The 71,489-nt window shown below is 42.2% G+C and overlaps 4 protein-coding genes across 7 annotated transcripts; 1 reads left to right on the plus strand and 3 right to left on the minus strand.

Annotated features, from left to right (window-relative positions):
• The first annotated feature begins 9,068 nt into the window (after window positions 1-9,068).
• Window positions 9,069-40,829, plus strand: LOC144702920 (uncharacterized). 2 transcript variants are annotated; one of them, XM_078574945.1, is made up of 22 exons: window positions 9,069-9,475; window positions 10,537-10,599; window positions 11,331-11,481; window positions 11,591-11,702; window positions 11,787-11,883; window positions 12,769-12,846; window positions 12,925-12,984; window positions 13,069-13,173; window positions 13,380-13,490; window positions 13,853-13,894; window positions 19,862-19,969; window positions 20,044-20,240; window positions 21,529-21,668; window positions 36,323-36,441; window positions 36,515-36,557; window positions 36,633-36,724; window positions 37,319-37,367; window positions 39,399-39,469; window positions 39,803-39,922; window positions 40,209-40,294; window positions 40,401-40,446; window positions 40,653-40,829. In XM_078574945.1, the coding sequence occupies exons 1-22, from the start codon at window positions 9,293-9,295 to the stop codon at window positions 40,695-40,697; spliced, it is 2,118 nt and encodes a 705-aa protein (XP_078431071.1). In that variant the 5' UTR covers window positions 9,069-9,292; the 3' UTR covers window positions 40,698-40,829. The 2 variants fall into 2 exon arrangements, with proteins under 2 accessions (XP_078431071.1, XP_078431070.1); XM_078574944.1 differs by having other exon boundaries at window positions 9,070-9,475; window positions 36,320-36,441.
• A 1,926-nt stretch (window positions 40,830-42,755) lies between these two features.
• On the minus strand, window positions 42,756-44,202 carry LOC144702921 (uncharacterized). Its single transcript, XM_078574946.1, has one exon. The coding sequence runs from the start codon at window positions 44,166-44,168 to the stop codon at window positions 42,876-42,878; it is 1,293 nt and encodes a 430-aa protein (XP_078431072.1). The 5' UTR covers window positions 44,169-44,202; the 3' UTR covers window positions 42,756-42,875.
• Window positions 44,203-59,713: 15,511 nt separating this feature from the next.
• Window positions 59,714-64,531, minus strand: LOC144702922 (Transducin/WD40 repeat-like superfamily protein). Of its 3 annotated transcripts, none has more exons than XM_078574947.1 (11): window positions 64,382-64,531; window positions 64,218-64,297; window positions 64,009-64,109; window positions 63,287-63,393; window positions 62,640-62,706; window positions 62,459-62,558; window positions 62,265-62,381; window positions 62,047-62,184; window positions 60,272-60,353; window positions 60,157-60,206; window positions 59,714-59,948 (listed from the first exon to the last, which is right to left on the minus strand). In XM_078574947.1, the coding sequence occupies exons 2-11, from the start codon at window positions 64,284-64,286 to the stop codon at window positions 59,829-59,831; spliced, it is 951 nt and encodes a 316-aa protein (XP_078431073.1). In that variant the 5' UTR covers window positions 64,287-64,297; window positions 64,382-64,531; the 3' UTR covers window positions 59,714-59,828. The 3 variants fall into 3 exon arrangements, with proteins under 3 accessions (XP_078431073.1, XP_078431074.1, XP_078431075.1); XM_078574948.1 differs by having other exon boundaries at window positions 64,385-64,524; XM_078574949.1 differs by lacking the exons at window positions 64,218-64,297; window positions 64,382-64,531 and having other exon boundaries at window positions 63,287-63,355.
• A 2,048-nt stretch (window positions 64,532-66,579) lies between these two features.
• Window positions 66,580-68,755, minus strand: LOC144702923 (Pentatricopeptide repeat (PPR) superfamily protein). Its single transcript, XM_078574950.1, is given in 2 exon segments — window positions 66,580-68,304; window positions 68,307-68,755. Coding segments are annotated over 2 exon segments (1,350 nt in total). The 5' UTR covers window positions 68,448-68,755; the 3' UTR covers window positions 66,580-67,095.
• Window positions 68,756-71,489: the final 2,734 nt, after the last annotated feature.

Below are 71,489 nucleotides of genomic sequence, written 5' to 3' on the forward strand. Positions count from 1 at the left end.
AAATAAATCATTTTTAAACTATAATACCATGGAGTTATGATAATTTCAAGGAGAATAAATTGCATGAAATTAATATAAAAGTAACATGTTATGTGTGATTATCAGATAACATGCACTTTATTTTGATTGATGTATGCGTTTATAGCTTAATTTATGCATTTAAATGACTATATTTTCATGGTATAATGGGGAAACTTATTTAAATTCACCACCGGGAAGATAATGTGATTTTTCTGGAATTTTGATTATTTTTTCAGATTTTTACAACATTGGATTCATGTTAAAATGAGTTTTAGGTCTATATATATATGTATATGATTTTTTCTTTTGGTTTTGGGAATTTATAGCACTTATTATTAGATTTAATATTCCTCTTATTTTTTTCATGATTAAATGCAAAATTTTCTAGCCACATTACAAAGTCAAAACGACCAATTCAAGACTTATCATGGTATTTTAAGTGTGCAGGTACACATGTAAATGGGTGAAAGTCATCTTATTTAAAGCACATTATATAGGACTACCAACATTTCAGCATGGACTAGTGGAAATATGTGTGGTTTTCTTATCATTAAATGCATGTGATGTGTTGATGTGGCAGTTCAATGAATAATGGTGCTTTTATTTTGCAATAGGTGCATGTAATGTTAGAATGATGTGCATCTGAAAAATGGAAGATTTAAATCATATTTGATGTCAAACCATGTGATGTTTTTTAACACATGGAGCACTGCAATAGGATTTAAAGGTAACAAAGTTATCCAACAGCCATTTAATGCTGATTTAGTTGCAAAGACAAATATACCCGGGGGAATTCACACTGGCTAGATGAAAGAATTAGCAGGAATTTTTGTGCCAAAAATGGTGCATCTTTTTGGGAAAATCAAAAGCATAAAAACCTTAACCAGAATCTAACTGTCTCGATTTTTGGAACTTCAAGGAAAATCTATTGTGAAATTGAGTAAAAGTTATAAGGGTCACTTTGTATTTTCTCTGGCTTTCAATTAATCTGGACAATATTATTATGGTAAATGATAGCATGTAAATTTTGGGGTTAATTCTGGTGAAGTTACACTTTTATGCTTTAAAATGATTATAAATGCATGTTATCAACACTTAAATGATTAAAACTATTTTTAGATATATTCTGAATTTTGTGTATTTTATGTTTATTTTTAAGGATTTTTCCAACATGGTATCCTTTGAAAGAACTTAATTTTCTCATCTGGAATATATTTTTATGAATTTTTTGAACTTATATGTAGAGAAATATGGATTTTCTAAGTCAAAATGTATATTAACTATACTTTTATGACTTACTCTTTATTTTATATTGATTTATTAATCTATTTTTTGGCTTGTATATGTACCCACCACATGTCGCCATTCAGTTCATCGAATGGTGTCCAATTATGTGCTAATCATTACAAAAATGAACAATTATGGCATCCCCAATCGTGATGCCATAATATACCAATCATTAGATGACACTACATTTTACCTTTCCATAAGAGGTGACGTGGGCTAACAGAAAAGATAATTTAAATCGCAATAAATGTGATTCGTAAATTGAGAAAAACAAATAATAAAAAAGGAAGAGAGAAGTATGAATTTGCAGTGGTGCATGTGGTGCACGGTGAATGGCCACAAATGACTAAAAAAGAAGTAAATGCTGACGTCGCACACAAAAACGCATGCCACATCAAGCAATAATGAGGAAATCTTCTCCTTTTTCTGATGCGAATGACACGTGTCAGCATATCATTCAAGGAAATAGGGATTATCATGATGTGGCACACGAGGATGCATCGCCAGGTCACAAATATTATCAATAAATTTTAAAGTTAATTTTTATATTTTTTTCTGTTGTAGGTACATGTAATGTTCTTTGAGCACGCCATCATATAAGAAAAGGTGATCACACCAATCATTAACCATCTGAAAATTAAACTAGTTAAGTGTAAATGGAAAAAGAGGAAGCGTCAGAGCCAATGATATAGAGAGAGAAAAAAATGGATGAATATGATTGCTCCGACTTTAACACATGATATTTGACGATCTAAGGGTCAAATTGAGCGGAAATTTTCAGGGATGCTTCATCTTCAACCCCTCTTTCCATTCACACCCTCTGATCTGTATAGATGCGCGTATCATCATCAAAATCATCATTTATTTTTATTCCTACTCATGTGGGTTGATTGAAAGATAGTGAGTTTTTGAGATCCATCCAATGCATTTCTTGGTGTCATGGGTGTGTGGGAAGAAGCAATAAAGAAGAATAAGAGCTGACATGCACTCACAAATTGTCGTGATCCTGGCATAACATAAAGATACACGGTAAGCATCTTCGCCGTACATTGTTTTTTCTCAACATCGTTGGTAGCGTAATCATCCTCGCATTATCTTCTTATCATTAACTTACTCTTCAATCATCATATTTGACTCATTCTCTATCCCCTTCTCATCACTCTTATCATCATTGTTATTTCATTCTCACATTCATTCCATATTCTCAAACCGGAATTATCACTATCTACTATCTCCCTCCTCGACTTAATATTACTATCTCTCTTTGTATTTTCACATCATGTGATTTCATATTTTAATAAGTATACCTTCTCATTTCAATAATAACTTTTTAAAGAATATTAAATCTTTAATCATCGTTCTTTGTGGAATCAATCCATACTCATCACTATCTAAGACTACTAAGTGAGTGCAGGTTTGTATTTTTATTGAGTTATGTCAAAAATACCAACGACAAGTTTAAACCTTAATTTTGAGACTATTAGTAGAGCCAAAAAAGGGAATAAAAACTGTTTTTGAACTTGTGGCAGTATTGGTTGGCCTGGATGGAAATAGCAAGCTTCTGGGAACAAAATTTTGTATACTTCTTGGATTAAATATGTTGTCAATTTTTTCTTCCCTTATTAACATCCTTATATTTTTGTAGCAGTTGTGGGAAATATTTAAAATTTTGTAGGAGGGGTGATTTAGCGAGATCATCATAGTTTTATAAGGGCAATAAAAATTCCTCAAAATAAGGTGGATAGATATAAACCAGTGGAATCAACGATAAATCTTAAAATACCTAAAGTTTAATATATGGTATTGTATTTAAATTTTTCTTATTTATTAACAAGATATTGCTCTTGAAGTGAGAAACAATATCCATACGATACAGTTGTCCCATTCTTCTCTTCTATATTCCTATATATGGTTATTTCAATGAATATCAAGATCTTGAGATCCCTTTCATCATATTTCAAGTAGTGCAACGCATGTGGTTTCAAGTCATTTTTTACACATTTCTTTGTTCCTGTTCTAAGGCTACATCAGATTTATTCTAATAGAAGTCAAATTCTGATTATAGAGACCTTGAGATCAGCATTTTATTTTGATTGTAATTTCCAATAAGAAAAAATTGGGATTAAAAACAAGTCCCTGAAAAAATTACTTGAGCTATATTGAAATATGGTAAGCATATAAATTTAACAAAATGTCCTTATCAGACTATTTCTCTAAAAATATAAATTTGACTAGCGTTAAATCCTTATTGAAGTCAAATATTGGTGCTATATTTGATATGATAAGCATTCTACTATGTTCAAAACCATTGATAAAGTTTGGAATCAGACCAATATCTAATATTAAATTTCAGTATTGAGTATGATCAGAATGTGACTCTGTTAAGAATCACACTGTAATCAGATTTAAATTTCATATACATGTTTACTTTTGATCACATATGGTATATGATCATCTCAAGAATTTTCTCAAAATCCTTGGGAAGGATCATATTTTTTATAAGAATCAAATCTCTGATCAATATCAGAATCGGATAAATACCTGATCCTAATAAAATGTTATCCAATCCAAATGGGTATTGATTGCAATTACTTCTGATTGTGATTATCTTCTGAGAAGAGTTACCTTGCTATCTTTAATAGAGTTCAATTCTAATATGAGTCAATTTTTTTCATCACAATTTTCTTTGAACATAACCCAGATGTTATCTGCATTGAAATTTGATCAAAACTATAAATCTTGATAATATTTTGATCGGAATGAAATTTGATCAAACTCTTTGATTAATATTTGAGTATGATTAACACCTTATCCTATCCTACTATCTTAATCAAAACTTAATTCTTACCAGAGTTGAATTCTTATCACTTCAAACACTCATGATATATCCAATTTGATCATCAAAATCAAATTCTTAGTTGAGAATAGATTCTTATTATAATCAAAACTTTTCAGAATATTGATCATGATTTAAATGTAATCAACATATTATCATGTTGTATGATTATCATCAGAATTTTGACTCTGACCAGATGGTGAATATAATTAGATATGAACTATAATCACAGTCAAATATCTGGTCACAGTTAGAATCTAATATCATATTCGTCAGTTATTTGTGTGATTGATGGTGATCAATGTTTTTATGACTTCATTATTTCAGTATCTTGTACATATTTTGCCATTAGAAACAACCATTTTCTAGAGGATCTACTCACACGAATAAAAGCGCTCTTGTAACTACGGCTAAAAGTAGTAATGATATTGTTCCCACAATAGATCATGAAGACACTACGATACCTGATTCTTCATCGGTGAAGACCTTTTTAGTAAATCCATCAGACTCATGGCTCAATGACATGGTTTTAATGTTAATATGAAGTGATTTCTTCATGGTATTGTGCAATCAAGCCTTTAACTCATTCTATACTAGTAATTTGTCCCCGGTACAATAGTGAGCAAGATTAGTCTAGCATACGCTACTTCTGCCACTATTGTTTTATTGTTTTGGATTAGCCCTTTAAGAGAGGGGTCCATCAATGTGATAGCCTCATTAATGAATATTATGTGGCCGTCAAGCCAATCACACTACCATGTTTATTTAAGTTCATTGAATAAAATATTTGCGTTCATCATTATTCCGTATGATGTTTATAATGAAGTCCATGAATACGTGCAATGACTTAGTGAATTATGATGAGATCATAATACAGTGATCACTAGTCTTTAAACATGTATTCTAAATATTCCTATTCGATGGATTGTCGATATGGACATCGAATTATCCGAATGGAATAGCACTAGCTGATCCTACTTATACAGTAACTATAGCAGACCATATGGCTATTAGTGTGGCGACACTGTGGAAAGATAGTGGGTGCTCTTTGGAGAAAGAGTTCACTGAGTTGATATGTACGAATCCCTGAATGGTATTATACTTAAACGTCAATAAGGTTGATTCAAGTCACAAGATGTCCTTGGTGTCTCAGGTCAGTGGATTATACATATACGGTATTCAAATAAGTTATAGATCAGATGTAGTTAGGAGCTTACAGAGATAATTGAGTGATCAAGAAGGGATCATTCGCCCTTGGTATAGGAGGAGGCTGACTTGAGGAAGACAATGCACAAAAATTTCTGGCCACGATTGTGAGGATATTGGAGGATGCGTTCTCTAATGATCCCCGTTACGCATCAGTACTGATCTAATGACGGATTAGGGTTTGACGATAAACCATACCCTAAGTCGTTCGAGAGTCTTGCGTGGATGATGGATTATACATATACGGTAACCGATGATGGTAAAGGTTCCATGAGAGAGTTTGAGACTACTCGGTATCTTCTAGAGCACGAGGTGTGGCATGGCACCCCACGTGCTAAAAACTTAACCTATCGATTGGGTTTAATCGATCTTGATTTAATTAATCTATATGTTATTATAGTTAATTAATAAGGTTGGTCAATAAATGTTGTTGGGCCACTAAAGTTATTAACTAGAATGATGCATGGGCCTAAAGGGTCACACGCACAAGGGCATAAGGGCATTGGTGGATATATTTTACTTTGTAGGGTTTTTGAGAAAAAGCCTTAAGTGAAATATAAAGAGGAAAGGGGTCTCATTTTAAGCACCCATGCAAGCCTGATTTGATAGCCCCTCCGTTTCTCTACTCATCCAAGGAAGATTGTCTTCATGGTGAGGAGATCTTCTAGATTTTGAAGAAGAGTTGAAGAATAAGACGTGGAGATCCAAGCGCCGAGTGATCGCGTGGATACTTGTAGAGGCCGGACGCGTGAACGGCTTCAGAATGATCTCAGAGCGGCAAAATCAAGGGTGGAACGAGTTCCCTAAAAGGTACATTCAATATGTTGATTTTAAAGATCGATTGTGAATCGATCTACACGCTTTCGCATACATGGAACGTGTTTTCCTTGGACTAACCAAGGCACCAAACCCAACATATCCCATATCTTGTATTGGCATCTTGCACTGTCCAAAGGGTACCTATATGTATCTTCATGTTTGATATTGCTATTCTGCCTATATGCCTTGTGATACTATATACTAACATTTGGATCTGGCCTATTCTCCTATGTATCAGATGTTGAATATTCAATATCAGGCCGTATGTCAAAGGGGGAGAAAAAATGTAAACAATGTAGTTTGAGAAAGAGAGAGAAATGGTATTATAGGAAAAACATATTGAGAATTAGGTCCTAGCGATGGAATCAATAGTAGTTCTGAACAAGAAGAAATTGAAAGGGTGTGATGTAACTTGCAGAGATAGAAAGAGAAGAGAAAGGGCTTCATGAAATTGGTGTAATTCATAGAGCGACTTATTTGCAAATAGCCATGGGAACTGGATTATTTATTGATGTATGTATATTATTTGTCGATGAAGAACATACAAATTTTGGTAGTCAATGTTTTTTCTTGTTCTCCATGTTTGTGTGGCTTTTTTGGCTGGTAGTGACTTGGTAAATCAAAGAAATTTATGAATATTCTGAGGGCTTTAAAAATAGAATTTATAAATTGTCTTGGTGGATCAACCAATGTTCTTAAAATTTTCTTAGATTCATAAAGTTATGGGTTTTTGGTAAAAATCTATCCCAAGGAGGTTAGTCAGAAAAAATATCTTGATTTAGTCCTTGAAGAGCTAGCAGAGACAAAACAAATTCCGCATGATTATTAGAAATGATATCGACTTCCCAACATAATGAATTTTATAATATTTTCCAATATCATTTCTTAATTATATATTTCTAGGTAAAGGGAAGGAATTGTAAATCTGGAGGTTGAGTGCAAAATCCAAGGCAAAGAAGTTGTTTGTGAATGATTTGACGGGCTTGATCAAGGCAAGATTGAGCTTGAGTACATCCACACATGAGGAGGGATAGGAATAAATGGTTTTTCTTCTCAAGGGATTGGCAGCGTTGATGTTTCTGAACATCGCCTCGTCAATACTGATTGTGCCTCTTTAACAAGAATAATATGATATCATCTCATCTTTACAGAAACCTGTGTTCATTGGAAAGCAGATCAAACAAGAAAAATAATAAAAAAATGACAAGGAAGAAGAGGAGGAAGAACAAGAACAACTCTCTCCGTTCTCATGAACATGAACATAAACATAATTTTTAGATGCTGTCACATTTGTGAACCAACAAACACATTTGAAAACTGTTCACAAACATGTTAGTGTAAAAAATTGTGTTTGTGTTTGTGTTCATGCCCATGTTCATTTGTTCATCTGTTCGCGACTGAACGAATCCCAAACTTCCCATCCCTATTTTCATGCACAGAGTAAAGGGTTGTTGCTAGTATCATAGTCATATAGAAGGTTTTCCAAATGGGTAGGTTAGGGTTGATAACAATGAATGTAGTTCCATAGAGAGATAATGCTATTTTGATTGGGCCATCCCAGTTGGGAACAGAGAGAGAAAGGGAGAGAGATATAGAGAGAGGGAGATAGAGAGGGAGAGAGGGTGGGAGAGAAAGGGAGAGAGGGTGGGAGAGAGGGTGGGAGAGAAAGGGAGAGAGAGGGAGAGAGAGGGAGAGAGAGGAAGAGAGGAGAGAGGGAGGGGGAGGGAGAGAGAGATAGAAAGATAGAGAGAGGGAGAGTGAGATAGAGAGATAGAGAGAGAGGGGAGAGAGGGAGATAGAGAGAGGGAGAGTGAGATAGAGAGAGAGAGAGAGAGGGGAGAGAGGAAGAGAGGGAGGGAGGGAGGAGATAGAGAGATAGAGAGGGAGATAGATAGAGAAAGGAAGATAGAGATAGACAGAGAGAGGGAGAGAGAGGAGAGAGAGATAGAGAGGGGAGAGAGGGAGATAGAGATAGAGAGGGGAGAGAGGGAGATAGATAGAGAGAGGGAGATAGCTATAGAGATAGAGAGAGATAGATAGAGAGAGATAGAGAGAGGGAGATAGAGATAGAGAGAGATAGAGAGGGAGTGAGAGGGGAGAGAGGGAGATAGAGATATAGAGAGAGGGAGAGAGAGGAGAGAGATAGAGAGAGGGGAGAGAGGGGAGAGAGGGAGATAGAGATAGAGAGAGGGAGATAGAGGTAGAGAAAGAGAGGGAGATAGAGATAGAGAGAGGGAGATAGAGGTAGAGAAAGAGAGGGAGATAGAGAGAGAGGGAGATAGAGATAGAGAAAGAGGGAGATAGAGATAGAGAGAGAGAGGGAGATAGAGATGGAGAGCGAGGGAGATAAAGATAGAGAAAGAGGGAGATAGAGATAGAGAGAGAGGGAGATAAAGATAGAGAAAGAGGGAGATAGAGATAGAGAGAGATAAAGATAGAGAGAGAGGGAGATAGAGATAGAGAGAGAGGGAGATAAAGATAGAGAAAGAGGGAGATAGAGATAGAGAGAGATAAAGATAGAGAGAGAGGGAGATAGAGATAGAGAGAGATAAAAATAGAGAGAGAGGGAGATAGAGATAGAGAGAGAGGGAGATAGAGAGAGGGTGATAGAGATAGAGAAGAGGGAGAGAGAGGAGAGAGAGATACAGAGATGGAGAGATAGAGATAGATGGGAGAGAGAGGGAGAGAGAGGGATAGAGAGAGAGAGACAGAGAGAGAGAGAGAGAGGAAAGAGAGCGACAGAGCGAGAGAGAGATACTTGGAGGGTTTCCAAATGGGCTTGGCCCATTTAGAGAAAGGGTTGAGGGGCAGTATTTTAATTGCGGGGCCCACAATTAAGAAGAGTTCAAACCAATCAAAAAACTACGAAAAACAGGTGAAATCTTCGACTTTTCTTCTTCGTTCTTCTTTCTTCTGCTTGATTTCGACGTGAAGAGAGTATATTCAAAGGGAGGGAGGACGAAGGGCAGAATCGATCACCTCCTCCTTCTCCGCGCCGCTCGTAATCGGTGGATTTTCTAGTTCTCGATTGATTTCGAGGACCGCAGGAATGGGCACGACGTTGATGTGCTTCGCGCGATCCGAATACCGAGGTTTTTAGCGGAGATTTTTGGATTACGGGGAATGTTCTGTTTTTCGACCATGGGAGGTTATGATTCGAGCGGGAGTAGAGAAGTTCCTTTCGATCGCGAGGATGGGAATCTGACGGAGAGGATTGGGGCATTGGGTATCAGTGATTCCCCCATGGACAGTTTGGTTCAGGTTATTCGGGCAGTGGAGGACGCCGAGATCCATATTAAGCAGCAGGTGATCTTTTCTCATCTCTGTTTCTTCCTCTTTCTCCTTATTTTTTCATTTAGGCTTGTCTGTATTTTATTTTTTTCAGTTTAATTGTTGGCCGCTGTTCTCAGTTTGATTATGTTTCATGAGAATGTGAAAAAAAAGGGGAAAAAACTCAGAAGACTCTCTATTTTCGTATTAGATATCTGAATTATGGGGGAGATGATGGTGGGTTTTGGTGATCAGTTGAAATATTGAAGTTCAGGTCGATGTATTTGAGTACTAATGAAGCGAGGATTGAAATTGTGATGATCTCTCCAAGAGAAAAGTTGAGTCTAGTGATCTAGTGAGAATGATGCACAGCTGTAATTCAAACATGAAAATCTTCTTGTGTTGATTAATTGATTATAGTTGCCTGATATTACACACGCAATGACATGCTTGCCGACAAAAACAACAATGATCTCATTTTCAACCTTTCAATGGTTGATACTTTGGAACTCAAAATTGCTAATTTGTCTGACTGTTGGAGAAGAGCCAAAAGTTTCACTATTTTTTGGATGTGACGCCTAAGATCAGGCCCAAAAATGTAGTTGCCGTACGACAGGTGAATGGTACTGAATAAACGACTGTACATGATTACAGTTTTGGCGTCAGAATCATTTGAGAATGTAGTTGATTAACTCTTTTTGTTCCAGAAGTCAAATATGTTTCGATAGTTTAAGAATTGATGTCCCGCTGAAAACTTGAATTCAAACTGTTGGATCTGCAATTTGTTTTGGATGATAATTGCAGATATTTTCTATCGTCTTCTTTAAATGGTTTAACTTTTCTAGATTAGCGCCAAATTCTAGGGTAAATGGTGGTATTATAAATTTGCATCCAGAGTTTTCCACAAAGCAATCTCTTGACGCTGGTCGAGTGTTTGTTATCTGTCTCTGTGGGCATTTGCTTTGTTCCCGGTAACAAAGACTTATCTTGAACAGGGTCCTAAATTTTGTCGTAAAATTTGCCAGTATTTTTTAATTTCCCTTCATTAATGTATGGTTGTTTCTGGTTAATTAAGGTTTCATGTTCTATTGTCTCAGTTGGAGGAGAACAACAGGCTACGGGATGAACTCATGCAAAAAACGCGGGAACTTGAGAAATATGTGCGTACCAGTAATCTGCTTGATTATGCAATTTTTATCAAATTTTATTCAATTTTCACAATTTCTGTATTGCCTCTCCTTTTGAAAGACTTCTCCGAAATAATTTCCAGAGGCCTATTATTCATTATTTTCCCTTTCTACTTGAAAACATGCTATTATCAATCTGCACTCAATTACCTCATGTAAGAAACTCCAGCTCGGACCTCCCTTTTTTCTCTCATTCATTCATTCAGATGAGCGTCTTGTCTTTAAAAGTCAGTAATTTTTTGTCGGTAATCACATTGTGATGGTTTCTAAGGTAAAAAAAAGTCGTTGAAAGGATTACATCTTTGGAAGCGGGTATAAATTATTATAGAGCTTACAGTGATTTTTTTATGCTCGTCATAATTTCCCAACAAGATATTTCCCAGTTTAATGAACACTATGGGACTGCGATTTCCGTCTGAGTTATGTATTGCCCGCAGTATGTGAAATTTCTAGTCTGTTAAAATCTTACATGGGTCCAAGTTGACCGCATTCCGTATTGACCTTCTGGCTAATCCATTTTATGTTCGAAGAAAACATTGGTTAAGTCAAAAAGCCGCAAACAACAGTGGCTAGATTTTAAATGCCCTCCAGGCAGAAGGTTGAGAAGATTGACCAACAACATTGTCTGATTGAATGATAGAAATTCATCAACCAAGCTTTCAGCTTTTAATCCGTTGATTTTGTTTGGAATTTTCTTTTCGTAGAAATCGGATGCTGTGATAACACTTAGGTCTTCTGGAGCCACAAGAAGTAATCTCATTCAAGAATCAAGGACAAACTCTTCAAGCATCCTGTTTGGAAATGGGGACTATCGGTCAAGATGGATGCATAATAGCTCCTCTACAGAACATCAAGGTACTCCACTTTTTGGTGGTTTTAGGGCTCGTACCCATGATTTCTTTTTTCTTAACGTCTATTGAATTTAATATTTTTTTTTCGTCTTCTGATGGGACTCCATTTTCAGATGGCAAGATGGATGGAAGTGCAAAATTTTTTCCTCCTCACCAATCTGGAGTTGATAATTCAATACCATCTCGATTTTCTTCTCCATCTTCAAGATCTCTCTCCCCCAACAGGTTCATCTCTTGACCCTGTTTATCTTACTCCATCATTTTCTAGTCTTGAGATATTTTTTCCAGTTTTTTTTAATGCTTATGAAGGCAACAAAAGGATGCGGAATGCTCAAAACTTAGTTCTTGCGGCCATGGCCTCATGCAAGTATCTGAAAGAAATGGCCCCAACAGTCTGCTGAAGCAGGTAAAGTCTTGTTGACTTGGCCTTTATTTAAAATCTGCTGTGTTATACAGTTGGCCTTTTGGTTTGTGTATATCATCAAATAAGGGTTCGGCACTCACCAACATCAATGTCATCCCATTGAACCTCGTTGAAGTTGATGATGACATTGACGGATTTTTGGGTGCTGGTGATGAAGATGACAATAACGTTGATGATGTCGCTGTTGATGCTAAGCATTGATGATGATGGGGTATCATAGATGGTTGACCCTCGTTTGTCTCCTTACCCTGTCTAGTTAAAAAAGCCTCAATCCCGTCAACACCAACAACATTGTCAATACCAACTGGCCTAATTAACTGGAGATGTTGATGGCCTAGCATGGATGGCTGGCAATCACAAATTCACTATGGCGTTGATGTACATTGACATTTGTGATGTCATTGGTAATACATTGATACGAACCTTGATCTAGGTTCGTATCGGAAGGAGTAGGGGACGAGGCGAGGTAGGCATTCCTGGGGTGGAGAGGTTAGGGGAGGAGGTCGAGCAGGGGAGGTAGGGATCGGCCGGGGGACGAGCCGCCTGTAGACGCGGTGAAGCAGAGACAATCACGAGGACAGGGATCGTAGAGGGAGATGGATCATGGATGTAAGAAGAGACGAGAGGGGAGAGAGGACCAGCATTCACTTAAGCGAATAACCTTCTCGCTGCCCTACTCCAAGGAGGGCTGTGCTATTTAAAGGGAACATAGAGGGAAAGGAAACATAGCAAAATGACGATAATGCCCTTCACGCAGCCGGGGGACCTTATCAAACATCAACCTATGTCAATGTCATATGTCAATGTTATGGACCATAATTTAGTTTGACTTGTATATCAGAGGTGAATCTGTACCATGATTCGCAGGATCTTCTTGCTAAAATAAAAGAGCTCAATGAAGAAATTTCACAGCTCAGGAGACACCTGTCTGACTTCTCTGTCAAGGTGTGTACATATGAATTCTACTTCATTTATGTAAATATCAAATCATAACTTCAAATTCTCATCTGAATCCTGGAACAGGAAACACAAATACTTAATGAGAAGTATGTGCTTGAAAAGCGAATTGCTCATATGCGTTTGGTAAGTGCTTTCCGTTTATATGCTCAAGACTACTTCACGTCTGTGGTCCATGAAAGATCTGACTAATAATTGGGCTCTCTTCAGGCATTTGACCAGCAGCAACAGGACTTGGTCGATGCTGCGTCAAAAGCTCTTTCGTATCGACAGGAGATAATTGAAGAAAATATTCGACTTTCATATGCTTTGCAAGTATAACACATCCCACAACATTTACTCATTTGATTGTTTATTTATCCTTTTTCCACTATCCATCTTTCATTGTTGATAAGTATTTTGCCTGCTCATATGATGGATAAAACTGTGACCTTCACTTGTAAGTGGTATTGAGTAACTTTTCCGACTTGAACTATTTTTTAGAAATGTCATGGGGTCTGAACGTTTCTTACTTTTTTTAGGAAGCTCAACAGGAGAAGTCGACATTCGTGTCTTCTTTGATGCCTCTTCTGGTGGACTATAATTTTCAGCCTTCTGTGCCAGATGCCATGTCCATTGCCAGCAACTTGAAGGTTTAAAAAAATTCCTTCATCCATGGAAATGGACATTTATCTTCAGTGCGAAGAATATCTCGCATATCCTGCTTATACACGAACTTTTATAATCAGTTTGTGGCTAAATATTTATTCTCTTTGTTGGGTTTTGTTCCTTCATGAGCTGGAGACATTGTTGCATTTATTATACCGTGCAAAAGACTGGTCATTAAAGAATTATTTTTATCCTTTTGTAACTATCGAACTTTGCTGGTTTTCAATCTTCCTGAGCAATTGGCAACTTTATAATGGATTTCCCCGTTGGCTTCTTTTATCTGGATTCATAATTAGCTCCTTTTCTGTTAATTGTTCCCTAACTTTGCATTTCTTCAAAATTTTAGGTTCTTTTCAAACATCTACAGGAGAAGCTTCTGATTGCTGAGGTACATGGGCTTTTGAACCGATCTTGTAATCTTTTTATCATCTTACATTTGCATGTGCTGTTGGCGTCAGCCTTTGGAGGGGTCAATAACATCGAGGTAGAAAAACATCAGAGTTGATGGGAGAAGTGGCCCGGACTTTTTAACCAGGAAGAACTCTCAGTTCTGCTCTTCTCCGGTGCCATCCAGCTCTTTATCTATTGCGATTAGGGTTCTACAAAAGAAATATCTACTTTACTCATAAGAAAAACTGGTCTAAATATCAGCTACTAATTGTAGAATGCTTGTTGTTTAGAAAGAAGAGGAAGGAGTAGGTAGACAGAGATAGGAGGAAGCAAATTTTTTTTTTTGACTTAAAAACAAATACAAGACTCATATATATATGTACATCGGCTCTAACGGCTAGTTAACCTTCTAACGGCTATTTGTAACGACTAGTTTGACTAGCCGTTACTTACCCGATTTGACTTTTAAGTAAATCGGGTAAAACCATTGGGGGCCCATGTGCATCCTTTATGGGCCTGGGCCATATTCGTCAACACTCCCCCTCAAGTGCAGGAATGTATACTGGTCATTCCAAGCTTGGACACTAGATACTGGAGGGTCTTAATTGGTAGCCCCTTGTGAAGATGTCTGCGTACTGCTCTTCTGAGTTAACGTGCTCCGTCTTCAAAATCCCCTGTTCAAGATGATCTTGTATGTAGAATCTGTCGATGTTTACGTGCTTCATTCTGTCATGGTAGACTGGGTCATGTGCAATACTGATTGCAGACTTGTTGTCACACCGGATTACAATCGGTTTTGAGTATGTAATCCAGAAAATTCACATCCATAAAATTCTTAATCCACATCACTTCATCTATGCCTTTGGACATAGCTCGAAATTTGGCTTCAGTACTTGACTTTGAGACCACACTTTGTTTTTACTCCTCCACGATACTAGATTCCCTCCGAGCATTGTACAATATCCAGTTGTTGACCTAAAATCAAGGCGAGAACCAGCAAAATCAGAGTCAGTATATAAAACAATTCCTAACCCTGGTGTCCCCTTAAGGTACCTGAGTACTCTGTTAGCTGCCTGAAAATGAGAATTTCTTGGCGAATGCATAAACTGACTTAGCACATTTACTGTAAAACATATGTCAGGTCGCGTATGAGAAAGATATAACAATTTTCCTACAATACTCTGATATGAGCTCATTTCTACCCTAGGTTCATCCTCATTTATAGTTAATTTATGATTAACTTCGATTGGAGATTCACTCACATGACAATTCATATGTTTGGTTTCATTCAGTAAATCAAGTATGTATTTTTGTTGAGTCATTAGTATTCCTTCACTGGATCTTGCAAACTCTATCCCTAAAAAATACTTTAGAGGTCCTAATTGTTTTACTTTAAAGTTTTTATCTAGGTGATCCTCAAGAACTTTGATTTCCCTGAGGTTATTTCCTGTTATTATGATATCATCTACATATACTAATAAGATTGTTATAAGATCCTGACCCTGATGTTTAAAAAACATTGTATGTTCTCGATTACTTTGACTATATCCAAGAATTTTCATGGCTTGGGTAAATCTCCCATACCATGCTCTAGGTGACTGTTTCAGACCATACAGTGCTTTCTTTAGTTTACATACCTTTCCTTGAGTCGTTTCATCTGCATATCCTGGTGGGATCTCCATGTAGATTTCTTCCTTTAGATCTCCATGTAAAAAGGCATTTTTAATGTCATATTGGTTCAATGGCCAGTCTAAGTTTACTGCAAGAGAGATTAGAATTCTGATAGTATTGATCTTGGCTACTGGAGCAAATGTTTCTAGGTAGTCAATTCCATATGTTTGAGTATGATATGATCCGGCGACGGGTTTACGCGAGGCGTAGGGACCGGGCCGGGCCCGTCACACCGGAACAGACCCTCCCGACCCCGACGCCTACTTAAGCCGTCCCCAAGGATGGGGAAGGCAGGCATTCAGAAAGTAAGCACTCCCCTCCTCTCCTGACCCCCCTCTCCGGGTTCCTCACTCCTCTCCTCTCGTGATTGTAGATCGACGCGTCCTCCTTGCCGCGGAGCCGACAATCCACCTCCGGCCGTTCCCGCCTCTCGCCCTTCCTCTCTCCACCCCGGGAACTCTCTCCTCCCTCTTCCCTCCTCTCCTCTCCCGTGGAACATTGCTATAGACGCCAAATTTCATTGTTGAAATGAGATCTGTTTGAGTACAAGAACTATACGATACGACCAAGGATCGTATCAGAGTATATCCCCTAGCTACAAGTCGTGCTTTGTATCTGTCTAAAGTACCATAGGATTTATACTTAAGACCATATACCCATCTACATCCAACGGATTTCTTCCCTTTAGGTCGATCGACTATTTCCCAAGTGTTATTTTGGTGTAGTGCCTTCATTTCTTCATCCATTGCTTCTTTCCACATTCTGTTTGTCATAGCTTCCTGAGGATTTCTTGGTATCGGAATATCTTGGATAGTTGTGAGAAACATTTTGTACGCAGGTGATACCTTCTGATAGTTTAAGTAGTTAGTTATTGAGTGAGGTAGGATTCCTTTAACACATGTTCTAGTTCCTTTCCTTAGGGAAATTGGCCAACTTGCATCTTCCTTTTCTTGGCTAGATATCTCCCCCTCTACGTAATTCTCTTTAACTGTATCTCCCCCTTCAATTCTATCGATGGACTCTGTTACTTTTTCCCATTTTTTCCTCTGGTTGTATTTGGGGTAGGGGACAATCATACTTGATTCTTTCTGCTCTTTATTTTCGACTTTTCCATCTCCTTTTTCATCTGGCTGTTCAAATTCTATTTCCATTAAGTGTTGGTTCCTGCCTGCCACAGGCTCCTCATCTGTTATAGGATTGTTCTTCTCCCCATCAGTTAAGGTAAGTAAATGGGAGACATCCCTATATTTTTCTGCCCCATTTGGCTTGTAATATAAGACCTTTTCGTCAAACACTACATCCTTTGATACAATGTATTTCCTAGTGATAGGGTGATATAGTTTGTAACCCTTTTGAGTGATTGAATACCCTACAAAAATACACTTTAATCCTTTTGCAGACCATTTGTTTTGCCTCGAAGTATGGTTGTATACATAACCAACACAGCCAAATACTCTAACTGGCAATCCAGTTTTTAGTCGAACGTTTGGATAATAGGTCTCTAGTAATTCCAAAGGACTCTGGAAATCCAGAACTCTTGACGGCAGCCTATTTATTAAGTGTACGGTTGTCATTACTGCAAATCCCCATAAATTTACTGGTACATTCCCATGAATGAGTAAGGTTCTTCCCTTATCTACAACATCACCTATCTTTCTCTCAGCTACTCCATTCTGATGTGGAGTGTACGGACATGAAGTTTTGTGTTTTATCCCCTCAGATCTAAAGAATTCCGTCAACTCATTGTTTAGAAAATCCTTGGCATTGTCTGTCCTCAAGCCTTGAACCTGATCTCCAAACTGTCTCTTAATCAGGTTACATAATCCTTTGATATTCTTAGTGACTTCACTCTTAGTTCTTTGTAAGAAAATCCAACTATATCTACTATAGTTGTCAGTACACACCAAGAAATATCTATGTCCTAGTATGTCTGTTTGAGGAGAAGGTCCCCATACATCACAATGTATCATTTGGAAAGGTTTAGTCATCCGGGTGTCACTGGGTGGATAGGTAGCTCGCCTAAATTTCCCTAATTGACAGGATTCACAAGTCAAGTTTTCCCACTAAAACATCTTTGAACAACTTGGGTACATATGCTTTAGGAGAAAGTAGGAGGGATGTCCCATTCTTTGGTGCATCTCAACAATCGATTCTTGGGATGATTTCATCACTACAATCGCCTTGGATTCTCCCTCCCTTAGTGATTCCTGACTTTGCACAGGTAGGTAGTACAGCCCTTGATAAACCTTGGCTAGTCCAATCCTCCACCCGAGTTCCTTGTGACATAGGTAAGCATCAAGATTATCGAAGAGGACATTATATTCTTTAAGTTTTGCCAATTTTTGTACTGAGAACTTAGGAACATGTAGTACAGTTCCTAGTTCTCCTATTGGTTTGATGTTCATTTTACCGATACCAACTACTGGAAGTAGTGATCCATCGGCAGTTTGAACATATTTACCTGGAGGGACAACCTCATATGCCATAAAAGAAGATCTTTTAGAGGACATGTGATCTGTTGCCCCGGAATCTAGGATCCACGCATTTGCAGGTTCCTTAGCAAGTAAAGCAATACTATTAAGGAGCTCGTGTTTACCTGTGTTTGCCACTGACGTTGACCCAATGATAGTTCCAGAATTTATCAAGGACTTCAAGTTTTGGAGCTCTTGAAACATCTTCTGGAAATCTTGAGCTGAGGGAAGTTCATTACCTGTTTGGGGTGCTCCTTGTTGTGTGAAGTGGGCCTTGGCTAGATGTGGAGGCTTGCCAAGTAATTTCCAGCATTTGTCTTTTGTGTGGCCTCTCTTTTTGCAGTAGTTGCAGAAAATTTCTTCCTTGTTAGATTTTTCCTGATCTCCCTTCTGTTGACCTTTTGTTACATAGGCTGTACTTTCAACGGCTTCTTTGACTTAGTTTAGGCGGCTTTCCTCTTGCATTGCCTTTGATACAGCCTCATCAAATGTGGATTCGTCTTCCCGGTTGTAGAGTTGACTTCTTAGTAGTTCAAACTCGGGTCGCAGCCCCTGGAGGAATTGACAGAGGCGATTAGTTGCCTCGTGTGCTCGAGCCACTGGATCGGTAGAAGGTGGACGGCAGTGATCGAGCTCATTGTGGATTTCTCTTAGCTTGTTCGAGTAAGTAAGAACGTCCATGTCGCCTTGCTTGAGGGTATAGGACTGGATGATCAGTGTAATGATCTTCATTTTGTCATTCTTTTTAGAATGATTTCTATGAACAGCCATCCATAGAGCTTTAGAAGTTTCATAAGAGGAATATTGAGTAAGCTGTTCTGACGAAATATAATCCAACATCCATCCAAACACAAATTCCTCCTCCATGACCCACTTTGGGTAATCTGGATGAGTTTCACTTGGACGGTCCTCGGTTAGGTGATGGAGGAGCTGACGAGGCTTTAAAGCGGCTTGGATAGTCCTCTCCCAGAGAAGGAGATTGTTTCCATTAAAAATGTTGCATTTTGCGAACACTGGAAGATGGGTCAACCATCGATCAGGGATGATCAACGAGTTCCCTGAAGATGGCGCAGCGGAAGCAGAAGATATAACTGGAGCTGGGAGCTTCATTGAGTCATCAGCCATAGTACCCTGTAGGACAATCGGCAGCTCAAATGATGTACAGAATCCTCCCAAAAAACAGAATCCTCCCGTAGGATGATCCTTAGCTTCAATCAATCCTTCAGATACTCTCGTAGATCACTCCTGCTCTGATACCATGTAGAATGCTTGATGTTTAGAAAGAAGAGGAAGGAGGAGATAGACAGAGATAGGAGGAAGCAAAACTTTTTTTTTTGACTTAAAAACAAATATTAGAGTCATATATATATACATCGGCTCTAACCGCTAGTTAGCCTTCTAGCGGCTATTTGTAACGGCTAGTTTGACTAGCCGTTACTTACCCGATTTGACTTTTAAGTAAATCGGGTAAAACCATTGGGGGCCCATGTGCATCCTTTATGGGCCTGGGCCATATTCGTCAACACTAATAATGGGCCACACACATACGAGAATAGGTGAACTTTAAATGGTCAAGCGCATAAATATTGATTAAAGATAAACCAGTGTTCATGTGATGCCATATGAACATTTAGAATCTATTGTGACCGATTCTGTGCTGTATCTTCTAAATCATTATAAGACCCCTGTTCTGTTTCGTACATTTTCTGAAATCGTTTCGTATTGACCATGTTCTCTTTGCTAGTCTGCAACTTATCATGGTAGAATGCATGTTATTAGGGCATCTTCAATTGATACTTTTTTATAAATGATCTTTATTGTAGGAAAAATTAAAGGATTCTCAGTATCAGTTGAGTTCTTGGCATGCTGAACCTTTGAACAGCTTTCCCCAGTCGCCGTTGCGTCCTGTTAACCCACTAAACGTTGCAAATGTATGTTTAATCACAGCATACTTTAACGTCAATTTTATGCAACAAAATTTTGAAGTTGTGGAACTCTTTGTCAGGCAAAAACTGGGCTCGAAATCGTACCTCAACATTCATATCCTCATGAACAGTCGCCTATGCCATCTCCCTCGCGTGCTGAAACTCGACCAGATTGGGATGGTCTGGGACAGGAGTCAAATCCTATTAGCAGTTCTACCGATGCTTTGGGCAGAAAAGTGGAGCACGAACCTACAATTAAATCTTCCACAGCAAGCAGGTGATTTATCAATAAACTTTTATGCTTTAGAAGTAATATTTGTGTATAAAAATTTCTGCTAGTTTTTCCTGGCAGACTCTGAATCAGTTTACTTTGTTGCTCTGTGGTACAATTTTAGCTATAGAACCATGGATCAGGTAATTTATATATTTCATGCTATGATGTGACACATTGATTGAAGAAGATAAAATGTGCTATAATTAACTTTCGTCATTGTTGGAAGTGAGATTTTTTAAGTTTAATGGGACTCTTGTTTTGGATTTAGGGTTCTCAGCCTCTCTATGAATGAGAAAGCTGGGACTACCAATAATGAGCGTTTTAGTGTTCTCTTTCCCTATCTACTCTTGCTCCCCGGGTGGCAGGTTCCGCCCATCTCCCTGCTGCTACCTTTTCACGGTCTAGTCCCAAATTCACAAGGAGTACAGAAACACAACCCTAAATCCAAGACAAGCGGTAGTTGTATTTTTCATGTTACGATGTGGCACAGTGAATAAAAAAGATAAATGCGTTCTTATTAATTTTCATCATGAACGGTGAACATATAATATTGGTTTTCAGTATTGGGAATTCTGCCTTTTTATTGAGCGTAAACATGTAACTATGGAGCAAAAGTTTGTTTTCCAGTTCTATAATTTACATGGAAAACATGAACTGATTTATCCAGTCACTTCTGCATTTGTTTACTTTTCTGGAAGATCAAGTGTTTGGGCTTGTGTCATCAATGAGGGCCTCAAATATTTGTTTTTAACGCAAAAGTTATATTTCTATTTTTTAATCATTGGCTGTACTCATTGAATGGAATACAAAAAGGAATTTGCGGCATGAGAAAGTATAAATGTTCACCTGCTTTATATTATTGTGGTCGTAAGTTCTAATCCTTTAGAATCGTCTCTTCTGTCACCCACAAATAAGCGAACGATTGAGGAAGTGAAGTGAACTGCATCATTGTACTGACCATCTTTCTCATTTTCGAAACATTTAGATACCTTCATATTTTCTAAGAATTGCTGGTTGATCTTTCAACGAGTTGTTTCTTATCCTCTAACCATACACAGTTTCTTAAAGATTCTAATTCTCGCAAATTACATTTCAAAAAAAGATCTGGATAATTTTTTTCCGGAGTAGAGGCATTCTTCATGTCAGTATTACTCTTTCCAGTTCACAATCTAGTCGCTGTCTTATCTTTTTATCGGTTAATATTTACTCTGATTCATTTAAAGGTTTTTCCCTAGGGTATCCATGAGTTTGCTCGCCGATCATTGGATTTATTTCTCTGCATAACTTTCAGCTCCAACAATCAACAGCTGATGAAATCCAACGATGTAGAAGATTCGGATAATGGAAGACCTCGCTCAGTGGATGAGGGACCACCGTATCATCGTTATTTGCCTCCAGTCATGGAAGAGCCTGGTTCTTCATTGTCTGAAGGTATTTTGATTTCTACTCTTATCTTTATTCATAAAATACGTTTGTAAATTTTGATAATTTAACCTGTCACTAGTGATCAGTAATTTGAACTTAACGGAATCCAATTTGTCGCTTTTGGATCTCCTTCTCCAGCTGGCGGAGGATTAGGCAGCAATTGGTTGCACTAGCAAGGGTTTTCACAAAAATGATTCATTCATTCTCTGAAATGTTTGGCCCATCTTTAATGGGGTTACAAAGTTGGCCCTGTATAAATGGGCCAAGTTTAAAGTTAGAGAAAGAGAGGAAAAAAGGAAGAAACAAAATATGATAAAATGATACAATATTTTTGTCAAGAGAGGAAGGAAGAAGATAATGACATAACTCAATAGAGTACATGGCTGGGTATACATATACCCTAGGAGAGAGAGAATGATAAGAGGGCTAATGGGCTTATAGAATAGGGCCCATTAGCCCATAAGGCTGACTATCTCACTAACACCCCCCCGCAAGCGAAGTATGGATGTCATCCATGCCGAGCTTGGACACTGCACGTTGCAGGAGAGGTCGAGATAGTCCTTTGGTAAGGACATCAGCAGCTTGATCAGCGGATGGAACAAATTCCAAGTCAAAGATGCCCTCGTCCACGCGCTCCTTGAAGAAGTAGCGGTGGAGTTCCATATGCTTGATCCGTCCCTGTTGGCCAGGGTTCTTTGCCAAGGCGATTGCCGACTTGTTGTCGCAGTAGAAGTGGATCGGGCCGGAATACTCCACACGAAGGTCATGGAGAATTCCGTATATCCACTGGCCTTCAGAGGCCCCATCGGCAAGTGCCCGGTATTCGGCTTCAGCACTGGAGCGGGACACTTTGTCCTGCTTGCTGCTCTTCCAACTGACAAGACTGCCGAAGACAAAAGTGCAGTACCCCGTGGTGGAACGACAGTCCACAACTGAGCCGGCAAAGTCCGCATCCGTGTACACCTTCACGGTCCGCTCCATACTCCGAGGAAAGAACAAGCCCTTCCCGGGGCAGCCCTTTAGGTACGCAAGTACCCGGTTGGCCGCCTGACGATGGATCTCCCGCGGAGAGTGCATGAACTGACTGAGGAGGTTGACGGCGAAACTGATGTCGGGGCGGGTGTGGGTCAAGTACAGGAGTTTCCCCACCACCTGCTGGTACTGATATGCGTTCACCGGTGCTGAGTCCTCCCCCTTACCCAACTTGACGTTAGGGTCGATGGGAGTAGTAACCGGTGCACACTCAGTCATTCCGGTCAAGGCCAGTAGGTCAACGGCATACTTCTGCTGTGACACAAAGATCCCCCGGGGGGAGTAGGCCACCTCAAGGCCGAGGAAGTAGCGAAGAGGCCCGAGGGCCTTGATTTCGAACTCCTTGGCCAACGCAGAGCTGAGGCGGCCGGCCTCTGCAGAATCGGACCCCGTGATGAGGATGTCGTCGACGTACACGGCCAAGATGGAGACACCCGCGGAACTGTGACGGAAGAATAGGGAGGCATCCCCATTGCTCTGAGTGTAGCCCTCGGTCTTCATGACCGAAGAGAACCGACCGAACCACATCCGCGGTGACTGTTTCAGTCCATAGAGAGACTTCCGCAGCCGGCAAACGGTGCCCGGGGGGCCAAGGGTATACCCGGGAGGTGGCTGCATGTACACCTCCTCCGTCAAGTCACCGTGGAGAAAAGCATTCTTCACATCGAACTGTCGACGCCAGTCGGAATGAGCCGCAAGCGCCAAGAGGAGACGGACTGTTTCCATCTTCGCCACAGGAGAGAAGGTCTCGAAGTAGTCCACGCCATACGACTGAGTAAACCCCCGAGCCACAAGTCGAGACTTGAGGCGCTCGAGAGTACCATCAGCATGATGCTTCTTGGCATGAATCCACTTGCAATCCACCGCCCTCTTGCAAGGAGGAAGTGGGACGACTTCCCAAGTGTGGTTCTTGAGCAAGGACTGCATCTCCTCATCCATCGCCGCTTTCCAATGAGGAGAAGCAAGAGCATCGGATAGGCGACGAGGGAGGGGATGCGACTCAATGTGAGGAAGAAAGGACCGGTAGGAAGGGCTTAGCCGATCAAAAGAGAGATAGTGAGTAAGGGGTAGAGAGGTGTGCGAGTGCACTGACGAACCCCTTTCCGAAGGGCGATAGGCCATCCCAACTGAGCATCACCATCAGTAGACGAGGGTGACGCATCGTCCGACGGAGGAGCAGAAGCAAAGGAGGGAGAAGAAGATAGCTCCCCAGGGGTAGGGGGAGGCTCCCCGAGGGAAGATGGTGCACTAGGAGAAGGATACGGTGCACCAAGAGTAGGAGGTAGCTCCCCGGGGTGAGAGATGGACTTCCCGGGGTTAGGAGGTGCACTAGGGGGAGGATACGGTGCACCGGGAGGTGAGATGGTAGGAGGCAAGGGAGAGAAGGTGGCTGGGGACGGCGACTGTGGAGGAATGGGTCCCACAAACGGTAAGGGTTCCAAGGAAGGAGTCGAAGACACCTCAACCAGCGGAAGGCGTGGCGAGGTAGAATCACCGAAGTAAGGCTCATGCTCGGCAAAGGTGACGTTTGCCGAGATGAAAAATCTCCGAGACGGAGGGTGGTAGCAACGGTAACCTTTCTGGAGAGAAGCGTACCCGACGAAGACGCACCGGAGAGCTCGAGCATCGAGCCAGGCGAGGGAGCCGTATCGTGGACGTACGCCGTGCACCCGAAGATGCGAGGGAGGAGTCCAGTCCGTAGTGAGAGATGGGGGAACGCCGTGGAGAGATGATCCAGTGGGCTGACAAACCCGAGGGGCTGGGAGGGGAGACGGTTTACGAGATGGGTACTCGTTAAGACCGCCTCACCCCAATATGCCCACGGAACAGAATAGTTCAGCAGAAGGGTACGGGCGGTCGACGTGACATACCCGATCCGACGTTCTGCCATACCGTTCTGTTCCGGGGTGGCCACACAAGAGGACTCGTGGAGAATCCCATGGTCAGCAAAGTACGTGGCCAGCTCGGTGTTGACGAAGTCCCGGGCGTTATCGGAGCGGAAGCGCTGAATACCTCGGCCAAACTGAGTACGAACCATGGTGCAGAAGTGACGGACCGTCGGAGCAACCTCAGATTTGGCGGTCAACAAGTAGACCCTTGTGTAGCGGGTGGCCTCGTCAACAAAGAAAGTATCGGTGGCCCTTTAGGCTAGCCTGCGGGGCGGGTCCCCAAACATCACTATGGATGCGAAATAATGGAGTGGAGGAGTGCGAGGTGGACGGAGAGAAAGATGAACGACGGTGCTTCGCCAGTTGACAGGCATCACACACGATAGTCTGAAGGTCCAATCCAGTACACATCGAAGGAAAGAGATGCTGTAAAACTGAAAAAGGCGGGTGACCCAGCCGTTGGTGAGCCAACTGGAGACGTCTCATACGCTGCACATCCGCCGGTCGGAGTTGGCGGTGAAGCAGGAAGCACCGAGAGCGCCCCCCATCGTCCAACATCAGCAACCCGTTCTCCCGCCTAATCGGTGTAGTCCGACCCACCTTGTCAGATAGAAACATCCCGTCAGGCTGGAGGTGAAAAGAACAGGACACACTGTCAACCAAACGCTGAGGAGACATAAGTATAGCTCGCAGGGCGGGGACATGAAGAACATTGCTGACCACTCCGAGGCCGTCTATAAACACTGCCCCAATTCCAGCAACACGCAACCGTCCACCACCGGCTGTAATAACTGTACGGTCCCCACTATGCCTTTCGTAGGATACAAACCGGTCATTGAACGGGGTCATGTGTTCGGTTGCCCCCGAATCAAGAACCCAGCTCGTATCCGATACGAGAGGCGAGTAAGAAGCCGTACCACAATACCACTGTTCAGACTGAGGGAGAGAGAACGCACCAAATCCACCAAAATGTGCCGTCGACTGAGTCGGAGTCTGCATAGTAGCCACTTGGTCACGGAGACGGGCCAAGTCGGCTTGGAGCTGCTCAAGAGTCGCCAGGCTGGTAGAAGAGGTAGAGGAGGAGGCAACCATAGCTTTCCCTTGGTAGCCTCCTTCTTTCCGGTTGTCGACTGACGCTTCTTGCACCACTTGCGGAGATGTCCAGGCTTGCTGCAGTAGGAGCAAATCAGCCCGGAGGGACGCCTCGCGGGGAGCAGGAGCGGGCGAGGGAGGCCGGGCGAGGAGGGCAGTCGAGTCACGAGCTGCCTCCGAGGAGAGTGCCAATGACATGAAAATGACTCTCCTCTTCCTGGAGTTCCTTCACCAAGTCATCAATGGAAGGAAGGCCTTCCTTGCGATGGAGGGCACGGCGCCGAGTGTCGCCATACTCCTTGTTTAGGCCATAAAGAAACCCCAAGAGGCGAGGCGAAGAGTGTTCTGGAATGACTTGCACGCCGGATCATCCGTCGGCAAGTAGTAGTCCACCTCGCCCCACAGCTTCTTGTGTTCCAGCGCATAGTCCGAGATGGACAGTGCGCTTGGCGAAGTTGCTGGCTTTAGCAACGAGCATAAAGAGGCGCCAGTTGTCCCCTTCGCGTCGCAGAATTTGTTGGCCTGGTCCCAAAACCCTTCACGGTGGCGCAGCGAGGAACCTTTCACGGAACGAGGTGCCAGGGAGGTCGTGTAGAGCCATCCAAGGACGGTGTTCTCGGCTTCCCACGCCGCATAGTGTGGATGGGTCGATGGAAGCGGGGCTTGTGTGCAATGCTTGAACAGTTGGCGCGCCTTGAGAGTAGTCTCGACAAAGTGACGCCACTGTAACAAATTCGGGCCCTGGAGACACGTCGTGTCGGGAACCGCCGGCAGAGAATGAGTAACCTTGTGTGACAAGGGTTCTCGTTGAAAGTCTGCATCGGTGAAGCCATCATCTGGGACGGCCGGTTGACGCGTGGGCCCGTGGAGTAAAGTTCCTCCGACATCAGAGCCGTGGTCTCTACGGAGACGGCTGTTGTGACTGAGGTTACGGCCCGTGCTGCGGCTGCGGCTGCAAGCTGCGGCTGCAGCTGCGGCGGCGGCGGCTGCTTCGGCGGCTGCTGCGGCTTCTGCTGCTGCTTCGGCGGCAGCTGAGGCCGCTGGCTGCGGCTGCGTGCGGCTGCGGCTGTGGCTGGCACGCTGCGGCTGCGCGCTCGCGCGTTGCGGCTGCGGCTGTGCACGGCTGCGGCTGTGCGCGTTGCGGCTGCGGCTGCGCGGCTGTGGCTGGCTGCGCTGGCTGCGGCGCGCGCTGCTGCGCGGCTGCGGCTGCGCGCGGCTGTGCGGCTGCTGCGCGGCGCGGCTGCGGCTGCGGCGCGCTGCGCGGCTGCGGCTGTGCGCGGTTACGGCTGCGGCTGTGCGCGGCTGTGGCTGGCGCGCGGCTGCGGCTGCGGCTGTGCGCGGTTGCGGCTGCGGCTGTGGGCGGCTGCGGCTGGCGCGCGGCTGTGGCTGGCACTCGGCTGCGGCTGCGGTTCCGGCTAGGGCTGCGGCTGCGGCTGGTTCTCCGGAAGCTCCGCGGGCTGGCTACAGCTCGCGCTGTGGCTGATCCGTCAGTCACACTCCGGATTCGCTAGACAGCGAGAGGGTGATGTCAAACCCTAGATGGAAGAGCTCTGGAGCTCTGATACCATGTCAAGAGAGGAAGGAAGAAGATAATGACATAACTCAATAGAGTACATGGCTGGGTATACATATACCCTAGGAGAGAGAGAATGATAAGAGGGCTAATGGGCTTATAGAATAGGGCCCATTAGCCCATAAGGCTGACTATCTCACTAACAATTTTTTTTTGAAATAAGGATAGGGGAGATTACGCAATGTCGGTGACCTTCCCAGTGAGATAAAAATATAATTGATAAGTACATGTAAGGCCTAAAAGGCCGGCCAGGGCCTTGGCCTTGGATTTTACACCACGCAACAACTAAACATGCAGCTGCTTGTATCATAGCATCCGTCGATGCTTCCCGTTCGTTGAAGATGACTTCGTTCCCGTGCAGTCATAGTGCCCATAGCACTGCGAAGGGCCGAACTTGTCCCTCTTGCCCCCTAGGTGCACCATTTTGTATTGACTCCCAAAACGCCACCTCTGATGAGATATCCACCCCCTTGAGTGGCTCACAGGTCCATACTGTTCGGGCAAAGGAAAAAATGATACAATTTTATAAAAGGCAAAACACATGATGATGCTATCTGGCTGACACCCCCATTTAAGCTGGCGAATAGATGCCTCTGATTCCCAGCTTACTCAGTAGCCTATTAGAGAATGTTCTCATTAGTCCCTCGGTGGAAACATCAGCAATCTGATTAGCTGACTTAGTGTGTGTGATCATGACACATACCTGGTCAATCTTCTCCTTGATCTGATGCTTGTTCTGCTCAGTATGCTTTGTTCTGTCATGTTATGGGCAAATTTTTTATTTTGAAATATAAATGGGGTGAACACCCAATGAATCGGTGAACCCGTCAACAGGACCTTACAGTCCCTTCACCACCAATCCGATCATATTCTGTTACACTCTAGTAACAATGGGGAAAAGGTAGTTGAAATGCAGATCAAGAATGTTCCAACAATGGCGATATGATCGGAATAGCGAGATTTAAGCTCAGATCGGACGGCTCCTTCCTTCGCGGTAGGCGCTCCTTCACGGTCCAAGGGTGGTCTTCCCTCCAGGGCGGACTCCTCCCTCCGCTGTAGGCGAGCTCCCTCTGCAGCTCTCAAGCCTCAGCATAACTGCCAAGAACTATCAAGAATAGAATATGTCCTCTTACCAGGGGTCGCTTTTTATTTATAGGGTAGCTGGCGACACCCTTCTCCTTTCTTTTAGTGAGTTGGAGAGGTCAACTTATCGTTGACCAGATCTGGTCCTTCTTCTCTTGTATTTCTTCTGATAGTGCTTATCATATTCATAACCTCCCCTTTGCGCCTGTCGGCCGCTGGAGCCATGTCGCCTTTAATTCCTCCGCTTTGTGTATGGCTCCATCGGTAAAAGTCATTCTTCCCCTGAACAGCATTTCTTTTCGATGCAACCATGGCCCACAACCCAGCCAATGCTCATCCACCTTCTTCATTTCCTCTGCCTCTGCAGTTCTGGATTGAGTCCCAGAAAGTCTCTTCAGATGTCACCTTCACCCTTAATAATACCTGGCTGGCCCAAATCATTTGAGCAAATGAGCACCCAAGAAGAGATGATTGTAGTCTTCTTTCCCACTAGAGCATAGGAGGCATTGTGATGATGTGTCTGGATAAAGCCTTTTACGAAAGACTCTTGTCATTAGTCTTCTTCGTGCTAGCCGCCAATCAAAGGTCCTCACCTTTAGCGGGACTCTTCGTCGTCAAATGAATTTGCATGCTCGGATTAGCGACCAGTCTTCTCTTCGCCCCTCCCGGATCATCGCACAGGCCTTCTGGATCGAGAAGGGGCAATTTATTGATATCCAACCATTCTGCTTTCTATCATTCGGTCTTAACTGGATTAGGGATTGTTGCATGTCTATGAGTTCAGACACCCGCTGGTCGGATAAGGCACTCAGTATGATAAGGATCCACGCTCCATCCCAACAGTCCTGAACATGGGCATTTTGATTCTTTGTGAGCTCATAAAAATGAGGAAATGTCTCTCTCAAGATGCCTCGTGCCGACCATGTCTCGCAGTAATTTGATGACAAGATTTTCTCCTGGATTCATAATTCTCTCCACCCATTTAGATAATAATGCTGTGTTCATACTCTGCATGTGCAGGACCCCCATACCTCCCACTTTGGTGGGATGACATACCTTATCCCAAGCCATCATTGCAAGTCCCCTGTTTTTTTCTTGCCCAGATCCTCTCCATAGAAAGTGTCTTATCATGCCTTCCAATCTCTTCATGACTCCTGCTGGAATCTTGAATACTGAGAGGTAGAATACCGTAATGGATGAGAGTACTGATCGCAGCAACACCAATTGACCCCCTCTCAATAACACCATAGCTTGCCAACCCTTCCAGTAATCTTTCCACCTCAATGACCAGTTGCCAATCTGCCCTTGCCATCCTCCCCTTCGTTAGTGGTAGGCCCAAATACCTCAATGGAAGTCTCCAATTGGTGTTCTCAGTATCTCCCCATTGTGGCCTCAGTATAAATGGCCGAGTATACAAATAGATAGAGAGAAAAAGAAAATACACAATATGATAAAAAGATAAAATGTAATAAAAGATATGCATGACGGGCATACCTGGTTGACAGTCTGATACGTTCTTCTCAAGAACGTATTGCCGACGCCCTTTCATGAGACTGCATTAAGTCCAGTCACATGTGCGACTTGACTATAAATGAAGCTCAGATCAATAGGACGTGTAAGAAGTTGATAGATCACTCTTGGCAGCTGGAGGCTGAGGCTGGAGCGTGGGAGTCTACCGCGACAAGAAGGGGAGAGAGGGAGCTGTTCCACCTCTCCATTCTTATCTGTCTTCCACCCGATTACCATTCTCTTGGCTCTTTTCACTCTTCCTCTTGCATCTGAACCTCTCTGTTGTGGATTTGATCTAAGATACCAGAACGGTACCACAGTTCCTATCAAGAAATTCAGTTAATCAGATGGCCCTGTTGTGATCGATGAAGCATTGTTTTATTTAGATTACCATCAATTATTCAATTGGTTCAAAAATCTGGATCATAATTGGCCTCAAGAATCTGCTTTTAGATGGACAGAGTGGAATTTTATTTGGATTACGATCAAACATTCATTTGGTCGCAAATCTGGATCACAATCGGCCATAGGAATATGCTTTTAGATGGAAGGTGTTAGTTAAGTGCTTATCCTCCTCTTGGGCCCTATTCTATAAGCCCTTTAGGAGCTCTTATTTCCTCTCTCTCATAGGGTATAAATACCCTAATGTAAGCCACTTACTCCCTTATGTCAATCTATTCTCTCATTTCTCAACCTCCATCGACCCTTCTTCTCCTCCAAACTCTCTAGGGTTTGTCATGGTATCAGAGCTCTAGGGCTCCTGATCTTCCCTCTCCTCTCTAGGGTTTGACATCACCCTTTAGGGTTTGAGATCCCTTGATCTCACCCTCCCTCCCTCCTCACAGCCAGCCGCACAGCAAGCCGCGCGAGCAGCAAGCTGCCGCGCGACCAGCCCGTCGCACAGCAGCAAGCCGCCGCGCCGCCAGCGCAGCAGCCAGCAGCAGCACAGCCGCGCAGCAGCAGCGCGACCAGCCAGCCGCGCGACCAGCCAGCCGCGCGACCAGCCGCCGCAAGACAGCCAGCCGCGCGACCAGCCAGCAGCGCAGCAGCCAGCCGCGCGACCAGCCAGCCGCGCGACCACCCAGCCGCGCAACCAGCCAGCCGCGCGACCAGCCGCCGCGCACAGCCAGCCGCCGCGCGACCAGCCAGCAGCGCAGCAGCCAGCCGCCGCGCGACCCGCCAGCCGCACAGCAGCAAGCCGCGCAGCAGCAAGCCGCCGCGCGACCAGCCAGTCGCACAGCAGCAAGCCGCCGCGCAGCCCGCTCCGCAGCCAGCACAGCCGCGCAGCAGCCAGCCGCCGCGCGACCAGCCAGCAGCGCAGCAGCCAGCCGCCGCACAGCCAGCCGCGCAGCCCGCAGCGCAGTCAGCCGCGCAGCCAGCCGCACAGCCAGCCGTGTAGCCAGCCGCACAGCCAGCCGCACAGCCAGCCGCACAGCCAGCCGCGCAGCCAGCTGCACCGCCAGCCGCGCAGCCAGCCGCACAGCCAGCCGCGCAGCCAGCCGCACAGCCAGTCGCGCAGCCAGCCGCGCAGTCAGCCGCGCAGAGACCGACATAGAGACCATGCCTTACACAGAGACCGACTTTGCGGAGAAGCCGCTCTCCTACAAGATCACTCATCCGTTGCCTCTGGTCCCGGAATCAACTCTTCTCCGCGGCCCGAATCTTCTGCAGTGGTCTCGCTTCATCGAGACCACCCTCAAATCCCGTCAACTGTACAAGCACTGCACCGAGCATCCCTTGACCGCCGATCACCATCACTATGCGGCTTGGGACGCCGAGGAGCAGTTCATCCTTGGGTGGCTGTCCACGTTCACATTGGCCCCCGATTTCCGCGACCGCTTTCCCCATCAGAAAACGGTCAAAGGGTTTTGGGACCAAGCCACGAAATTTTGCGGGCGGAGAATGATTGGTGGCGCATCTACGCCTCGCTGCTCAAGCTTCCAACCTGAAACAGGGCTCTGTCGATCTCCGATTATGCTCGCACACAAGAAGGCGTGGGATGAAGTGGACCACTACCTGCCAACGCACGACCCCAAGTGCAAGACCTATCAGAACATGCTTATCCTGCGCATCATGGGGTTTCTCAACGGCCTAAACCGGGAATATGAGGCCATTCGTCGTCGGGCCCTGCACAACAAAGATGGCCCTCCGGATCTCGAGACGTTGGTTCAGGAGCTCCAGGAGGAAGAGAGTCATCTCCTTCTCCATGGGACTCCCACCTCCGACCCGGCTGAGTCCTCTGCGCTCTGGCAGCACCTGCTGCCGCTGCTGGGCAGTCCTCGGCCCTCTTACCGACTCGGCAGCCGCTGCCCGCCCTGCAAACACACCCGGCTGCACCTAGTGCGGCAAGCCGGGCCACTGGAAAAACAAGTGCACTAAACGTCTCAACGACTGGCGAAAGAAGAAAGAGGCGGACAGCAAGGCCATGTTGGCCCAATCTGAATCTTCCCCGGCCCCGAGCACGTCTACCACGGCTCTGGACAGCATCCAAGCCGAGCTTGCCCGGCTCCGTGATCAGGGGGCAGCCATGCAGCCTTCTTCGACCGCCTACTTCGCACATTTGCGCGCCTCTCCCCTGCCGACACTTGGTATTGCGCCATACGGCGTCTCACTCGCCGGTCGATCGGACACGACTTGGGTGCTTGACTCGGGGGCCACTGAGCACATGACCCCCCTCAACACTCGGTTCGTCTCCTACGTCCGGCATAGTGGTGCACGTACTGTTCTCACGGCCGGGGGTGGACGACTACGCGTGGCTGGAATCGGGGCAGTCTATGTGGACGGCCTTGGTGTGGTCCGCAACGTCCTCCACGTTCCCGACCTGCGGGCTGTACTTCTGTCACCACAACGCCTTGTTGATGCCGTCCAGTGCTCATTTCATCTCCAACCTGACGGCATGTTTCTGTCTGACAAGGTCGGCCGGACTACACGGATTAGGCGGGAGAACGGGCTGCTGTTGCTGGATGATGGGGGACGGTCGCAGTGCTTCGCGGTGCACCGGACACTTCGGACGGGGGCCGAGCAGCGGTGGGGCCGACTCCTGATGACGCACCAGCGGCTGGGCCACCCGCCTTTTGCGACTCTTCACCGTCTTTCCCCTGAATTATGTTCTGGCTTGGACCTTAAGACCTTGGTGTGTGACGCTTGTCAGTTGGCGAAGCATCGCCGTTCTTCCTTCACTCCGTCCTCGGCTCACACATCTGTCCCGCTGTTCCGGGTGCATAGCGACGCAGGGGACCTGCCCCAAACCTAGCTTGAAAGGTCATCGGTACTTCCTTCTACTTGTGGACGAGGCAACTCGCTATACGTGGTCTACCTCCTCACCGCGGTCGGAAGTTGCGCAGAATGTCCGTCATTTTTGTGCGATGGTGGCGACGCAGTTTGGTCGGGGTATCCAGCGGTTTCGCTCGGATAATGCCCGCGACTTCTTCAACAACGACCTCGACGCCTTCTTCGCCGACCGGGGGATCCTCCACGAATCTTCATGCCCTGCCACCCCGGAGCAGAACGGACTAGCCGAACGTCGCATCGGCTATGTCACCGACGCCCGGACGCCCTTATCGACGCCAAGGCCCGTGGCGTATTGGGGTGATGCCGCCCTGACGAGCACCCATCTCGCCAATCGCATTCCCACCCAGCTGTTGGCGTTCTCTACCCCTGGACCGATGAGCGCCTTCCCGACACGCGTGCCTGCGGACGGGTCTCTTGCCACGGATATTCGCTGCACGGCATATGTCCACGACACGCCTCCGGCCGGACAAAGCTTGACGCCGTGCTGTTCGGTGCGCGCTCGTTGGGTACTCCTCTTCAGAAGGGGTATCGGTGCTACCATCCGCCGTCTCGGCGATACTTCATCTCGGCAAATGTCACCTTTGCCGAGCATGAACCCTATTTTGGGACCACTCTTCCTCATCCCGCCTCCCGTTGGATGCGGCCCTCGCTCCCCACTTGGGGCCCGTTCCTTTCTTGGAGCCCACCGCCTCGCATCTTCTTCCTCATTCCATGATCCCTCTCCTTTGATTCTTCTCCGTCGGTGACCCCGAGGGGCCTTGGACGTGCTGTCCTCCCCATCTTTGCTTCCCGCCATCCGGCATGCTCCTCCTCTTCCTCCTTCCTCCGATCAGTCCTCTCGAGTCATCCTCCTCGCTTCCCGCTGCGCCTCCTCCCTTGATGACCCTTTCCTTCCCTCCCATGACGCGTCTTCTTCCCCTGCTCCGTTATCTGATTCTCCCGTGGAGGTTTCTCGCCCTCCTCCCGAGGACTCCTCCCCACTGCTTCCGCTCATCTTCCATTGGCCGAGCCATCCTCAACCTCTCTCGACGATGACGACCAGTTGGGATGGCCCATTGCCCTCCGGAAAGGGGTTCGCCAGTGCACTCAGACGCCCGTTATCCTCTTTCGCATTTTCTTTCCTTCGACCGGCTGAGTACTCCCTACCGGCTGTTTCTTGCTCGACGAGTCGGATCCCATCCTCGCCGCTTAGCCGATGCTATCGCTTCTCCTCATTGGAAAGCGGCGATGGACGAGGAGATGCAGTCCCTACCCGAAACCGCACTTGAACATCGCCCTCCTCTTGGCAAGCGGGCGGTGGATTGCAAGTGGGTCCACACCAAGAAGCATCATGCGGATGGCACCTTGAGCGCTACAAGTCTCGACTTGTGGCTCGCGGGTTCACCCAATCTTACGGAGTGGACTACTTCGAGACGTTCTCCTGTGGCGAAGATGGAGACCGTTCGCCTCCTCCTGGCCCTCGCGCTCACTTCCGTGGGCTATCCGACAGTTCGACGTCAAGAACGCCTTCTTGCATGGCGACTTGACGGAGGAGGTGTACATGCAGCAGCCCCGGGTTACTCTCGGCCCCTGGCCACGTCTGCCGACTGCGGAAGTCCCTTTATGGACTAAAGCAGTCTCCGCGCATGTGGTTCGGCCGGTTCTCCGCTGTTCTGAAAGCCGAAGGGTACACTCAGAGCAACGGAGATGCCACTTTGTTCTTCCGCCACCGTCCGACCGGGATCTCCATCCTTGCTGTGTATGTCGACGACATCCTCATCACGGGATCAGATGCTGCTGAAGCCGTTCGTCTTAGCACCGCCCTGGCCAAGGAATTTGAGATCAAGGCCCTTGGCCTTCTCCGATATTTCCTCGGCCTTGAGGTGGCGTACTCCTCACGGGGCCTCTTTGTTTCACAGCAGAAGTACGCCGTCGACTTGCTGACTTTGACAGGGATGACCGGGTGTGCGCCCGTGAGCACTCCTATCGACCCCAACGTCAAGTTGGGCAAGGGCGAGGACTCTCCTTTGACGAATGCTCACCGCTATCAGCAGTTGGTGGGCAAACTCCTCTACCTGACTCACACTCGGCCCGACATTGCATTTGCGGTCAACCTGCTCAGTCAGTTCATGCACTCACCGAGGGAGATCCACAGACAAGCCGCCCACCGGTACTTTCAGATCTCAAGGGCTGCCCGGCAAGGGACTCCTCTTCCTCATAGCTCGGACAAGACGGTGAAGGTGTACACCGATGCCGATTTTGCTGGCTCCGTTGTGGATTGTCGGTCTACCACGGGTACTGCACGCTCGTTCTGGCAGCCTCGTCAGCTGGAAAAGTAGCAAGCAGGACAAGGTGTCCCGCTCCAGTGCCGAGGCCGAATTTCGTGCTCTTGCTGATGGGGCAGCCGAGGACAGTGGATCCACAACATCCTCGCCGATCTTCACGTGAAGTATGGGACCAATCCACTTCTTCTGTGACAACAAATCCACTATCGCCTTAGCCAAGAACCCCGGACAGCAAGGGCGCATCAAGCACATGGAGCGCAACCGCTATTTCTTCAAGGAACGTATGGACGAGGGGCTCTTCGACCTCGAATACGTCTCCTCTGCTGACCAGGCAGCGGATGTCCTCACCAAGGGACTGTCCCGGCCGCTGCTTCAACGTGCTGTATCCAAGCTCAATATGGACGACATCCATACTTCGCTTGCGGGGGGGTGTTAGTTAAGTGCTTATCCTCCTCTTGGGCCCTATTCTATAAGCCCTTTAGGAGCTCTTATTTCCTCTCTCTCATAGGGTATAAATACCCTAATGTAAGCCACTTACTCCCTTATGTCAATCTATTCTCTCATTTCTCAACCTCCATCGACCCTTCTTCTCCTCCAAACTCTCTAGGGTTTGTCAGAAGGAGTGGGCAGTAGGGCAGAGAGTGTGAGGGGAGCGAGATAGATAGATAGATAAATAAAAGTCAGCTCATTTTCTTTATTTTATGATTGTAGTGAGCTCATTTTTTGGAAAAAGTTGGATTTTCTTTTTTTTTTTGAGGAAAAAGTTGGATCATGATCTGATCAGAATTTTTGAATGATCTTACATTTGAGCATCATGATCTGATGATCATCTGCTGTTCCTATTGATCAGAACAAGTTTTTTGACTGACCCCGAGTCCAACTTAACATTTTATGTCCAACAAATGGTAATTCTGGAATGTGCAGCAGCAGAAGATGACCCATTGCCAGCAATAGAAGGTCTTCAGATCAATGGGGAGGCATTTCCTGGAAATCAACTGCAAGCGTGTGGTTTTTCAATCAATGGAACAACTCATTGCAACTTTGAGGTAAGTGTTATGATGCTCTTGTGGTTAGACATCTAGCTTTGGGTAACTTTCGTTCGTTGGCTCTTTTATTTAGTGGGTGCGCTACAGAGAAGATGGTTCTTTGAGTTATATCGAAGGTATTGATATTTCTTGTTCAATGCTTCAGATTTTCGTTTTGGTATAATCAATCTAAATTCATTCAAATATTACAGGGGCCATGCAGCCTGCGTACCTGGTCACTGCCGATGACGTTGACTGTTTTCTTGCCATTGAAATTCAGCCCCTGGATGACAGGAAACGAAAGGTGCTGTTAATTTCTGAAAGACTGTTCAATTTTTTTCTCTCACTTTGTTTCTTTCTCATGGGAATCGATTCTCCCCATAGAATTCAGAGCCAAGTTATCTGCTAAGGAACTTCTAAAATTTGAGACTAAAAATTGGGCCGTCAAGTAGAGAATAAGCGGAGGGGCTGTATTCTTGCAACTCTGTTTTTTAAATTATTTACTCACTACTTTTGGCTTGTAGGATAGCGGACCAAATTCTCTGAAACTACTTCTGTGTGTTTGTATTTTGGACTAGCATGAATTTCTCTAGCAGAATACAGTAGATTAAATATGCAAAATTTAAACCTTCTTTATTAATTTAGAATCCTTGGTGCGATCCAGTGTTTTCTTACTTTTGATCTTGGATGCTTATTATTCCTGTTGCCCTCTGCAGTGTGTTGGCAATTTGAGGGATTTTTCTTTGATGTACTTTTGTAATATTATTCTTATAGCGTGCCTTAGTGCACGTTAAAGGTTATTTTGCGGCAATTTTTTTGTGTCTATGCTTGTTGTGTCATTGAGGAAATGTGAAAAGATACTTGATTTGAATAAGAACGATTTTCTTGTCAATTACAGGGGGAGATCGTGAAAGTGTTCGCCAATGAGCAAAGGAGGATTAGTTGTGGTACCCTTCTCTATCTTTTGTTTAAATTTATACTTAATGCTTTTATTTTGTCCCAATCTGATTTGATCCCTCTTGTGTCTTAAGCTCTCTAAGGGCATTTTTGTCTCTTGTTCTGTTCCCGTTTGTCTCTTTAAAGATGTAGTTCTCCTAATTCGAGGGCAGGATTTTAGACTGTTATTGGAAACAATATTCCTCATCGATGACTTCACCATCAGAGTAGGTTGATGACTACATCTACCCCATCCTATCTCTTCCTCTCGGCAACGTCCACCCTGCCAGCCCCTCTCCGTCTTGTCCATTTGGTTACGTCTATTCCGCCGGACTTCCCTCCCTCGTCCCCACATCATTTTCCAAGTTTTTGGAATTTCAAAGTTGATGCCATTATGAGATCAGATGCATTTATATATTGGATCCTCTTTACAGGTCTATTAAAAATCATCATTTAACCCCAATTTAAATGGAAGAACTAAGTAATGAATCATCCTGTTTAAGGTTTCGACTTGTGTGTTGGCATGCGTTGAAGTGCTTGAATATTTTTTACAGATTTGCTCTTGAGTATGTCGATTCCTAACCTCCTTTTAGGATGAGATAAAGATAAAAAGCGTTTGTTTTTTTTGAGACAAGATAAAAGTATTATATGAGCCAGTGATGGGAGTTCTTATTCTGCTTGTTAGATTACCTTTGTGACTGTGATAAGTCCTGAAATTAGATGTGTTCACAAATCTCAAGAAAATGAATGAAAGTAGACTGATGCATTATCTTTGTGAGTTCTCTCTGAAATCTCCCAGGGACTAACATTATCGGATTCTTCTGCGCCAATATTCAGCTTCCATTCCCTCCAGGAGTCTTCTTGATCATATTAGTCTTCTATTGCAGTTGTCTCTCCTTACAGTCCTTGGCCCAATTAGGTCACACATTTGAGCCCCTCATTTAAGCTTCATTTAGACAGCTTCTCAACTATATCCTCCAGGTTTGGTACTTGTGAGAAGATCTTCCTGAACGCTGCTATCATTTCTAGCTGATGCATTGACGATAGGTCAACTTTCTCTGGAAATTTGTACTTCCATTTCATCATGTTCTTGAAACATTGTTCAGATAATCCTGTCTGTTTTCTTAAAAGCATGTTAGAATTGAGAGGCATCACGTTGTTGGGTCCACTGTATGTCAACGAGAGATTCTCATTAATCGTTTTGTGAATGGATGACGAACAGAAACGGAATCCAATTCGTCATAACTCGTCCTGTTCCATTCATCATAAGTCGTCAAAAGGATGTCTTCAGTAGCTGTTACATTAATTTTAAAAGTTTGTTTTCTGTCCATCCCGTAATTCATTTTGTTTAGCCCCATAGGCGGGAAATGGAACAAAACTATAGACTGATGGATATCAGAACAGATCACCGTTCAGTCGCATTCGGTCTGTGTTCTATTTCATTATCCCTAATCTGTCTATGAACCTTACCTGATTCTTCTCAATTGGAGCTTTTTGACCAGGAGATTCGTAGGGCTTTTGTCTGTCATAAGTCGACCATCCAAACATAAGATGTATCATTCTTCTTCTGTTTTCAGTAGTAGGATCTCAACCAAACGAAGATTCTGAAGGAAATTCAGCTTTGAGTTCTTTTACATGCGGATAATGATTATCAGTGTGTTTTGCAATTTCTTCATTTCTATTTATTATAGTTGCCCAAAAGTTCTCCAGCCTTGATGCAATGCTCATTCTAGTGATCTTAATGTTACGTTGGTCTTGTTCAACGAGGGGATCAAATTGTTGTCAAATTGTGGGACCGTTGTGTGAACTGAATTTTATTGCCCAAGTTTATAATTGCGTAACCAGTGTATCAAGCCACTTCATCCCTAGGATGACATCCTCATACAATCCCCATCATATCTAGGGAGTACTAGTCAACATCATCGTCAACCACCCAAAAAATTCAATGTCAACTGTCTTCATCTGATGATATTCGCAACTGCGGAACCATAGTGAGTGATTTATCTTCCTTGTTACTCACATTGACTTATGCATGATCGCAGATGATGAAATGCAAGAAGAGATAGCGAAAATCTATCATGCTGGTCAGATGTCATTTCCCGTCTCCCTGTCGGTATGCATTAGTCAATGATACTATTTTTTCTGCCAAATAAAAAGGATGGGTTCCGTTTAATTGTTTGTCAATGACAAAGGCTCTCGCTAAATATCTCAAATTTCGTGATTCATCTACTGTAAATATGGTGCCGAAGCTCTGGTTGATGTAACAAGAACAAACAATTTCAACAGCGTCGTAATTCTTTTATTTTCCTCATGATTTTCCTTCGTAAGGCTTTTGATTATAATCCTTTTTCAAATATTTTGGTGTCCTTGTTTTTTCTAGAAGCGAATGCCAACAAATATTTTGGGACCGTCGATTTAGTTATCTGTTGTCTGTAAATAATTACAGGCTGGAGCTCTAAATATCTGGGAAAATGCTATTTTAGCTATTAAGAGGGAAGGTTACAGCATCAAGGCAAGCGGGACACGTGGCGTCATTGTGGCAGAGAAATTCTCTCCAAGCATACAAGTACTCTTCTTTTTTCTCACAATTACGTCGATATCAATAAGTAATTATGTAATTTTGGATTTTCTTCTAGAAAAAAATAGTTTTTGAGGCATATTTGGAAGTCAATCGTTAAAATTGGGTGTTAAAGCTCGCCACATCCGGCCAGAAATTATAACCGAACATTATATTTATCCAGTCAGTTTCATTACGTGGCCACAATAATTTTTTGTTCCTGTTTTTCTACTTTGTTCAATATTCGTTATCGTGAAATTATTTCTTGGATTGTTTCTAAATATTGCACATTCAGGTCACAATTATCAATGGCTACATGACCGAATTTTTTATCCAAAACTCTAGTGGGGTTGAGCATATGCTGAAGGCTAGTAACAGCAGGTGAAGATTCAACCTTATTTACTTCTCACAATTTGAATCTGTTTCTTGGTGTTGTTATTTTTATTTGATTATCCGCATAGTAAAACCGTGTCTGTGAATGGTGCAGGGAGAGAGACATGATTGTGCTCACCTTGAGATTATTCATTAAAGGGGTAATTCCTTCAACAGAAACTTTTTTTAATGATTTTAGTGAAAAACTGATTATATGCCACGCTGAATATTTCATCCTAGAGATTATTCCTTTATATATGTTACTGAAAAACTGTTGAGAAGAAAAACTGATTCTATGTCAAGCTGGGTATTTCCAATTTTTTTTGAATTGTTAATCTAATATTGTGTTTCCTTGGTGCCATGACAGGCTGTTGAGAAGAAAAAAGGGAAGAAGAAGGTTCTATTCTTCTAGCAAGAACACATCTCACATAAATGTTGTGTAGATCTCCTGAACTTATTCTTGTGTTATATAGTCATGCAAGAAATGTAGAGAGAGGGATGGCCATAATATTTTGTGAGTGCCTGGCTTGGGGCATCTGCTTCATTTTTCTGGGTGCAATGAGAGAGAGAGAGAGAGAGAGAGAGAGAGAGAGAGAGAGAGAGAGAGAGAGAGAGAGAGAGAGAGAGAGAGAGAGAGAGAGAGAGAGAGAGAGAGAGAGAGAGAGAGAGAGAGAGAGAGAGAGAGAGAGAGAGAGAGAGAGAGAGAGAGAGAGAGAGAGAGAGAGAGAGAGAGAGAGAGAGAGAGAGAGAGAGAGAGAGAGAGAGAGAGAGAGAGAGAGAGAGAGAGAGAGAGAGAGAGAGAGAGAGAGAGAGAGAGAGAGAGAGAGAGAGAGAGAGAGAGAGAGAGAGAGAGAGAGAGAGAGAGAGAGAGAGAGAGAGAGAGAGAGAGAGAGAGAGAGAGAGAGAGAGAGAGAGAGAGAGAGAGAGAGAGAGAGAGAGAGAGAGAGAGAGAGAGAGAGAGAGAGAGAGAGAGAGAGAGAGAGAGAGAGAGAGAGAGAGAGAGAGAGAGAGAGAGAGAGAGAGAGAGAGAGAGAGAGAGAGAGAGAGAGAGAGAGAGAGAGAGAGAGAGAGAGAGAGAGAGAGAGAGAGAGAGAGAGAGAGAGAGAGAGAGAGAGAGAGAGAGAGAGAGAGAGAGAGAGAGAGAGAGAGAGAGAGAGAGAGAGAGAGAGAGAGAGAGAGAGAGAGAGAGAGAGAGAGAGAGAGAGAGAGAGAGAGAGAGAGAGAGAGAGAGAGAGAGAGAGAGAGAGAGAGAGAGAGAGAGAGAGAGAGAGAGAGAGAGAGAGAGAGAGAGAGAGAGAGAGAGAGAGAGAGAGAGAGAGAGAGAGAGAGAGAGAGAGAGAGAGAGAGAGAGAGAGAGAGAGAGAGAGAGAGAGAGAGAGAGAGAGAGAGAGAGAGAGAGAGAGAGAGAGAGAGAGAGAGAGAGAGAGAGAGAGAGAGAGAGAGAGAGAGAGAGAGAGAGAGAGAGAGAGAGAGAGAGAGAGAGAGAGAGAGAGAGAGAGAGAGGTCACTTAATTCCTATTTTGGATGAGCGAAGGGTTCATTGATATTAAAGTCGTACTACATCTAAACTAATAAAATTAACACAGTGAAGCGGCAACAGTGGCGGCGCCACAAGGTGCGTAGATGCTGGCAGTGGTATAAGGGAGGCCGATGGCAGTGATGGCGGCAGGACAATCAGATGGGAATTTTCCACCCTAGTTCCATCGACATCTTACTCTTCTGAGAGCTATAAAAATTGGTATGCTACAAACCATTTGACTAAGACTTGGGGGACCCAAGATCATATGTTCGAGCATATGATCATACAAACAGATAGACCAAGACACATCCCAGATTGTCATAAACATGAAGACCAATTCCCAACTAATCTTGATCAATCAAATGACAATTCCCAAGGGTTCCGCAACCACAGTTCCAGAGAAATCTCAATTCTTCTGAAAGCTATATACAAAATGGGACACTAAAAACCATTTGACTTAGACTTGGGGGACCCCAAATCAATTTTGAGCATATGATCATACAAAATGGTAGATCAAGGCACCCCATATTATGATCAAAATGAATACCACTTCCCATCTGATCGATCAATCAGATGGGAACTTCCAAAGGTTCCCCAACCCTAGTTCCAGAGAAACTGAACTCTTCTGAGAGCTATATACAAGCTGGCACACTACAAACCATTAGACTTAGCCTTGGGGGACCCCAGATCATGTTTGCGCATATAACCATACAAACATATAGATCAAGACACCCCAGACTATGATCAAAATGAATACCAGTTCCCATATTATCTGATCCGTCAGATGGGATTTTCCAAGGTTGGGGAAACCCTAGTTCCACATAAAACTCAATTCTTCTGAGAGCTATACACAAATTGGTACACTACAAACCATCTGACTGAGACTTGGGAGACCCCAGATCATGTTTGAGCAAATGATCAATATAAACATACAGATCAAGACACCCCAGATTATGATCAAAATGAATACTAGTTCCCCACATCTGATCTGATCAATCAGATGGGAATTTCCCCAACCCTAGTTTACACAGAAATCTCAACCCCTCTGAGAGCTATACAGAAAATGGCACACTACAAATCATTGGACTTAGCCTTGGGAGACCCAGCAAGGGCTTGGATCAAAACCCTACAAGTATGAGAATTGGGTGCAACTCCCAACCTCACCATTCTCTCTCTCAACTCCATGGCTCTCCCCACATCCCCTTCTCCAGCATAAGCCTCCATCACAACATTAAACCCCCCCACACCAAAACCCTTCTCTCTCAAAGCCCCTTCCACTAAAACCCTCTCAGCCTCTCTCTTCTCCCCTCTCCCCACCATCTCCTCCACCAAAACCCTAACCACCTCTCCTCTCACCTCCCCTTTCACCTTCACCCCATCCGCCTCGCACATCCCCAACACGGTCGTCGCCGCCGCCGGCCTTCGCCTCCTGCACAATTCCCCAATTAGGGTTTCATAAACCCTCCCAGGAACCTTCCCCCATCTCCTCAGCTCCACCACCAGACCCATCAACCCATCACCCCTTCCCCCAATTCTAAAACCCTCAACAATGTCCACACAAGTCTTCTTATCCAGCTTAAACCCTAACCCCACCATCTCCTTCACCATCCTCCACACCTCCCTTGTCCTACCTTGCAAGGACAAGGCAGAGATCACTGCTCTGTAGATCTGCTGACCAGGGGAGAATTCTCTCATCTGCATTTTATCGAACAGTTGGAGGGCAAGCAGGGAATCCCTTGTTCTTGATCTTGATCTTCTTGCAAGGCCTACGATCATGGCTGAATAGGTGATCTGATCCGGTTCCAGACCTCTGCTCTCCATCTTCTCGAGCAATTCCATGGCTTCCTCGGTCTTCCCCCTCCTGCAAAGCCCAGAAATCAAGGTGTTGTAGGTGACGACGTCCGGGTCGAACCCGGCGGCCTCCATCTCCGCCATGAGAGCCCCCAATTCGAGCTCCCCGGCCTCCGGCGAGCGGCAGACGGCGTGAACGAGCACGTTGAAGGTGTAGCGATTGGGCGAGATCAGAGAGCTCTTCATGGCGCGGAAGATCTGCAAGCAGAGGCCAGCGCGGCCGGATCTGGCGAGCTTGGCGAGGAGGGAGTTGGCCAATTCGGGCCTGGAGAGAAGGCCGGCGGAGAGGGTTTCGTGCAAGGCGGCGACGGCGAGGTCGAGGCGGCGCCGGTCGAGGTGGGCTTTGACGAGGGAGGAGGGGGAAGGGGGAGGGGGGGCCGACCTCCGGCGGAGGAGGTCGGCTATGGCGGAATTAGGGTTTTGCGAGGGAGGAAGGAGGAGGGAGGAGAGGGGAGGAGTGGGGGGAAGAGAAGGCTTTCTTCTTGGCCTGAGTGTCATGGCTCCACCTTTCATGGGAGATTTGCAGGTTGCTGAAGGTAGGTTGGTCGGTTGGTAAGTTGTTAGCTGGGGATAGTGGGGGAAAATGTTTTTCATGGGATGGATATTTAGGGGATTTTGGTTAGTCATTTGTCACAGAGTGCAGGGATGCGGATGGGACGGTAATTTTGACCGTTCACGAAAAAAGCGTCCCGTCCAGGACTTCGGACGATTGGTCGGACGAAGAATCATCCGCTCGTCTGCAGACGGGATGATTGCTTCGTCCATGGACAAAATAACCATCCCGCCTGGGGCCTTGGACGAGGGACATGATGGTTTCTGTGTCCTTGACAGGTCCAGCTGGACGATTTGCGCTGCGCCATATGTCGATTTCTGAGTGGTCTAATGCTGACGCACTCCATGTTTCGTCCCGAGATGTCAGACAGGATGAGAACTTATTGGATGGGACAGTTTTGAATGGGACGAGAAAAAATGGGACGGGACGAACCCTGGATGGGATGAACATCGTCTCGTCCCATCCATTGTCCACATCCCAGATGATCCGGAACTACAAATGGGGAAGTGGCTTTTCGTGGGATGAATATTAAGGGAATTTTGGTCGGTCATTTGTCCCAGAGTCTGCAGTTTTGTTGCCGTCGTCGGTCATTCTTTGGCGAAGTTGGTATGGAGATGGGAACCTGTGTTGTTATTTGGAGTGCCTTTTGTTAAGGGTTGTGGAAAGGCATGAGTCTTAGTTGATGGTTGATGATTGATGGTATATCAAAGAGTCTGTGGTTTCTTTGTGTCATCCGTCATCAGAAGGAGAACACTTTGTTAAGGGTTGTGGATGGATGTCGAAGGGTGTAGTGTGGAAAGGGATCTCAATCTGTCATCCGTCAAAGAGTATGTGGTTTCATTGATGTCATCCGTCATCAGAACGAGTACCTTTTGTTAAGGGTTGTGGACGGATGACGGAGGGTGTGGGGTGGAAAGGGATCTTGATCGGTCGTCCATCACAAGGTCTGTGGTGTCTAGGGTTTGATGGTCCCAGTCCAGTCCGGGTTTTTAGCAAAGACCTAAACCTTACCTGAACTTTGGTTCTGTTCTGGTCCGTTCTTGTTCGGTGCCGGTCCGATGCAGACGGATCCTGACCTGTCATGTTTAATAGTCAATGTTAAAGTCAAAGTAGAAAATTTATGTTCATATTAATGTTAAATATCTTCTACATCAAGTGGGTGCCCACATATGGTCATATTTATGGCGTCTGCGCTGAGCTCAATAGAAACCTCTTCGTTGAGTTTGATTTGATATTTTTAGAAATTTATAAAAAAATTGAATAGTATACTTCTGGTTTCGGTGCCCACAGTTCGGGACCGGTCTGGATTGAACCAGAATCCCAATCTGGTCAGGTTGACTTAGTCAATGTTAAAGTCAAAGTATAAAATTTATGTTCATAGTAATGTAAAACGTATTCTACATCAAGTGGGTGCCCACAGATGGTCAAATATGCGGCGTCTACGCTAAGCTCAATAGAAACCTCTCTCTCAAGTTGGATTTGATATTTTTAGAATTTTATAAAAAATATTAAATAATATACTTCCAGTTCCGGTCCAGTTTGACCCTTGGACCTAAACCTGTTTGACAAACTGGTCCACCCTCAAATGGAGGACCTACGGTCCCAATTCGGTCCGATCAAACCGGTCCCCAGTCCTAAATGTCCAACCCGAGTGGGGAATAGTGGGGGGAAGGGATTATTCATGGGATATAAGGGGATTTTGGTTAGTCACTTGTCACAGAGTTTGCAGTTTGTTACGTCGTCGGTCATTCTTCATTTGTCTCGTTCTTTGCCGAAGTTGGAACTGGGATTGGAACCCGTGTTGTCATCAGAAAGAGGGCCTTTTGTTAAGGGTTGTGGAAAGGGATGACAGAGGGTGTCGGGTGGAAAGGGATCTTGGTCGGTGGTATGTCAAAGAGACTATGGTTTATTTGTCGTCATCAATCGTCTCTCATCAGAATGAGAACATTTTTTTAAGGGTTGTGAACGAAAGGCGGAGGGTGTAGAGTGGAAAGGGATTTTGGTCTGTCATTTTTTATAGAGTTTGTGGTTTCATTGCCATCATCAATCGTCTGTCATCAGAACGCGAACCTTTTTGTTAAGAGTTTCAGATGGATGCCATAGGGTGTAGGGTGGAAAGGGATTTTGGTCTGTCCTCGAGCACAACGTATGTGGTGTCATTGCTGGCGTACGCCATCAGAATGAGAACCTTTTGTGAAGGGTTGTGGACGAATGGCAGAGGGTGTAGGGTGGAAAGGGATTTTGGTCTGTCATTTGTCATGGAGTGTGTGGTCTCATTGCTGTCATTCGTCATTAGTCATCAGAAGGAGTGCCTTTTGTTTATGGCTGTGGATGGATGGTGGAAGGTGTAGATGGGAAAGGGATTTTAGCCTCTCATATGTCTCAGAGTATGTGGTTTCATTGCCGTTATTTGTGATCAAAAGGAGAACATTTTGTTAAGGGTAGTGGATCGATGACAGATGGAGTGGGTGGAAAGGGATCTTGGTCAGTGATCCGTCACATAGTCTATGGCTTCATTCCTGTCATTTGTGATCAGATGAAGAACACTTTGTTAAGTGTTGTGGATGGATGACAGATGGAGTGGGTGGAAAGGGATCTTGGTTAGTGATCCGTCACATAGTCTATGGTTTCTTTGCTGTCATCTGCCATTAGTCATCAGAAGGAGTGCTATTTGTTAAGGGTTGTGGATGGATGACGAAGGGAATAGGGTGGAAAGGAATCTTGGCCTGTCATCTGTCATAGAGTTCGTGGTTTCATTGCCGTCATAGTTACAATGAGGGATTCTATACATATTACAATGAGGTAATAAGTAGAGATATCTTCAACTTTCTTGCAAGGCAAGTTGATTATTATGATCTCAGAATCTTTGTCTTATTACCTGCCTTGTCTGATCACATATTCGATATGTGTTCTGTCTTATTAGCGTTCAAATACGAAACAAGAAATAAGGCAAGATGAGAAGGTGAAAATGATAAATATATTTAAAATTAATGCATATAAATGTCTAAAAATTAGAATAAGTTGATATAATGGATGATGATTGTTGGGGTTTGTGACTTCTATTGATAAATCAAAATTGATTGTGCAGATAAATACTCAAATAAAAAAACAAATCTTAAAACCAAAAGTTTAAAAAGTTCAATTCACTTGGCACTACACAACTTTTGCAATCAGTTGGTTCTTCTTATGAGTTTCTTCAAGCCATTCAATTCATATATGTAGCCTTTAGATGTATCCATGCAATATTTGGAGAACTATATCTCCTCTCCACTCCCTCAAACAGAGATGCCAAAGCAATACAAAAGAAGGAACATTGAATCCAGTCTCACTTAAAGAGTTTTTAACGTATTTTCTCACCATCTAGTCTCACTTGAAGAAATACTAAAGAAGGAAGCGGAACAGAGGAAAGGGGGGAGCATTGAAGAATGACTCGCACGGGTATCAATTGAGACCACCACAATTTATTTATACTATTCATGTGAATTTGAGAAATTTTCACATAAGTCCCCATCTTTGGGAATATAAATCCCTAAAATTTGAAGTATATCAACCAAAAACCTTATGTGTGTGACCCTCTAGGCTTATGTACCAGTCTAGTTAATAACTCTAATGGCTGAATAACCATTACTGGGTCCACTTTCCTAATTAGCTAAATCACATATAGATTAATTAATTAAGGATCAATTTAACACAATCAATTGTTAAGTTGCTAACACATGGGGTGGTAAGCAACACTTCATGCCCTAAAATATGCAAAATAGTATGTCAACTCTCTTATAGAACACTACCATCATTCTTTATTGTGTATGCATGATCCCTCATCTGCTTGATGCTCTAAGATGGCTTAGGGTGTGGTCAACTCTCAAACCCTAATTGGTAGTCAGTCAGTACTCATTATTTGGGAAATATTCAGAGAACTACTTCTCTAAAATAATCAAGAACTTCATCCCATTGTCTTCCTTGACCTGTCCCATCTTATATAGAGGGCCTATGATATCGTCTTGACCATTCAATCACTTTGTGAACTTATTGGTGCTCTCGAGCTATAATAGTTTTGTATTATATGAATAAGACTTAGTTGACCATACTCAAAGTACACACATCCATCCACAAAATATATTTTATGTCTAAGGCCTATAATACCATTCATAGATTCTTACATTCTAGTTTCAGTGAAATCTTTCATTAAAGAGTGAACACTATCTATGCTTAGTGTCTCCACACTTATGGGATCAACCATACTCATAAAAAGAGGGAGATTAGATAATCCTATTATATATGGATATTTTGATGTCTATCTTGAGTATCATTTTTTTTAATGATATTACACACATGTTTGGAGACCGTTGACCTCTGCATTATGATCCAAACACAATTTACTAAATCACAGAAATATTCAGGGACCTCATTATAAATATCACATGAAAATAATAACGAAAATTTTTTAATTCAAGGAACAAAAACCAGACATGGTAGTGTGATTGGCTTGTAGGCTACATAACATACACCAATGATAACACGTGGTATGAACTATGTGGTGGAAACATATGTAGCCGACAAGAAAATCACACATTCCACATCTCGTTCCATGTTCATTAATAGAACATATTCATTATAGTGCACGTGTGATGCGTATAATGAAGTCCATGAATACATGATTGGACTTAGTGAATTATGATGAGATCGTAATGCGGAGATCACTAGTTTTTAAGCATGTGTTCTAAACATTCCTATTCGAAGGATACGCGAGAAGGACATCGAAGTATCCGGATAGAATAACACAATCTAGCCTTACTTATATGATGAGTATGGCCGGTCCCGTAGCCATTAGTGTGGCGACACTAAGGATAGATAGTGGGTGCTCTTTAGTGGAAAGAGTTCACTGAATTGATCTGTATGAATCCCTAGATGGTATCATACCGAACTGTCAATCAGGTTGATTCATGTCACGGTTGTATAAGTGGTCCTTAGACCTGAGACACCAAAGACGTCTTGTGGACGGACGGTTGTACTTTGGCTATGGCCAACGAGTCTCTAGTCATGGGATTCTGAATGATCTTAGTTCGGGTACACCAAAAGTTCACGAAGACGATTGAGTGGTCATAAGAGGTGACAGCTCAAGGAAGATGATGCGATGAAGTCCTATGACAAGGTAGTGAAATATTGGAGAAGAGTTCTCTGGTGATTTCCAAATGCATCAGTATTAACTCGGATGACCGATTAGGGTTTGACAGTTGACCATACCCTAAGTCATCCAAGCAGCGTCAAGTGGATGAGGAATTATACATTCAAGGTAATTGATAACGAACAGGTTCCATGAGTGAGTCGATACACACTCCTTTGTATATTATTGGACACGAGGTGTAGCTTGGCACCCCACGTGTTGGAGTCTCGACCTATCGATTGGATTAAATCGATCCGACATTAATTAATCTATATGATGATATAGTTAATTAATTTGTAAGGCCAATAAAGGTTATTGGGCCTCTAGAGTCGTTAACTAGACTGATACATGGGCCTAGAGGGTCACACGCAAATGGTCTTTTAAACGTTGGAAGATATACTTAAGTTTTGGGGGTTTTTATAAAAAATACCCACTTAGTATAAATAGGGAAAGGCCCTGAATGAAATTCACCCAATCCAGAATTGTTTAGGGGCCTTTTCCCCTCTTCTCCCTTCTCCCCACACCCCCTCTCCATCCCCGATGCGATCGAGATGACGTAACGATGATGACAGAGATTGAAGGGGGCTCGTCAATGAGGAGGAGATTCGATGTGCCGAGGATTGCGTGGATACGTCTAGAGGTTGCACACTTGAGCAGCTCAACTCGTCTCGTTCCGGGATCGAAGAAATCACGGATGCGATCTGTGAAAAGGTACTTCGTTTAATGTTTTCGTTGATGCCGTTCGATTCGCAAAAGTCTTCCGCTGCGCATCGTTTTTGTATTGTTCATCTAGAGCTAGGCCTCTAGAACCCAACAAGGGGGTGGGGAGCATACCACATAGTTGGTGAAGGCATCTACCGTCTAGTTCCCCACGCACAACTGGTGGCGAATGCTGGTCACGCGGGGGCGACACCACATGATGTCTTGCCATATGCTCGGGAGACACCACTTTGAGCTTGAGCCTGCACTGAGCATGTTGACCGACTACTGTGAGTCTGATTCTATGATGATATGGTAAAAGTTACGCTCCTCAGAGAGGAACAAACCATCAGGTGTTGCCATAACCTTGGTTATTGTGATAGTTTGGACTCCATAGAAATATGAAAAAGTAAAAAGGGTACTTGATAATCTCAATTTTAGGGTTAAAATTCGTCGTTGGTGATTGAGATTATTCAATAAAATATATTTCACCTTACTTGAAAATACTTAGTTAGTGTGATACAATGGCCTATAGGGTCCCATGCAAATGGTATTTTAGACGTCAAAAGGTGCACTTAAAGATTGGGGCTTTTATGAAATATTCCCTTTCAGTATAAATAGGGGAAATCCATGAACAAAATTTACACTTGCCAGAATTATTTAGGGACTGAACCTTATTCTCACTTGGACAATTTGCTCCTCTCCATTCTCAATACAATCGAGATGGTTTGGTGATGATGGTGGAATCATGATGAAGCTCATCAAGGTGAAGGATAATATTTGACATAACATGGATTGAGTGGATACATCTAGAGGTAACAAACTTGAGCAGCTCAACATGTCTCATTTGAGGAACCAAGAAATCATAGATCTATTTTGTGCACATGTGATTCGATCAATTGTCTTGTGAATGCCATTTGAATTCTGTTCAAAGTTTTCCACCACAAGAATCACTTTTGTTCAATCCAAATGAAGGCCGCATAACCCAACAGTTAAAATATAATTTTATACCATTTAGTGCCTCCCCTTTAAATATGAGCACATGTATGGAAAAAAGGTAGAAATATGAAGGTGGATCAGAAGTTATAACTCAATCAATCTGCTAGATTTATGGCTATCAGGGTTTTACATTTGTGAAATCTAGGATGCTTATTTTTCATCTTCTTATGAGCCCTACCACCACATTGTTTCTGGGTTCATGTCCTTATCTTAAATATTAATGTGATTATTGAATCCTATTTCTTAGTTCCAATCCACTTATATCAGCGTGACACTTGTCCATTTAAAATATTAAAATGAAATCATTTTTAATGGGTCGTATAATGCGTGAAGTGGAGATGCATTTTTTAAGTGTCGCATTGATGTAATTTAACTGCTAAGACTATGGCATGGTTATTTTATTTTTCGATTATTATGGTGCCAACCCATCTTTTTTTCAAAACACATTCACTGTGATTTTAAGTGAGCATTTCTTCCAATTGGAAAGTTTTCCCAATGCATTAAGAAATTAAAACTTTTCCACTCATGGTGTACCATTATGACAAAATTTTTCAATGATTAGTGCAGCTAAACATTAGAAAAAATTTAATAATGGGTTTCCATTTGAGAAATCAGATGATGACACCTATAAGAATAAAAACAAACCCCTGAGAATTGATAAAACCATTCGAAGAGTTTGAGAAAAGTATTATACTGCATGAAAATCCCAAATTATATTTTAACATAAAAAATTAATATCTCTTCAAATATTGTTTTAAAAAATAATTAAAAATATTGTGAATTAGAAAGTAATTGGTTTAGGTATATGAAGTCCAGAATTTAAAAAGGTACCCAAAAATTCCAAAAAAAATCAAAGTATCAATTTGAGCTGGCTAAGACACACATAATAATTTTTATGAAAATTAAATTACAAACTAGGTGATATAAAACTTGTGATCACGATGCTTTGATTTGTTAATTTCAGTTTATTGTAATGGAGAGTAAGTTCCCTTCCAAAAAACTACACACATCAGCATGCTGATGTCAGATGGTGCTATTGAACACACATACATATCTTAATAATAGGAAAATAATATACTTATAATTATTTAAAATTAAAAAATTATTGGATATATATAAATACGAAAATGCAGGTTGAGAAAAAATCAGGAAAACGTTTGGTGGACTCATTTTTTTTGAGATCATAAAATAATAAAGTAATTTGGCTAGGATATCCAAATATGAAAACTATGCATTGGCTATCACTGTGCACTAGTCACAAGTATGATACTGACTTATACCTTTGACTTGTATGTCGTCATAAATTTTACACAAGTTTAGAGAACTAATGCAATGATTTTGTAGTGTGGAATATCTAGTAAAACATTTTCACTTGGTATAATCTATTTTGAACATTAATGAACATACATAGACATCAAGAGGCACACATCCTTATGAGATATAATGAATGAAATGCAAAATATTGTAAATAATCATTACTATTTAACTCATCCACATCAAAGAAGAATAATATAGGTAAAGACATTCACTATATCCCATAAATCAGAATTTCATGTTTACTGTTGTATTGATATATTGTTCGAAATGGGGAAACTCTAATAACCATTGGCAACGTTTAAAATTATGGTGATGAATATTTCTCTATTTTCTCTATTATAAGGAAATATCTTGCTAGATGTTATATCTTTTTTTTGATGTAAAGGGATGGGATAACAAATGATTAAGTGTAATGATGGACAATCAAGAATATATTTTGTAAAATAATTTTATATTGTGGAAGATTTCATGAAAAAAAGGAGAGAACTGTTTAGCTTAATCTTATACTCAGGATTTTTGAGGTGTCATTCACTAGATACAGATCATTACTTGTAGTTTTACTTTTATCAACATTTAATTACTATGTCTAATTATTAAATTAAAATCTGAAATGAATGTATACTTTTTTAGCTTCTTGGAAAAAAATGATTTTTAAATATTAAGTAGATTGAAGTCAAAGTCAAAAATATTACCCACATATTACATCACACATTTTGGGTTATGTTGTGTTGTATCAATCATAGAACAAAAGGTTTTTGTATGAAGCAAAAGCAATTAATCGATTCATAATCGATCTTTAAATCAACACATCATATGTACCTTGTGGGAGACTTGTTCCACCCTTGAATTTTTCTGAGTTTTTTCTGAAGCTGTTCACATGGCCAGCCTATAGAAGTATCCAGGGGCTTAAGTTGCTTTTAGATCTCCCCTTCTTCTCCAACTCTTCTTGAAACTCTTGAAGATCTTCTCACCATGAAGACTAACTCCTTGGTTGAGTGGATAAGTGCATAGAATGAAGAAAGGGAAGCGGCTCCAAGCTTTTGCTGGCCTGGGTGCATAAAATGGTTGTCCTTCCCCTATTTGTATTTTACTTAAGTTTTTTCTCAAAAACCCATCAAGTAATATATATTCACCAACGCCCCAATGATCTTATGCGTGTGACCCTCAAGCCTATTGATAACATGATAAATGGATGGATATTTACATAAGTTTTAGATGATTTTGGTATTATTAATTTAGAATTTATCATGTTATTATTTGAATTAGCTAAATATTTATGCACTATAAATTCCAATTTTACACATTATGATTATTTTTAACTAACTTCCTTGACTTCTCTGAAGTCAACGAGTTTGATTTCTGATGAGTATTTTATAGTTCTGAATGTGCAAAAGGAATGAGAAGATACAATTCTTAAGGAATTGGAAAATTTTTGGGACTTTGAAAGAAGAAAATGGTGTTGTGGGCGTTCAAAAGAGAAATCAGAGGGAGATGGGCCACGACCTAACCTGCTCATTGGGCCCTCAAAAGCCTTCAAAGAAAGAAGCTAAAGATTACAAGGGGAATCCAGGTTAGGTCAACCTACTTAATGAAAGTTTGTTGAAGTTTTCATTCAATCTCTTCTCTTTTTTGCATTGAAAAATGCCTGATCCTGGTGAAATATAAGTATCCAGACTTGAGAGGAAGCATTGCGGGCTCACTAGACTGTAATTGATGTTTTAGAAACCTAGACTTCCATTTATCCATCATTATCTATCCATTTCCCCTTTAAAACCATTACTTTCTCACTCTAAACACTTGTTTTTCTTACTTTCTGTGTCTAAGCCTTCATCCATTACCTAATTCATTCTCTAAAAATTTCATAAAAATCTCCTTCATTTGCACCTTCAAATTCTCTCTGAAACAGCTTCTACACCCCCTTCTTAATTTTCTCTCTCTATCTCCTCATTTTGACACTTTAGCTTTCTAGAGAAGTTTATTTCTCTCTCTAAAATCTATGCCTATGTATCACTATATTCTCCATCATTTCCCATTTCAAAAATCAAAAAATTGCACAGGAATTGTATCATTTAGGCTGAAAAAATTGGGATTATTGTTCCTGCCGCCGCCATCGTCATGCGCTATTGTGTGGCGCATGTGCTGATCCCCAGTGGGCTTATCCTTAGTGGGTCAACCGACTAGGCCGCCCTACACGGGCTAGACCGAGTCCGCTGACATGAAAGGCCAGAAACGCCACTCCGCCGCGCTCCGCCATTGCTTTACTTCCGCTCCGCTGCCACTTGGCCGATAATCGTCGGGACATGTATTTTTGTCTTTTTCTGAATTTAAAAAGTGTAAAAATAAGAAATATCAGGAAAATATTTTCTGCATTTAAAATTCCAAAAAATAGGAAAAATCTCAAAAATTAATATAACCAATTTTTTTTTGTGATTTTAACACTTAAAAAATGCTAAAAAGATCTCATTTTAATATTTATAATGGTTTTTAGTTTAAAATAAATTTCATAAAATTCTAAAAATTTTTATTTTCAATTTATGGTGTTAACTCAAATTAGGAAAATTAGTGCAAACTATTTTTAGTGTTTTTCCATGTATTTATTCTTTAATTTAAATCATAAAAAAATATAAATTAACTAAAAATCCATAAAAATCCAAAAAATTATATCTCTTAATTTTACTTATTTCCTTCATTCAACCTTAATAAAAATTCTGAATTATATTTCTGCCTTGTTGCGGATCGACCCCTTGTCCTATATTCATTATACAGTATTGAGGTGGAAAAGTTTCATAAATATTGTTGATTAAGTCCGAATTAAAACAACGTTACTAAAACCAGAAATTTAGACTTATCACTATGAATCATTCTAGTCAATAACTTTAGTGACCGAATAACAACTATTAGACAACCTCATTAGTTAAATATATCAACAGATGGATTTAACGTAATCAATAGGTTAAGTTTCTAGCAATGGGGTATCAAGTTGCACATCGTACGCTACAATATAATGAGTAGTTTTTGAACTCTCTCATGGAACCTTTAACATTATCGGTTACCATATATGTACAATCAATCATACGTGTGAGACTCACGAACAACTTAGGGTATGGTTGATCGTCAAACCTTGATCCATCATTCGATTAGTACTAATGTGTAACCAGGATTGTTGGAGAGCGTCTTCTCCAATTTTCTCACAACCCTGGCCATGAAATTAGCTACATCATCTTCCTTGAGTCAATCTCCTCTTATGTTGAGGGTGTATGATCCCATCTTGATCAGATCTATGACTTGTTTGAATCTCGTGGTTAGAGACTGGGTAAGTTATAGTCAAAATATAGTTGTCCATCCGCGATACATCCTTGGTGTCTCAGGTCAATGGATCACTTATACAATCATTGTATGAATCAACTTGATTGACATTTAGGTATAAAACTATTAAGGGATTCATTCTGATCAATTCAAAGAATTCTTTCTCCAAAGAGCACCCACTATCTGTCCTTAGTGTTTCCACAATAACATCCACATGATCAACCATACATATCATATAAATATCATATAAGTATCATATAAGTAGAATCATATAGTGTTACTCTATCTCGATAACTGGATTTTCATCTCGATTATCCATCTAATAGGAATATTTAGAATACATGTTTATAGACTAGCAATCACTATATTACGATCTCATCATAATACACTAGGTCATTCCATATATTCATGGACTTAATTATAAACACTGCACTGGAATAATAATGAACTAATATTTTATTCAATGAAATAAAAGAAAACATGGTCGTGTAATTTAGCTTGACGACCACATACAAATAAAAATTCAGGGGATGAACATGATAAAAATAGGCAATAAATTTACTTATTATGTGATACTTGGATAAAGAGATAGAAATAATGTAATTCTAATCTTTGAGAAATATAAAATAATTCTCAGCCTCAATCATATAAATATTGAGCATAAAATAATTTGAGAAAAAATATGGAACTAGTGACATCCTTGTGTTCATTTCACTTGAGAGTTACCTTTTTAAAACAGAGAATAAATATCCATTAATTAGATATTTATATAAAAAAATTGTGCTGATCTGAGCATTAAAAATTCATTATCATCCATTTTTATTATGATATTTTCTTGGGCCACTGTTTGTGAAATTCAAATGTATGATATGAATCAGTCAATACGCATATCACAATATAATAAAAATTCCTTAAAGTTACCAATGTGAGGTAACATCACAAATGTTCCCTGTTCGAAGTCTAGAGTAAAATTTATTTAACTTCAGGACTTCAGCTCTAGGTAAAAGTTTATCCAATGTCATAAACAGGAATCCATAAACTCCCTTCTCATCCATTTCTACTTGATGGGGTAATGTAGTTAGAATGAATGGCCCAGACCACTCTTATTTTTATCCCTGGTTCAATAACCATTAACCAACCAGTGATCAAGATTGACAGAACGTCACCCTTTAAATGATAATTTCACTACTTCAAGGAGGGGCAACGCCATGGGTTAAATAAACTGCCAAAAGAAAACCCACAAAGGGATACTTGATTATTGATACCCAGAAGACCCATATACAGTAATATTCTCATAAAACAATAACATAACCATTTTTGTAGTGAACTTTACTTTTCACTATTTATTTTTTTACATTGGCAAGGTGTTCATTCCTAATATCATTCATCTCGTCCCTCTCTACCGGTAGAGTATCCTCTCCAACACGTCTACGCCTGCCATTTATCTTCTTCTCCACGCGTCATCCGTTCTCGGAAAGTACGTCATCTTATACTTTCAGCATGCTACGTGTTGTTTTCTCCACGCGTTAGAGGAGGTGCTTGCCTTCTCCTCTCCACGCGTCATCCGTCTTCGGAAACACGTCATCTTCCTCTTCTGGGCTGATATCTTTACCCTGCTAAGTGCTCGTCCATCTCTCTCTCTCATCTCAGAAGAGAAGCACAAGCCTTCTTCTCCACGCGTCATCCGTCTCCGAAACGCGTCACCCTCGTCTCAACGTTTATATCCTTACTATCGCTTCGTTCTCACCATTCTCTCTCTCTCTTTCTCTGTCTCTCCGTCTTTCTCTTTCTGTTTCTCTCTCTGCGTCTATCTCTCTTTCTCCATATCTCTCTCTCTCTCTCTCTGTTTCTGTCTCTATCTCTCTGTCTCTCTGTGTTTCCGTCTCTCCTCTCTCTCTCTGTTTCCGCGTCTCCTCTCTCTCTCTCTCCCTCTTTGTCTCTGCCCCTCTTTTTGTGTTTCTGCCTCTCTCTCTCTATATCTCTCTCTCTCTCTCTGTTTCTGCCTCTCTTTCCCTTTCTTTGTCTCTGCCTCTCCTCTCTTTCTCTCTCTTTGTCTCTGCCCTCATCTCTTCTTTCTCTCTCTCTGCCTCTCTCCCTCTCTCCCTCTCTGTTTCTACCTCTCTCTCTCTTTCTCTCTCTCTCTCTCTGTGTCTCTGCCTCTCCCTATCTCTCTGTGTCTGTCTCTCTCTACCTCTCTCTCTCTTGCTCTGTCTGTGTGTCGCCCTCTTCCCATCTCTCTCTGTCTCTACCTCCCTATCTATCTGTGATCTCTCTCTCTCTCTCTCTCTCTCGATATATATATATATATATATATGGCAGAAAAGAAGAATAAGCAAGTGCATGGCCAGGGGCGATCGAGGAAGGCGGTGGCCGTGGCCACCGTCTTCCCAGTGGGCGGCGCTCTGCTCGTCCTCTCGGCCTTGGCTCTCGCCGTTACCGTCATCCTGCTGACGGCCGCTTCGCCGTTACTGTTTCTCTTCAGCCCCGTCTTGGCCCCCGCCTCCGTCGCCGTCTCTCTCGCCGTCGTCGGCTTCCTCGCTTCTCTGGCTTTCAGCCTTGCTGCTCTTTCCACCCTCTCCCGTGCCCGATAACATAGTTTTTTTTTTCTTTTTTTTACTTTCAAGATTCAAGTGTTCAGATCTACTTTCAAGCTTTTCTGGGACCTGAAGCTAATGATGTGAACTTTGTTTTTTTTTTTTTGGCTCATAAAAGCAATACAAAATTATTAGTCCCACTAGCCCACTAGCTTTCCTTGTCCAGTGCAAATCAAGTGGGATGTTCTGCTGAAAACAACAAACTAGTTTTTTGTTCTTTTTTAACTTAACTGGGGGTACCTTATAGCTTTGCTGGGACCTGGAGATCATGGTGTAAAATTGGTTTTATTTGCTCAAAGAAGCGATTAAATGTTTGTATTAACTTTCATTTTCCTGGGCAAATCAAATAGGCTGTTCTGCTGAATAGCCGGCCATTAAAGAGAGTTTTTTTTCTTTTACATACTGGGGACTCCCATAGAGCTTCTCTGATGCCTGGATAGAGAGTTTATTATTTTGCACGTAACGGAATGAATAAAAGTGCCAGACAATGTTTTTTATAATAAAATTGTTTGCAAATGAAGCTTCTTATGGACGCAAAAACAGGTTGGCAAAAAAGTATCAAGTATTTTTTTTCTTTATATACATTTCGAGTTTTTTTATTTAGGATTAGGAAGAAAATAAAAATAAACCTTCTTTCATTAATTTACTTGAAAGAAATGAATCACACTATTTTTGTAGTGAATCGTACCGGAAATAGTTTCCAAGTAGCTTACTGACTGCAATATCAGGCAAAAAAAATGAACTTTCCCATTTATTATGAATCGCATACAAATATTGAAATAGATTTTTTACCATTCAATGTTCATGAAGCTTAGTAGAAAACTATAAAAAGCTATGGAAAATAACAAGTTAACATTTTTATTTACTTAATGAGGGTTCTCATATAGTTTTCACTCATGCCAGAAGAAATGGACAGAGAGCAGTTAATAGCTTTCTCGTGTAGGAATTAAAAAGAGAACAAGAGTTTTTCTTATTTATAAAATTATCTGGAAATGTAGCTTCTTACGTACCCAATAAAAGTTTGGCGAAAAGTCTTTAAAATTTTTAGTGTTTTTTAGGAATAGGAGGAAAATAAGATTACAAGCTCTTTCATTCAATAATACTTTTGTGGCGAAACAGGTACTGGAAATAGTTTTCCCAATAATTTATAACGTTAACAAAATATAGCTTACTGACGCCAAGATCAGGCAAAAAATCAAGTTTTCCCCCCCAGGGATAACAAATTTGGAATGAATTTCTTTTTATTTTCTATAAGTGTTCAATAAGGTACTAGAAAATATACAAACAAACAATAAATTCATTCAAACAAACAATAGAGAACAAGGTAATGGAAAACTATAAACAAACACTAGTGAACAAGGTACTGGAAATAGTTTTCCCAGTAATTTATAACGTTAACAAAATATAGCTTACTGACGCCAAGATCAGGCAAAAAATAAAGTTTCTCATTGGGATAAAAAAGTTGAAATGGAAGCTTTTTTAGCTTTCTATAAGTGTACATTAAGGTTAGTTAGAAAACTATAAACACATACTAATTTCATTCAAGGGGCAGGATTAGGGATCCAAAACGTGAGGGAAGTGGACGCTGCCGCAAACATTACCCGCCGAGGAGCCCACTTCAAGCAGCCAGCCACACCTATATGACTGCTCCAGCAAGCCACCTGGTCAATACAAAAAGAACCAGCCAGTCTAAGATCTGCTCTTACACGGGCCGGACAGAACCTAGCGGTCTGGGACTGTTTTTTAACGTTGGAAGTTACCTCATTACGGGTGTTTTTTTTTTTTTTGAAAAGTGATTTAAGGTGGTCACCCGAAAAAGCAGTAACCACCCGGCAAAGTGGTCACCCGGAGTTACACGTTGGAAGTTACCTCATTACGGGTGTTGACGTTCCAAGCATGGAGTGTGCCGTCGCCAGACCCTGCATTGACTTGATTAGACCAATGATAACATGACACCATGTAAATCAAGGGAACTTCTTCTCACCTGAGAGGACGTACTGTCCATCTGGAGTAAACGTGGCCTCGATTGTCGCCTTTTCCGAAGGTTCCATGCCGAACCCGCACCGCTGCTCCAGGAAAAAGTTGCAGATTGAAGATAAAATTGTATGAGAAAACATTTAATTTTTCTAGAATTTTCGGTTATGGTGAATTTAATACTAAATAGGGATAGATTTATTATGATATGACATCCGTGCAAAGAAGTCAACAAACAGACTAGAGTATGCTATAGTATTTTCGTTTAGGTAATTTTATAAATAAAAGAGACGCGTATAGACAAATAAATGAGGTTTAAGATGAATTAAATAAAACGTTTTGTTTCCTCAAGGCTCCATGCTGAATCCCCAGTGCTGCTCCATAGAAAAAGGCGTATAGACAAAGAAATGCGGTTTAATATGAATTAAATAAAACGTTTTGTTTCCTCAAGGCTCCATGAGGTTCAAAGAAAATATTTTTAGATTCATATTTTTCATAGTTTTGGGAAATATGATGTAGGCTTGAGAAAATGGCCTGATGGAGGAAAATCCAATTCGATGTAAGATTGATAAGAACATGAAGTCCTTATTGGCGAGAGGAGGAATGGATGACACCCAGAGAGGGGGCCACCGGACTGATCTCGCCTAGCAAGGGGATACCGGCAGGATGGTCATTGGAGGGGGGGATGGAGAGATGAACATAATTATGATTAACATCTTTTATGCCCACCCTAAAAGAGGGTTACATCTGTTTAAAGGGGAAAAAACTGAAAGGAGAACGGACCAAACTATCCTAAGCATGTAAAAAATGACAGATACGCTCCTAATGAGCCAATTGACTAAGATGCCCCACGGTATGACCAGAGTCGTGTCATAGATAATGAAAATTTTAAAATTAAGTCAGGTTATAAATAGGTACTGGCCTTATCATCTCCATAGGAAACAATAATAGTACATAAAGAATAAAAAAGTCAATGAAAATCCCCCGTTAAACATATATTTTAATATTTCTGCTTGTCAATGTATCTATTGAAATAATGGTATCGCAACAGCCTTGCTGGGAAAGATTATGCATCAGTGGCAGTGCCACTGCTACAAAACAATCATCCCACCAAGAATCCCACCCTCGTGGAGTTCATATGTTGTCCAGAGCCTTGTATCAGGTATTTTGACCGATAAATAACTTTTTTTTTCAAGTTCACCATAGTACGATCAGGGACTACCCATGGTTCATCAGTGATCCTTAACTAAAGTAGATAGATGATAAAAGGTTAAAAAAAAACTCTAAAATTGGTCTTTTTTGTTTTTGTTTAATGGGAATCCATTATTTGGATTTGGGTTTGAGGTATGCTCTTCCCACGAATGTGCCACAAGAGGCTGGGACACACATGCAGATAAACTCGCAAGCGTGGGGAGCCTTTAAATAAAGCTTGAGTGGGAGAAGAAGGGGTTCATATCTTCTCAAGAAGTTGTCAGAGGCAGTCCAGCATAACTGAAAGACTGGAGCAGAGGGAGCTCTCTTCAGACGAGAAGAAAGATCTCTTGTGGGAGATCTCAATTTTATCTTGTTTCTCGTCAACATTTGAGACTTGAACTAGCTACATTTTCAATTCTTGTTGATATTCCAAGATCTCATTGGGCGAGTAGGAAGGTTTCTTCCCAAGATCTAAATTCCACAAGATTATTGATACGATTTAGTCGTATCAGCCTGTCTACAGGGAAATTAGATTTAATATGCGAAAACTAAAAAAGAAAAATTCCAAAAGGGTATAAGCAAGGGACTGGCCTTATCTCCTCCATAAGCATCGAGAACATAGATGTTGTTGTTGGATGTTGTCAGAAGCATGGACTTGCCGTCATTACTGAACTTGATGTCGCAAACTTCTGCTGTGTCTCCACCCACGAAAAATGTATCAAATGGACCCTGGATTAATTAAAATGATCAGGAAAACCCTTTTTTACTAATAAGGAGGGTTTTCATGAGAATATCCAGTGACTACTAGCCTTGTCGTAGGAGCGTGAGTCGAAAAGCTTGATGGCCCCTGCTTCCATGGCCACCGCAAAGACCAGACCCTGCTGGTCAAAAGCCACGGTGGGCCTGCCACGTAACCGCATGAGTCCCTGCACAGCAATTACAATTTTAACTTTTTAGAAAAATATTATGTTTTTAGAAGGGAGAAATTTTGGACATAGCTGACCTGGCAAGCATTCACACGCAGGTCCCACAGTCTTACAGTGTGATCAAGAGATCCGGACATGAAGCTGTCGTTAACAGGCGACATACATAGGGAAACAATTCTGAGGCCAAATGCAAAGGTTCATGTTTTAGTTCCAACTTGGGTAAAATAATTATTGTGATAAGAAGGAAGAGGCACTGACTTCTCCTTGTGGCCTTTGAAATAACGGAGGCACCGGTTGTCATACATGGAAATATATCGGAGAGACTCTAGATGAAAACAAGATATTCGACATGTCAGCTCATCAAATCTAAATAGTTCAATATTTTTTTGAAAATAAGCCAAATAGTTTCAATTTTTTTTTGGGAGTTTTTTTTGTAATTGTACTCGGATTTCTCTGCTGACATCAGACATACTGTTTTTTTTTAATATATAAGACAGACTGTTCTACGAGTCAAGTGAGTCTAGGCAGCGGGTGGGATGGAAAATGAAAACAACTATATTAAAAATAATAATTATTAAATATTAATGTAAATAACTATATAAAAACTACGTATAATAGTGAGAAGAACACAATGCACAGGAATCAAGATTATTTTCGGAAACAATATCAAATAACAGATAAAAGAACACATAATCAAAACATTAAAGGACAGGTAGGGGGGGCGCATGCCCCTGAAAGACTAGAATGCAACTACTTACTCACTTGATTCATATAACAGAATGTTTTATTTAGGCAGTGAAACCCTGTAAAATTACACAAAAATCTCTAATATTCTTATAGTCAACAAAAATATAAACAACAAACATTTATCGATTACTTCTAAAAGATGATGATCCAAGGGCTACCTTTGGACTCCATGTTGCGTCTTGAAGAGCATATTACACAGCTTGGGTGATGGGTGAAGCATATCCGATCTGTGCCATGTTTTTTATGGTAAGTCGTCTTCAGAAGCCTGAGTTTCATTTTTGCCCATTATATCAGAAGAAGCTACATTATGTTCAAATTTGGTAACAAAACTCAGGAAATCCAGTGATGCATAAGAATCACCATCGACATGAACAAATAATTTACTTCTACGTTGATATTTAAAAGACATGAACAAATAATTTAATTCTTAAATCTTCTTCGCCCGTTTCTTGCTTAAATTATAACGAGAATTTGCTTCACTGGATACTTTTTTCAAAGTTATCACAAGGCAGGAGAGGGAATTAGGAATCTTTTGAGGTCGAAGAGTTGGAGCGGTGCAAAAAAAAACACCGCAAAAATTTTCGATGAAATTGAAGACTTTAAATTAAATCTTATACATCAGGTCTCTAATTCCAGGCATTTCCTCTTAACAAACAGAAAACTTGCGCAAAATAATTTGCATACTAGTGAAATCTGAAACAAATAAAAGAAAAGTAAACAAAAATCATAATAACGATGCGATAAACATACATTTGAACTTATAAATTGGATCCCATTGAGGCAAACCAAAAACAAACAAAAAAAATTATGACCACCGCAAAATGAAATTTTTATAGACTAATGCGGACAACTTTTCAAGTTAACAGTTCCATAATCTTACTTAGCATTGGCGATGTCGTAGAGACGTATAGAATCATCGTCGCTGGCAGTGACTAGAAGATCATCCTTGCGATGAAAGTCCAAAGAATTGATCTTTCCAGCCTGAACACCACAACATAAATTGCGAAATATCAAACCACCACTCATAAATTTCTACTCAAAAACGATATGAACTTATGAAATTAAAGAAGGAAAGGCCTAAAGACATACGTAATCAGTGAAGGCAGCGCCGATAGACATGCTCCGTACCATCTCATCGTTGAGCACGTCGATCGACATCACAATCAGTTCTATCCACAGTAAAGAGACATCCGATCCGAAATCAATTTAGAGAGAAAAATCAAGCGGAGAAAACAAAAAAATACAGCTTGTACCACGTCGCGGAAAACCCAAAATGGGTATTTCTGCAGCGTTCGGATTGAAATGCAAAACGTGATCTTTCTCTGGGCAAACGCTGATTCCTCTCACCGTCGTTCGCGCCACCAAGCTTCCGAACTGATGAATTTATTCTTTATCAAATATTTCTGAATAGTTTTTGGATATGAACTCCCTTGGTGTTTTTTAAAACAAATAAATGATGGATTCCCTTCTTTAATTAGGGTTTTAATATAAAATCTTCAATTTCATCAAAAATCCTAATTGGATGTTTTTAAATATTTTTAACTACTCAAAAGATTTAATGCATTAACAATAAGCAAATAGTAATATGAATTTTCAATGATAATTCTTCCAAAACTCTGCCTCTTAACTTGCATAACTAGTCTAACTTTACCAATAATATGAAAACAAAATTGAGATAAACACAAATTAAAATGATACAAATATGTCTAGAGACTGTATAAAAACTGCTCGTCACGTCTCACTTGATGAACCTAGAAATCTTGGATCCAATCCACGCAAAGGTGATTCAATCATCGCATTTCAAAGAGACGTTTATATTCCGTTGTCTATTCATCGTCAAATGTCATTTGTGTATTTACTTTTCAATTTTCACAAGATATCATGAGGCACATAAAATAATTAAATGGGCAAGTAATTTTACTTGTATATCTTATAAGTTATTTTGCAATGTTTTAGGACCTTGTGTATCTACTTCCCAATAGTATGATACCAAGTGATGTTCTTGCTTTGAAGCACTACAGACTGGTTTTGAACAGTTGTAGAAGCACCACAACCTTTTTCCAAGATCAATTAATTCATATGGAAACTATAAACCTTTCGATTCACTAGTATCGTAAACAAAAAGGCATTAAATTCCTTCTTTGTATGCGCAAGACTTTATCCTTGTTTGGGCAAAGCATTCCTAGTTCCATAACCTTTTTTCCACTAGAGTTTTTAAAATAAAAAATCAGAGAAAATAAAAGGGCAATCTTCAGATCTACTAGTCTACAGGGCCCCACTTTACAAATTCTAGTTTAAAATATAGATATGAAATACCTTTCCATCTCTATATTTTAATTTTCAAATGAAATCAAAGCTAAAAAAATTGGATAATTTTTGTACAAATAATAAATAATACTAATTCAGTGAAAAGTCTGGTATTGTTTTTACTTAGTTCATGCACAACTCATCTAATTTTAACCGCTAAAAGTATTCTTTAAGTATGAGCATGAATGATGTAATGCATATAATATGCATTATCAGATAATATGTTTCATTGATATAATGCATAAAAAATGACAAATAGTATGTTTATGCATAATCTATATACATGTTATCCTAGATGCCTTGATACATACCTGAGTTGTTTTACTAAGGTTTTGAAAACTTGCTCGTACTTGGATAATGTATGATTTTCACATGGTTCCTAAATGATGTTTTCATTCATTTTATTCTTTAAATTCTTGATTTGTTGCATAGGTTGGAGTACCAACCAATACCCTTTAAAAACCTAATTTGAATGATGCATTCTGGGTAGTCTATGTTAATAACTCAGTAGCATATTTTCTACAAGATATAGCCTTAAGCACAAGAGTAAGTTAATGGTTTTAAAAAATGGCATCAAAGCCAAGGTTATGGTTTCAAATCTCAGTAATAACATGCCGTGTGTTGTATTATATCTAGTGGGTATAGGCGTACTTTGTGTGATATGACAAGTACAAAGGGGCCACAAACAATGTTGTTGCTATGTTTCAAGTCCGTAGCGTAAACAAAAAGACATTAAATTTCTTCTCCGTAGGAGAAGAATTTATCCTTGTTTAGGCAAACCATTCTTAGTTCCTTAACCTTTTTTCCACTAGAGTTATTAAAATAAAAAATCAGAGTATATAAAAAGCCAATCTTCAGATCTATCAGTCTGCTGGTCCCATTTGAAATTACCTGGAATTCTGGAAATTAATAAAAATATTGAAATATATTTCCAAATCTATATTTTAATTTCTAAATGAAGTCAACACTAAGATAATTGGATAAATTTTCTACAAATAAATATTCATTAACTTCTACATGTTGATTAGAATATTGGATAAATATTCATTCCATAAATCTTCAATATCAAGGATGAATGCCATCATTTTACCATTTCACAAAAGGAGTCAAATATTATGTCCTCTTTTACCTTGTCCTAAACTACTTTAATGATAAGAAATCCAGTCCATATCTTATACATAAAGAACAAGTAGAAGCCAAAGTGAAAATATTTGAAAATTTTCAACAAACATAGCCTCAAAAACTGACATCTTCAGTCTTTCTTCATTGAGAGGGAAAAAAAACTCACCCATCAAAACCCGGACTCCAAGCCCCTCAATAGGGTTTGACGGTCCCGGTCCGGTCTGGTTTTCTGGCATGGACCTAACCTGTACCTGATGTTCGGTCCGGTTCCGGTCCAGTATTGTTCGGTCCCTGTCTCGTCCGATACAGAGGTTGGCGGAGGAGCACGTGGAGCAGCGGCGATGAGCACTTGGGACGGGTGATGGGAAGGGCAACGGGAGGGGGATGGGTAGTGCGTGGGACAGGGTCTGGTCCGGTCTGGTTTTTTGACATGGACCTAAACCTTACCTGAAGTTCGGTCTACTTCCGGTCCAGTCTTGTTCGGTCCCGGTTCGGTCCGGTCCGACGGTCCCCGGTCCAAAATGTCAAAGCCTACCCCTCAAGACATCAGATCAGTAATGAATTCAGAGCCCTCAGTCCCCAACTCCAAGCACCCAACAATCTCCCTCCAAGTCCCCATCCTGGGAACAAACCCCTGCCCCACCATCTCCTTCAAAACCTCCTCCACTTCTGCCTTCCTTCCCTCTCCACAAAGCCCACCAATCAAGCGCTTGTAAGAGAGAAAACTTGGGCAGTGCCCCTCTCCCCTCATCAATCCCATGAACTTCTTCCCTTCCACAAACCGCCCAGCATCAATCAACCCATACAACAAAGCCTGGTAAGTCCCCCCGTTGGGATAACACCCTCTCAACTTCATCTTCTTCAACAACTCCATCCCTTCTCCAACTCTCCCTTCTCTGCACAGACCAGAGATCAAAATATTAAATATAACCGCGTCCGGAGAGCACCCTTCGACCTCCATCCTCGCATACACCTCAAACGCTTCGTCGAGTCGGCCTCGTTTGCACAGACAGTCCATCAGCGTGGAGAAGGACGTACCGTTGGGAGTGCAGCGCTGCTTGGGCATTTCTTCGAACAGGTGCCGCGCAGCGGCTAAGTCCCCGGACTTGCAGTGGCCCTTGATGAGTATGTTGAAGCTGCAGGTGTCTAGCTCGACGCCCAGCCTCGGCGCGGAGAGGAAGACTTTGGGGATGGAGTCGTACTGGTTGGAGTTGACGAGGAGGTTAAGTACGAAGTTGAAGGTTCTGAGAGAAGGCCAGCAGTTGAATTCCGGCATGGCGGTAAGCGTCTTGATGGCGGCCTCCGCGTGGTGGGCTTCTATGCCGAGGATTTTGATCGCTTGGAAGAAGAAATCGTCGGAGATGGTGCAGTTCTGGGATTTTATCGTGGGGAGGAGGAGATGGGTGATGGAGTGGTAGTCTCTGGCCATGGCGAGCTTGCGGAGGAGAAGAGAGAAGAGGGCTTCGCTGGGCTTGTAGTCGCGTCTGAGGGAGAGCTTGTTCAGGGCGGGGAAGAGCAGACGGGGGTTGGCGATGGCGGAGAAGATCTTGAGGACTTGGTTGGGGGCGACCCAGTCTCTGTGGTCGAGTTTACTTAGCCAGAATTCGTCCGAGTCGGAATTTGTCGGCTCACCAGGGGAGAATCCTCTTATCTGCATTTTATCGAACAGTTGGAGGGCAAGCAGAGAATCGCTTGTTCTTGATCTTGATCTTCTTGCAAGGCCTACGATCAAGGCCTGCATTTTATCTGATCTGGTTCCAGCCCTCAGCGCTCCATCTTCTCGAGCAATTCCGTGGCTTTCTCGGTCTTCCCCCTCCTGCAAAGCCCAGAAATCAAGGTGTTGTAGGTGACGACGTCAGGATCGAGCCCGGCGGCCTCCATCTCCGCCATGAGAGCCCCCAATTCGATCTCTCCGGCCTCCGGCGAGCGGCAGACGGCGTGCACGAGCACGTTGAAGGTGTGGCGATTGGGCGAAATCGGAGAGCTCTTCAGAGCGCGGAAGAGCTGCAAGCAGAGGCCTTCTCCTTGGCGGAATTAGGGTTTTGGGAGGGAGGAAGGAGTAGGGAGGAGAGGGGAGGAGTGGGGGGAAGAGAAGGCTTTCTCCTTGGCCTGAGTGCCATGGCTCCACCTTTCATGGGAGATTTGCAAGTTGCTGAAGGTAGGTTGGTTGGTTGGTAACTTCTTAGTGGGGAATAGTTAGGGAAGGGGTTTTTCATGGGATGGATATTAAGGGGATTTTGGTTAGTCATTTGTCACAGATATAGTTCAAGATTGTCCCGTCCGACATCCGGAACCAGTGCAGGGACGCGGACGGGATGGTTTTTTCGTCCGAGACTTCCAGATGGGATGGTTTTTCTGTTCGATGGACAAAAATTGTCCCGTATAGAGGTCTCGTGACGAATTTTCATCACGATTTTCAGCCAACCTCGCGTACAAGATGATTTTTTCGTCCTGAGATGAAAAAACCGTCCTGTCGGCCTCCCTGCACTATAGTCACAGAGGCTGCTGTTTTGTTGCCGTCGTCTGTCATATCTGTCTCGTTCTTTGGCAAAGTTGGTACGGGGATGGGAACCCGTGCGGCCATTAGGAGTGCCTTTTTTTAAGGGTTGTTGACAGGGATGGCAGAAGGTGTGGGTTTGGACATTGCTGAGTGTAGGTTGGTTGGTAACTTGTTAGTGGGGAGATAGCAGGGAAGGGCTTTTTCATGACATATAAGGCAATTTTGGTCAGTCATTTGTCACCGAGTTTGCAGTTCTGTTGCCGTCGTCGGTCATTCTTTGTATGTCTCGTTCTTTGGCGAAGTTAGTAGGGAGATGTGGACTCGTGCGGCCATTAGAAGGAGCGCCTTTTGGTTAAGGGTTATCGAAAGGGATGATTGGAGGGTGTGGGATGGAAATGGGTCTTGGTCGGTGGTATGTCAAAGAGTATGTGGTTTCTTTGCCATCCTCCGTCATCAAAAGGACAACCTTTTGTTAAGGGTTGTGGACGGATGGCAGAGGGTGTAGTGTGGAAAGGGATTTGGGTCTGTCTTCCGTCTCAGAGTCTGTGGTTTCATTGTCATCATCCGTCATCAGACAGACAACCTTTTGTTAAGGGTTGTGGACGGATGGCTGAGGGTGTAGTGTGGAAAGGGATTTTGGTCTGTCATCTATCTCATATTGTGTGGTTTCATTGCCGTCATTAGTTACAATGAGGGATTTTATACATATTACAATGATGTAATAAGTAGAGATATCTTCAACTTCCTTGCGAGGCAAGTTGATTATGATGATCTCAGAATCTGTCTTCTTACCAGTATTGTCTGATCGCATATTCAATATGTCCTTTGCCTTTTCTTATTATTAGCATTCAAATGCAAAACAAGAAATTAGGCGAGATCAGAAGATGAAAATGATAAATTTATTTAAAGATTAATGCATATAAATGTCTAAAAAATAGAATAAGTTGACATAGTGGATGATGATTGTTTGTGGCTTCTATTGAGAATTAAAAATTGATTGTGCAGAGAAATACTCAATCAAAAACATACCTTAATACCGAAAGTTTAAAAATTCCATTTCACTTGGCACTATACAACTTTTGGAATCAGTTGGTTCTTCTTATGATTTTCTTCAAGCCATTCAGTTCATAAATTTAGCCTTGAGATGTATCCATGAAATATTTGGAGAACTATATCTCCTCTCCACTCCCTCAAACATAGCTGCCAAAGCAGTACAAAAGAAGGAATATTGAACCCAGTCTCACTTGAAAAATTTAAAGTATTTCCTCACCATCTAGTCTCACTTGAAGCAATACTAAGGAAGGAAGCAGAACAGGGGAAAGGGGGGAGCATTGAACCTCCACAATTTATTTATAATGTTTAAGTAAATTTGAGAAAATTTCACATAAGTCCCCATCTCAGGGGATAGTGAATAAAAAAATCCCTAAGATATAAAGTATATTGACCAAAAACCTTATGCGTGTGACCATGTAGACTTATGTATCAGTCTAGTAAATAACTCCAATGGTTGAAAAACCATTACTGGGTTGCCTTTCTTAATTATCTAAATCACATGTAGATTAATTAATCAAGAATTGATTCAACACAATTAATTGGTTAATTTGCAAGCACGTGGGGTGGTAAGCTACACTTCCTGCCATAAAAGATGCAAAAGAGTATGTCAACTCTCTCATAGAACATTTTCCATCATTATTTACCGTGTATGCATGATCATTCATCAGCTTGATGCTCTAAGATGGCTTAGGGTGTGGTCAACTATCAAACCCTAATTGGTCATCTCAGTTAGTATTCATTCGTTTGGAAAATAATCAGAGAACTACTTCTCTAAAATAATTAAGGACTTTATCCCATTGTTTTCCTTGACTTGTCCTGTCTTATATAGAGGGCATATGATCTCATCTTGACCATTCAATCATCTTTATGAACTTCTTGATGCTCTCGAGCTATACTAGTTTTGTATTATATGAATAAGAACTCATAGAACATACTTAAAACACACACATCCATCCACAAAATGCCTTTTATGTCAAAGGTCTATAGGCTGCTTACACATCAGTGACATCAATCTACTTTTCTGATAGTTAGGTATAATACCATCCATTCAACTCTTTTGTTAAGCAGTGCACACTATGTATGCTTAGTGTCTCCACACATTAAGGAGTGCACACTATGTTCATTTTGCTTGGCACTAAACTTCTGTAATTAGTTGGTTCTTCTTAGGAGTTTCTTCAAGCCATTCAATTCATATATGCGGCCTTTTGATGTATCCATGCAATATTTGGAGAACTATATCTCCTCTCCACTCCCTCAAAGAGAGCAGACAAAGCAACACTAAAGATGGAACACTGAATCCAGTCTCACTTGAAGAATTGAAAGTATTTTCTCACCCCCAAGTTTTACTTGAAGCAACACTAAAGAAGGAAGTGCAACAT

Source organism: Wolffia australiana, chromosome 5 (genome assembly GCF_029677425.1).
Source record: "Wolffia australiana isolate 7733 chromosome 5, ASM2967742v1".
In the NCBI taxonomy this organism is placed as follows: Eukaryota; Viridiplantae; Streptophyta; class Magnoliopsida; order Alismatales; family Araceae; genus Wolffia; species Wolffia australiana.

Coding starts and splice junctions, on each gene's coding strand:
- LOC144702920 (XM_078574944.1), top strand. CDS start 9,293: ATGTTCTGTTTTTCGACCATGGGAGGTTATGATTCGAGCGGGAGTAGA. Junction 11,703..11,786: donor AGATCTCTCTCCCCCAACAG/GTTCATCTCTTG, acceptor ATGCTTATGAAG/GCAACAAAAGGATGCGGAAT. Junction 13,895..19,861: donor AGAAGCTTCTGATTGCTGAG/GTACATGGGCTT, acceptor TCTTTATTGTAG/GAAAAATTAAAGGATTCTCA.
- LOC144702921 (XM_078574946.1), bottom strand. CDS start 44,168: ATGAAAGGTGGAGCCATGACACTCAGGCCAAGAAGAAAGCCTTCTCTT.
- LOC144702922 (XM_078574947.1), bottom strand. CDS start 64,286: ATGTCGATCGACGTGCTCAACGATGAGATGGTACGGAGCATGTCTATC. Junction 62,707..63,286: donor ACGCAACATGGAGTCCAAAG/GTAGCCCTTGGA, acceptor GTTTTCATCTAG/AGTCTCTCCGATATATTTCC. Junction 59,949..60,156: donor ACGTCAACACCCGTAATGAG/GTAACTTCCAAC, acceptor TGTATTGACCAG/GTGGCTTGCTGGAGCAGTCA.